This window comes from Castanea sativa, chromosome 5 (assembly GCF_040712315.1).
Source record: "Castanea sativa cultivar Marrone di Chiusa Pesio chromosome 5, ASM4071231v1".
Lineage (NCBI taxonomy): Eukaryota > Viridiplantae > Streptophyta > Magnoliopsida > Fagales > Fagaceae > Castanea > Castanea sativa.
Genome location: NC_134017.1, coordinates 78,629,679 through 78,701,767, shown reverse-complemented (window position 1 = coordinate 78,701,767; position 72,089 = coordinate 78,629,679). Strand labels below are relative to the sequence as shown.

The following is a 72,089-nucleotide window of genomic DNA, read 5'->3' as shown; positions in this document are numbered from 1 at the left end:
TCAACGCATCTACCTTTGAAAAATATATCCCTTCTTGTTTGCTTTCAGCTGAAGTTTTTATTTATTTATTTATTTTTATTTATTTTAAATATTTATATATTGATATTGGTATAGTTAGTTTGACAATGTAACATTGTTCACACCCTTCCTCTTTCAATCTCAACTCTTCCCAACCAACATATACATACCTATCATTTATTTGAAAGTGATTATTTATCGAGTTATTGCACTTGTTTGAAGTTAATTGAAACTTTTTGGTGTTTCCAAAGGTATTAGTTCTTCCACACACTGATTTTTTTTTTTTTTTTGGTTGTTGCTGGGGTAGCTTACACTTCTATAGTATGTTTATGGGACTACATGAAGTTTTGGAGTTTGATAAGCAGTGCAGATTCCCATTGTATTGGCTTTCGTTTGTGTTCTTGAATCATACAGCAAGATAGAAGGAAAGTCTCTTTTGGCTGCAGTCATTGACCTATGGTAAACTTTTGACTTATTCAATATGGTTCATACAAAATGCTTATGGTATTAGTCTATGTTTCAAATATTTGTTCTAAGTTGTTATGATCTGAATTAAGGATTCAATATCATTCTATGTGTTGGTTCTATATAGGTTTTGAGAGAGTTGAGGATTTAAATTACTGGTGCCAGTTAAGCAACTCTTCCCTAAATTCATAAGCTGCTCCAATGAGAATATCCAAAGTTCACTCATGGATCCCGGGTTATCATCTGTGGATTCTGGTATTTTTGGTTAGTTTAGTATTGTTGGGAGTGTTATCAAGATCATTTCGAAGTGGTTTTTCTGATGAAAGCAATGAATATCAGCCACCAAAGATTATCCCATCCAAAGGGAATGGCTATCCCCCTATAATTGCTTACTGGATTTTTGGTACTAACGGAGAGAGTAAGAAAATGTTGAGGTTGTTGAAGGCAATATATCATCCAAGGAACCAGTACTTGTTGCAACTTGATGCTGAATCATCAGACCATGAAAGGGCAGAATTAGCACTTTCAATTCAATCTGAAAAGGTGTTCCAAGCCTTTGGGAATGTTAATGTTGTCGGAAAAAGTTATGCTGTTAACCAGATGGGTGCCTCAGCTCTAGGTGCCACACTTCATGCTGCTGCTTTGCTTCTTAAGATTAGTACCGTTTGGGACTGGTTCATTACATTAAGTGCTTCAGACTATCCACTTATGACTCAGGATGGTAAATAGTACACTTCCACCTTCTTCTTTTTTTGTTTTCTATGGCCTCTTTACATTCTTCTACTTCATACTTCCATTATTCTAGATCTTGTATTTTTACTTCATTTTGCACTAGGAGTTGACATTGATATCAATTAAAAAGGCACTTCTAGATTTGGTCCATCCAACCAACTTGGTTTAAAAAATGACTAAAGGTAAAGAAAGTTCATAAATAATTATATGGCCCTATTCCAACTGTCTGTGCTTTGCATGTTTTCTGAAAGTTGAGAAGTAGGGGGAGTTATTATTATTTCAGTGTGGCCCGCCAGATTAAGCTCAAAAAGCTAGCTTTTCTGGTGGTTGCGAAAAGCACTAAAGCAGACTGAGCTTGCTTACCAACTACCATATATGATATATAACTGTCCTTCCTATCTGCATCTCCCTTCTAGACTTATATTACCTTTACATTTCATAACTGTAAAGTTTGTAAACCTCATCATGAACATCATGACTCTCCCACCATTATCATAGGCTTCATAGCATGCTATTCCACTGAACTATCACCCGTGATCTATTGGGTTTACTGTTGTACATACACTGGAAAGTACATGTATTTATCAGTAGTTCTAACTATTATCACTAATTGCTCTTCTTGCCTAAATTTTAGAATGTCTAAATAATCTGTTGTCATGCATCTATCTTTGTTGTAACAGTTCATACTTGTCTCACCACCAATCACTTCCAAATTTGTTAGCAGCCTCTTTTGCATATAATGATGCATATTTATTGTCTGATATTAACTGGTCTACCCAACAAGTTATATCTCAAAGAAGTTATAATCATTTAACCCATTTCCATTAAATTACTAGCATATCAAAATATCTGCACTCTGCAATGACAGCCAGAGCACTTAAATAGTTTAAAAGCAAGGTAGTTTTGACTATAGAATATATGTTGTCAATTGCCTTGTGGACCATCTTATCACTTAAATGAAAGTCTCATCAAGACCTTCATTAACCCCCTAGTGCCAACAAGAAAAATCTCATGTCTTTGTGCAGATCTCCTCCATGCTTTCACTTTCTTGCCAAGGGATCTCAACTTTGTTCATTATACTAACGAGACCAGCTGGATTTGGAAAGAGTAAGCGCTAGTCATTTAAATAATTCAAATGCGTTTTTCCACACTTTATTGATGAAAGTTGAGGTGCCTGACTAGTACATCAGGGGCAATGTGTTGCACTGCATCAAGCATGCAGAGCAAGCGATATGATTCAAATGAAATGATTTCAATAATGAATCTATTCTACAAGTTATCTTATTTGTGTTTTCTCTATCCTATGATGAAGACATGCTCATTGATGCACTGCTAACAGGCACCTTGAAACTATTAGTCATTTATTTATCCCTCTACAGAATTTTAAAGTGGAGGCCATTGATGCAGGCGGAAACTGAGTAATCAAATTGTTGTAGACCCCAGTTTGCATAATGAAAAGAGCAGTCCACTTTTCTATGCTGTAGAGACCCGAGAAACGCCAGATGCTTTCAAATTATTTGGAGGTCAGTTACCTCTCTAATCCCATGGACATATTATATAGGCAGAAATTTACTTCTGTGAGTAATTGGAAATGTTGAAACAATGTCATGAATGATAAATAGAAGAGCATAGGAAAATAGGAAGAATATGGAATGCAGTGTTCCAACATTATGGTCCAACTTTAGAGCTTAGACAGTGATTACAAATTCTTTTCCCAATTTCAGGAGATCTAAGATAAATTTATTAATTTTAAATCATAGGGGACTAATATTGTCTATTTACTAGACAAGGACGATGTAACAAGTAAATTTTTTGGCAATTAATGTAAAAAGTTTGGTATAATGGCTGATGTCATAGTTCTAGTTCGTTATAAGCAATGACAGAGGATCAATTACATCTGTATAGTCTGGCATGACCTCTCCAAGGCCTTGTAAAAGTGTGAACTTTTTGCACTGGGTAGGACATTTTTTATACTTTGGCATGATTGTTACATTTGCAAACACGTTGCACCGATTCCCATTATTTTGTATAACAGGTTCTCCTTGGGTTATCCTTACAAGAGCATTCATGGAATACTGCATTAGAGGATGGGACAATTCTCCAAGAAAACTACTAATGTACTTCAGCAATGCGGCTTACCCTCTTGAATCCTACTTCCACACAGTTCTTTGCAATGCAGCTGACTTCCAAAACACCGCAGTGGACAATGATTTAAGATACAGTATTTGGGACACTGCACATGGTGAAGCCAATGTCCTAAACATGTTACACTACGATAAAATGGTAGCTAGTGGGACAGTTTTTGCAAGGCCATTTCAAGAAGGTGATCGGGTGCTAAACAAAATCGATAACAGTGTCTTAAACCGTCCGCCCAATGGGTTGGTTCCTGGAGAATGGTGCATAGACAAAGGAATGAATAGGAGTACAGAGACTTCAAAGCAGCATGAGGAATTATGTTCAACTTGGGGCAACATTAATGCTATAAAGCCAGGGTCTTATGGCATCAAACTTGGAGTTCAATTGTCTGAACTTGCTAGGGAAGGGACACTCAGAACTAATCCATGCGAACAACAGTCAGAAAGTAGAAATATTACAAGAATCATGTGATGTGGAAATTTTTTCCAAATCTGATTAGATTAAATTGTTTTAGCCAAACATATTCATTTGTAAATTTTTGGTTTTCAAGCTGCCCTTTGAATGTACTGTGCTGTGAGCCAAGAGGAGAGATTAATTTCTTGTCTCCAATCTATTCTGTCCATTCTTTATAACCCAAAAAAAAAACACTTACCCATGCCCATGTTGTCGACCTACAGTGTCCTTGCCTAATGGTAAGTTGCAACTTGCAACCAATGTAGAATAGAAGTCACGATGTGGCCACTATAAAGGAGATTTCATGGTTCATATAGTAGTATTACTAGGGGAAGAAGAGAGGAGAAAGTCTATAGACAACTTTTTGTGCCACTACTTATCACAATTATGACATGTGCGACTGTGAATGGTGAAGTAAACATGGTGGGTTCTTATGAAACTAGTTCACCAATCACAATTGCCCATGCAATCAAGTTGGGGGCAAAATGTGTGGTTATAGAAGAAAAGAAAAAAAAGTAATGCTAAATCAGTTCGTTAAGGACCACCAAAATTACCACAAGCTGATGACATGTGTGACTGTCATTGGTGACTAATGACCAACCCTCTATTTATACCGGGGAAAAGACCTTGGTCTGTAAGTTTGGATGAGTTCTAAACTCTCCAAGGCTACTATCCTCATATTATCAAGTTACTCAAAGCAGGAATTGAAGTGCTAAGGGGTGACACTTAGATCTAAAGTCTAGTTTTGTTCTTTTTTTTTTCTCACGATTTTGGCATTTTTCTTATCCTTTTTTGAGTTTATCCAACTTTGAGACCTACAATTTAGCTATTTTAGGGTCAAATGATGGTAGTGGATATTTAGAGAGTGATTTGGTTTGTTGATTTTCCTTTTGCAGTAGTGATGAATCGGCTAACTAAAGCAATTCAAGAGGAAGTCCCTTGGTATATTTTTTGCAAATAATATTGTTTTCATTGATAATACTAAAAGTAGAGTTAATGCCAAGTTAGAAATTTTGCAAGGCACTCTAAAATCTAAAAACTTTCAATTAAGTAGGGCTAAAACTAAGTATATGGAGTGTACATTTAATAAAGTAAAAACCAAAAAGCACGGGTGCGCTGTTTTGGCCAGCGCACCCGTGTCGGATTTGTGTGGATGCGCTTGCATGCGCGTCCACTGACAATTTTTTTTTTTCAACACGGTTTGTTTCGGTCCGAGACGGTCTGAAATAGGACTTGATTCTGTCCAAAATGGGCCAAATACTTTTTTTTTTTTTTAAAAACGTAAAACTCTGAACACCCTCCATTTTTCAATTAGAGTTGCATGAATCAAGGGGTAAAACGGTAATTTTCTTAATAAATTTTATAGGTGCCAAGGGCATCATTGTTCAATATTGGTTTGAAATTGATATAATAACTTGTTCATAATATGGTATCACAATTCTTACAATATAGGTAAAATAAATGAGATTATAATCCCATGTAAAATTTAACTCCCACACCACATTATTTTTGGGCCTAAAATGTCTCCAATAAACATAGCTTTAGGACTCAACATAACGGATAAAATTAAGTCATAGAGTATCTTGGAATAATATTGTAAGGACCCGAATTCGACTCTCAGCCCATTAACAATGGATGATGGCCCAACAAGCCCAACACAATATATTTTTTAGAAAGTGAATTTTACAAGAAAGCGTCTCAGCAAATCAAATATGGACCTTAATTGACAGGATTCAAGCCAGTTAGAAAACACATTTTGAAATTCACATTCCTCGGTCAAGTCCGAGGATGAAATATTCTTATATTCACTCAAATTTATCTAAGTACAATGTGTTCTTTCTTTTTTCTTCCTTTTCTCTCAGATTACATACCCCATTTTTTAAGAGAGCATTTTCCTTATATAGTGCTCTCATTTTTTATCCCAGCCTTTCACTTGTTGATCTTATAGGTGATCTATTAGATGCTTGTCCCATCCAAAACCTCCTGGAAGCTTTGTGAATAGCTGTAAACTGAGATATCACTGTCCAGGTGTCATTTCCACATAAATGTGGCCAATTGGTTAGGTGCAAAGTATTTAATGTGAAAAATTATTAGGCACTCTCAAAGTACCATAAATGCATACGCTCTCCTCTCACATGAATGGTGGGTCCCACCATAAATTTAATTAGTGAGACCCACTATTCATGTGAGAGGAGGGAGTACACATTTATGGTATTCTGGAAGTACACAATAATTTCTCATTTAATGTGGTGATAACCGCCTTCTTATCAAATATTTCTTCATTTACTATTGGCTTCTTTCTCTAAATCTTATCCTCAAAAAAATGGTTACCTCTTGCACAGCATTCTCTAGGTGACCAGGCTCCAACCTTCCACAATGCTTTTCAGAGGAAGCTCGGCTCCTCAGGAGATACCACCGATTCGTTATTATCTTTCCTTGTCCTTGGTTCATTGACCCCAATACTTATTAAACCTTTTGACCATCCTCGGGCTCCTATATGTCCTCAGGCATGGCGTACGGCCCAACACTTCTACTCGGCTCATTTATCCTCACAAATATTATTACACAGCTGAAAGCAACATTATTTAAAACAAGAGATACATGAATAATTTAATATAGCAGGTCTAGCTCTTGCACCATTCTTGAGATTGCACCAATTGAAACTTAAGCCACAGTGCTGAAAATGTGAAACACAACTTTGTTAATGAAGTAGATAAACAGGAAAGTGGAAAAATATGTTTCTAGTAAAACAGGTAGGTGTTCCACTATATAAAACATAATGTTATATGCACAAAAGTAGGGATGAACCTAGGATTTCAAGCTATGAGGGCCAAAATATAAGAAAAAAAAAATTCAAATAGGTATCCATATAGTACTAACAAACTATTAACCAAGATCGATACACAAAATCATTGTTTCTTAATACATTAAGATGCAATCATTTACCAACAAAGACAAAAAAAATACAAAATAATATTGTTTCTTAAGAATATTAATATAGCATTTGAATTGTCTCGTTTTTGGTATTTGGTGTTCTAAATACAAAATATTTACCATTTAGAATACCTAATGCTAGTAATCTAATACTGGGCTGACTGGAATTTTTTATTTAAAAATTTTGTTTTTGTTAAGTTTTTAAGTTGAATAGTTGCTAGTTGGGTTAGGCAAAATAAAAGAGAGGAAGTCTAAGTTTTTGAAAGAGCGAGGCACAACTCTAGAAATAAAAAAAATATATATACTCATTAAAAAAGATTCTTTTTCTCATCAAAAAAAAAAAGATTCTTTTTAATTTCTTTGGGCTAGGGGGCCCAATTTTTTTTTCTTTGGGCCGGGGGAGTCCAAGCTCCCTTGGCCCCCCTGTGGGTCTATCCCTGCACGAAAGCAAAACAAGAAATTGTAAAGAGATTCCACGTCCAACAAAAATTTTACAAAAAATTCATGGTGACAAGTTAATAATGGTTGTTATTGTTGGGGAAAAAAATAAGGTTAATGGTAGGCCTAGATTAGAACTAATAATAACTTGTCACTTAGAATTTGTTATGAAAATATTGCAGGCATAACATTACTCAATTGTAGGTTCCAGTTAGCTCAACTGGTAAAGTCTCTAATAGTTGAATAAGAGATTTGGGGTTCAATCCCTGCCTACAATAAAAACTAATTGATATATTGGTCTGATGATAAAGAGTTATTATTAGCAGCGGATGCCATAGATTAAAACCATCTCAAAAAAAAAAAAAAAACATTACTGAATTATAAAAGCTAGATATATTTGTGGTACCACTAGACATGTTTATCAAATATGTAAGGTCATGAATTAATCATGTGCAGCAAGGTTTTCTTCACTATACCCTTTAACTTATAGAACCATCATATTCTAAATTAAAATATATATCAAATCATCCCTAAGTCCATCCACTAAAGTTGAATTGAATCAACTTGTCCACCCATAATCAAAACCTGGGCTATCTACATCATTCATCAATTATTAATTAATTTCGCAATTAAAGGTGTTACAATATATAATCCTTATCCATGATATATATATATATATATATATATATATATATATATATATATATATATATATATTTATTTATTTATTTATTTATTTGTGGTACCACTAGACATGTTTATTAAATAGATAAGGTCATGAATTAATCATGTGCAGCAAGGTTTTCTTCACTATACCCTTTAACTTATAGACCATCATATTCTAAATTAAAATATATATCAAATCATCCCTAAATCCATCCACTAAAGTTGAATTGAATCAACTTGTCCACCCATAATCAAAACCTAGGCTATCTACATCATTCATCAATTATTAATCAATTTCACAATTACAGGTGTTACAATATATAATCCTTATCCACGATAACTACAATCATGGTTTTATTTCAACAAAACACAACATAAAAACACAAATTAGAACTACTGCGCACCCTTGATGCGGTGGTCACTCCACAAGTATAAGTGTTTGTGGGGTGGAGGGCAAAGACTGAGGTTCAAGCTTCTAAGAGAGAGCTTTACACACATATACACTTAGATTAGGTTAGAGTAGAAATTCTATATTGTGTGTGAAACTCCCTCCTAGAGACACTTATACTTGTGGAGTGATTATCGCATAAAGGGTGTGCGGTGGTCAATTGTTAAAGTAGGTTCTCATTGTTGACATCCATAACCAATAGATTCACATTTTTTGTTACTAATGAAATTATTATTTACAAAAATACACAAACTATCATAGGAGTATCCACACATTCCAAAAAAAAAAAAACAAACAAACTTTTCGCACTTAAAACTTCGGAAACTATTCTCAATTAATTCAATAAATCTCAGAAATTCAGCAATTATTTATTGCACATCAATATTGAAGACATTCCATTCTATGCCCTAACAAAGTTACTCAGTTCTCGACTATAAATGACACTAGCGATATTTTTTTAACTACAAACTCATGCTTTTTAAGACATCTTAATAAGGATTTAACACAATCCACACTTCAAATGTTACTCCCGGTTCACAAAACTAGGTGAAAAATACTTTAAGGCCCTAACCCAAGAGGCTATTTCGTAATCTTAGCCTTATGTTTGAGATGCAAGTAATCTAGCTAGGTGATTAATTTGTATACATGAAATTAGTTTTCATAGATATATTATTGATGCATATATATGTCATATTGTCATATGTGCATTCTTGTAGAGAGAGAATATGGAAATACTTACCAAATATAAAATTGCATGTAAACGGTGCCTTAATACTTCAAGTTCAAGTTCAAGTTCTTCCATCCATAACAATTTAGTAAGCAAGCAACGTCATGAAAAATGCCAAATTCAGATTTCGTTTTTCTGCATTTATTAAGGCATTTTGAAAAAGGAAAAATCTCTTTGGCGCATGAGATACCAACTCTTTGAAGAAAGAAGAAAGGCGGGGTCTTTTAGATCCTTTAGGTATTTTCTGCAACCCTCGAAACCCTTAGTAAAACACATATCATAATGAACACGATCATTTTTTTTTTTAAAGATTTTTCACACATGTCAACGTTTCCTCTTATGCACCTATTAAAATCTCCTTGGAGAGACTCGATTGGAAGTGAATTTTCATGTAAAGAGGAGGAGGTAATGCCATTAGTTTGCACTCCAACGAGAATAAAGACAACCAACCCCATCTTCACGACCACAAGTTTTGTCATAAATTTCATATCCATTGACCTTCCCCAGTTTAGATATTTTGTTATTTCGAATTTAAATCCAAAGCAAAAGTAAAGCTTTAATGTGCATGTCTTATATACAAGTGAATGGCAAAGCACTTTTAATTAAATAAAATTTTTATTTATAAATTGACTAATTCTTAAAATATTTTTTTTAATAAGTTTTATTTGAGAATTATGACTTTTGGAAGTATCAAAATTTTAGGCTCCGTTTGGTACACTTACTTAAACACATGTTTTCAATTTTTAAACAATATTACACGTATTTTTATACACTTTTTCACCCGCATGTATTTTCACACATGTTTTCAGTTTTTAAGTGCATATACCAAACACCCCCTTAAAATCAATAATTTTCGGTTCAAGTAACATCTTTTTGCAAAGCCCAAAAAATGCCCACTAGGCACCACAAGATATTGGTAAAAAAGAATCATAAATCAACTCATCTTAGCATATAAGGAGCTCAAATTATCCTACAATTTTTTAGTAAATAAAAAGTTTTATTGAGGGCCAACAATTGCAATAGGGCAATAAAAAGTCCCCTAAATTAGGATTTGCATGAATAAAGGGTAAAATGGTAATTTTATCAAGAAATGGTAAAAATGCCATTTGAATCGTTAATGACCGAGAAGATAATTCCGAACAACATCATAGTTCACAACAATTAAATTGACATTACGAATCCAATAATTGAACCACTGAATTGATTGATCAAGCCACAATAAGTTTCAACGTACATAACAAACACTTGAAATTTAGGATCTTTTTTTCCGAGGATATTGAAATTTAGGACTTGATGCATATAATTATGAGTGATCAATTATGAGTGGTTCTTAAAAAAAATAATTGTAAGAAATTATGTATCAAAATCACAGTGGTTAAATTTTAAGGCAAGAATGCACTAAAATAAAGAAGATTATTCTAAAGGATAATTGATTAATTATCTATCTATAGACTTTGCAACCCATGTTTACCCTCACCGAGAGGGAAAAATGGTAATTTCATACCCATAGGGTAGCATCCTAAGCTGTTGGATCCTCAATCACTTCTTATAAAATAGATCTCGATGTCATAACAATAAGAAATGATTGGTCACGTACCTCACTATTGGATTGAAAGATATCAAAGAATCAAGTTTCAACAATAAATACACATCCAAATTATTGAGCCTAATCACATGAGATTATGAACAATTGATTTTGACTGGTCCCAAAGAATCAAGTTTCAACAATAAATATACACCCAAATTATTGAGCCTAATCACATGAGATTATGAACAATTGATTTTGACTAGTTCCATTTAGGATCAATTAAATCAATGATGTGCCATGGTCAAATTGGTTCAAGGCTAACATCAAAGGTAAGATTGAACACACTTGATTAATTTTGTAAGATTGAATTTATTCAATCATTTTGTTGGCTTTATTCTGTGTCAAATTAGCTTGTAATTCAGCATTTAAAAATCCTGTATTTAGGTGAGAATCATGTAAAGGTAGTGTGTGAGAAAGTGTGAAGAAAAACTCAAGAGTGTGTTTTCAAGAAGAGCCTTGCGACTGGATCTCGCGATTGGCGAGTCGCCAAAGGTGGCACACGTGTGAAGCATGCAAGGGGAGCTAAAGGTTCACGCTAGCTGTTGCACTACATGACAAAACTTCTAGCTGGCCAGGCAGTTAGCTTGCGACTCAAACTCGTGACTCGTTCCAGTCACGAGCTTGAGCGGCCAGAATGCCCTGTTTGGCTGTAACTAACTCTTTGCATTCCATACACACCCTACTATAAACACACTTATACCCACGAAATGTAGAGAAGTTCCAGAGAGAATTTTGATAGAGAAACCCTAGAGAAAAACAAGATTGACTCATCCACAATCTTTATCTTTTGATTATCCAAATTCATCTACTCTTACCCTTTCCATTGTTACATCCTTGAGAGGTACATTAGCTAAATCCTTATCTCACCATACTCATATCTGTGAGGAGGCATTTTGGTACTTGGAAAGCAATTTGGAAGGGACCAATTAATTTTGGTTGATGCAATGGGCTATTACGGGATCCGGTAAGCTAGAGAAGATAAGGTTTGGCGTAACCCTGTTGGAGAAAGAAGCTTAGAGGGCTTAGGTGCACTAGGTAAATTAGGCTTGGAGGGTCTTCTGCTATTCATGTATCCTAACTTTATTCTCTAGTGGATTATTGACCGCTTGAAGGGCAGCAGAGAGGTTTTTTCGCCGAGAACTTCAGTTTTCTCTTCAATAACACATCGCTGTGTTGTTCTTGTGTTTGCATCTCTCTTCCCTCAATCTTTGCCTTTTAATTACTGTTGTGGTTGTGATTAATTTTGGTTTAGATTGTTTTACCAATTCCGTTTTAGCTTATTTTCATATTTTGCACATACATTATTTGATTATAAGCTTGTGTTGGTAATTTGTGAATTAGTGGTCTAAACGTTCATTGGTGTTTTACACATTATTTGAACTTTCAAATTTGATAATCAAACATTCATAAACCTTGATTTTTTTTTTTAAGAGAGTTTCAACTTATGGCGTCTGCTTTTGATAATAGCTCTTTATTATCAGACCAAGACATCAATCAGTTTTTGGTGTAAGCAGGGATTGAACCATAGATCTTTTTATACAACTATCAGAGACTTTACCAGTTGAGCTAATTGGAACCAACATAAACCCTTGATTTTAGATGTGATTAATTTGGTGAAATTAAGGCCTATTGATGTCTAATTATATGTTTAGTGGGTAAAATAAGAAGAAAATTGGGTGAATTAAGATTTAAGTGTAGAATGGATGAAAAAAGAAATAAAACGAGTTGACTTGGGCCCAAGTGCCGAGCGGCATTTGGACCAAATCTCAATCTATTGATCGGAAGATAAATGCCCTTAAACCAAATGCCGACCCCAACTGTCTTGAATTTTCAAATTTTCCATCTCTCCTTTCCCTCCACTCTTACCAACCCCGAATTCAACGCTTCCTCCCTCCAGAACTTTCCCCATTCCACCATAAATAGTGATGAAAAACCTCATTTCAAAACACCAGACTCACCTTGAGCTCTAGAGAGAGTAAGTTTACTTGTCATACCTTGGTCTTCCTAATATTCAAGACATTGAGTGAGTACCTCTCTATTTCCACTCCAGGCCTAATCCCCTTGTGAACTTAGAAGAGGCAAAGAAATAGTATTATGGATCTGGTCTTCTAAAATCCTGGAGTGCAATGCTATTTAAATGTTCTACCTCTAAGATTTGATGAGGAATTCCCTCTTGTTCTTACCATTTTCACGTTGCTAAATTAGTATGCAGGCTAGTTTCTTTATATTTTAATGTTAGAAAAATATGTTTTCTTGTGTTATTATGCTATTAGGATCTAAACATGTTGGATGCTTGAATTCCTTTGATTGTTCTTCACATCATGGACGGAGCTATATATTGACTAGGGGACCCCCTAAATTTTTTATAAAAAAATATTAGTATATTATTAAGTACTAATTTTAGCAATTTTGTTCAATAAAATTACACTTTGCCCTCCTTAACAATGCCATTAATTCTTTTAAGAGTAATGTTATAACCAAATACTTTTTTACAACGTTTTTACAAATAATTGAGGTAGAAAATTCTTAGTGATTTGCATACTTACATCATTTTTTACTTACCAATAACCACATTAGCAATTTGTAAAAAAATTGTAATTTTAGCATTTTCCACTTTTAAATGCCATAAAAAATTAATAGATTAAATTTAAAACAAAATATACAAAAAAAAAAATTAGCTCAACAACAAAAATTACCAATAATAAAGCTTAAAAAAAAAATTAAGCTCAATCAACCTATTTTACCCAAAACAAACAATTTGGCTCTTTGACAAGTTTTGAACAAAAAATTTTAATGGTAAAGTAGTAGGGCTGCCTCCCCTAACTTCAAGTCCTGGCTCTGTCCTTGCTTCACATGTTTGTTTTTCAGATATTAATGCATATATGCATATAACCATGTTTGATAACAGGATGCTATGAATTCCAATCTTAAGCATGCTTGTTATTTAATTCTTATCACTTCTCACACACAAGCACCTTGATTTAAATTTAAATCCAAATAAAATGCTCGTAATAGAATTAGGTTTTTTCACAATGCGCACACAATCACATTTATCTATTTCAATTCTAATCAAGATCATATACCATGTTTATTTTCAATCTTGATATGAAATAGACATGTGTTTTTAATGGATGATGTGACATGAACATTGTCTACCAAAACCGCTGACTGACTTAGAGGACCTCTTGGAGATCATCAGATTTGAACTCCGTAGCTGCAACAGTGGGATTAAAGACTCTGGTTTTAAGCTTTGCTCTCATCAATTTGGAAGAACCCAAAGAATGTCTTTTTGAACTCATAGGTACACCAAGATAGAGTCTAAGATTTTCTCTCTGTGTAGTTTAGAGTTTCTGCCTCTACAGTAGAAACAGCACAACCCCAACTTCAATTAAATCACATTTGAAAACAGATTTACCACTTTAAGTTTAATCTAAAGATGTTCCAAGCCTTTGGGAATGTCAATGTTGCTGGAAAAAAGTTATGTTGTTAACCAGATGGGTGGTACCAAAGGCTCTTGGTGCCACACTTCATGCTGTTGCTTTGCTTCTTAAGATGAGTACTGATTGGGACTGGTTCCTCACATTAATTGATTTAGATTTCAGCCTACGACTCAGGATTTTATATGGCAAACACGGTCAAAATGGCCAAGTATCACTATTTGGCAAAATATGTAGGGATCTATTTGCGAAATAATTAAGAATTTACCATTTTTTTAAAACTCGAGTTTGTCACACCAATTTTTTATGTAACTCAAGTTTCATAAAAAATAGCACAGCAAATTTGAAGACTATTTTTTCAAAGAACTCAAGTTCTTGGAACTCAATACAAGGCAAACTCGAGTTTTACAAAGTCGAGTTTCAAAAGAGTGGTACATCCATATATATTTCTAAAACACTAATAAATCCCTACATATTTTGCCAAATAATGGTATTTCGCCATTTTGGCATAGCAAACACTTCCTTTTCAACTTTTTTTCATTTTCTATGGCCAGAGTGCATACTTCTAATTCATGCTTCCATTATTCTTGATTTTGTATTTTGACACTAAATCAAGTCAATTTTTTTATTTGGACTATTTTTTAATCCAATCAATTTGGTTAAATAAGCAAAATTTTCATAAATAATTAATTATATTGCCCTATTGCAATTGTTGGATTTTTTTTTTTTTTAAATCAATCCTATCCTTTCTAACTGCCTTCTCTCTTCTAGACTTCTGTTAACTTCAAATTGCATAAGTGTAAACCTTTACACCTCATCATGAACATTATGACAATCGTACACCATTATCGTAGGATTATATTCCACTGAACTGAACTATCACCTTCAAATTTTATTTTATTTGGCAATTACTGTTTGTAGATACACCATGGAAAGCATATGTATTTAACAGTATCTCTAATTATTTTTCCCTGGTCATCATTCTTACCCAAATTTTGGAATGTTTCTCCGAAAACACTTTGCAGTGTTTGGGTGCTTGTCTTGCTTGGGATTTGCTTTTTTATCATGTTTATCCATGCATTAATCAATTGGCTAATCGACTAATTGAACCTAATTGGTGCAACATAAAATTAGTAACTGGCCGTAATTGGGATTTGGCAAGTCTAAACTGAAGTTTTTGTGTGCACAATGACCTAGGTTCAATGATAAATAAATTAGACCAAGTTAACTAATCACATCTTAAAATCCTGATAATTGGTGGCAAGTCCATTAAATTCACACCACCATTCCTTCCCTCTGCACAAGAAGCTCATCCCATGGATGCATCATGCCATCATCATTTAGGAGTTTGACTGAAATGTGTTATTAACAATATTGATACTCAGTCAATTTGAAAAAATGATTAGGAAAATTCTGAAAATAAATCAAAATTTTCCTAAAATATCATAGTGAAAGGCTCAGGAGCAATGCAAGAATCAAAGTAAATCATTAAAATAAAGGATTTTTTTTTTTTTTTAAATTTAAACATAACTGGATTAATGCTCCATCAACCTTGCTGCTTCACTTACCCGGTCAAAAACTATATGTCCTAATAGTCTGGGCTTCAATTCAATTTTTTTATTGGGCTGCGAATTAGGCTCAAATCTGGTAGGGTTAAACCGGGCCTGACGGGGCCGGTCTGGGCAGGCATAAAAAAACTCATTTATTAAATGGGCCGGGTTCGGGTAACAAGTTCGGGCTCGTAGGGCGATTTTGGGTATAAAAAAAACTAAGCCTCGAACCTGACTCATTGTCATTTGTACGCTTTTTGTTAAATTTAGTCTAAATAATTGGCAAAATAAAATTTCAAAAAAAGAAGTAACTTCTGTCAATGGCAATACATTTAGTAGTGCAATATTGGTTTAAAGTTGATATAACAACTAGTTGTTAATATACCATATCTCTTAAAATGCCTCCAATAAACATAGCTTTAAGTCTCAATATAAAGGTATAAAATTAGGTCATATAGTATCTTAGAATAATATTATTACACAACTCAAGGCAACGTAATTTAAAACAAGAGATATATAAAACTTCCGTATAACTCTTGCATCTTGAGATCACAACGTTTGAATCTAAAGCTACACAGTACGCTGACGTTGTAAAACACAACTCAGTAAATGAAGTGTCTGTTTGGCAAATATTATTTTTGCCAACTTATTTTACTATTTAACTTATTTTTACTACTATTCATTAGTTTCACTGCACTTTTTGGTACTATTCATAAATCTCACTGTATTATTTCAGATAACTTTTACCTTTATCTACAACACTTTTAACAAAAAAATTTCAATTTCAGCAAAATAATTAGATTCCAAACAAATCCAAAGTGAATAAGGCGAAACATGGAATATATGTTTCTAGTAAAACTAATAAGATTTATTGTAAAAATATAATGGACATAGCATTACTCAACTATACCTAAGTATATGTGTAGTACCACTAGACATGCTTATGAAATGGACAACGTCGTCAATAATCTAGAATCAAGGAGACTTATTTATCTCCTAGCAAGGAGAATTGTCACTCAAGAATTCAACTTTTAGAATAATAGAATTTTTAATAAAATATTAGCCTGACCTCTTGTGTACGTTTTCTGTATTTTTTAATATAATTTCAAACTTTTTCTCAAAAAAAAAAAAAAATAGAATTTTTAATTTCCTAGCAAGGTGAATTGTATGATATACTAAGGGAATTTTTGTAAGTATATATTCATAATTCAATGCATACAATTCGCATACTCATGCCCAAAAAAAATTAAAAAATCTTACTTACTAATAAAGTCCTACATATTTTGAAAGCCAACAATAAACTTCTATACTTTGTAGTCATATATGAAATTGTTAATGTAAGGACCAAAAATCAAGTAAAAGACTTAGCAATCACCACAACGTTTTATGACTAAAGATCCTAAAACAATGAATTTGTAGAGAGGGTAGCAACAACAAAGCTTTAGACGTCCCCCTTCCTGTGTCTCTCCTCTCTTATTTATACCCTTTGCCCTTACTATCTCAGCTCTACACCTCTTTATCTACCCCACCCCTTCTACTGACACTTGTCCATTCTCTTGTAGTCGGTAATGGAGAGAAGCTTTAACTCTATGTTTTGTACTGTTCAGGTCATTTCTACATTAATGCAACGAATAAGGCTGGTATTCTCTATTCAATGCGGCTAGAATTGTTGGTACAGAACATTCAATGCAACGTTCATAGTTATCGAGCCTCCACCCAGATATTTGCAATATACCCCATATATCATCAATCTACCTTTCGTCCTTTGCCTGGCCATCCCACTTCATCCTCGGGAAAGTGACTTTTATTCTCCTATACTCCTTATGTCTTTCAGTATGTTCTCGGGTCTTCAGATCTTTGGGTCCTCGGATCTTCGGATCCTCGGGTCCTCACAATTAATATTTTTATTAATCTAATAATAGATTTGCACGTGTGAAACATGAGACGAGGTAATGCCACAAATTAAAGGGATATTATCATACGTATTTTACAATATTATTACACATGTCTTCTTCCCCTTTCTCATAATTTTAGCTTCATATACTTGCTCAACAAGCAAATTAACTTTGGGTTATTTAATTGTTAATCTAAAATTAGTTAAAGATTTTTTTTAATATACAAAATTTGAATAATGCTATGGACATAGGCAATAAGACCACTAGTATTGGGGATGTAAAAAATTTCCCATTTGCTATTTTAGCAACCAACAAGCTAAGATCCACCTGCTAAGATCCACCCACATTCGGGGTGAGTCTAGGTGAGTCTAGGGACAGAGCTAGGACTTAGAGTTAGAGGAAACAAAAATATAAACAAAATTTTTAAAACTCCAAGTAAGCATTCATTTAGAAGAGAAATGCTATGTTCACAATATTTTCACTACATTTTCACAACAAATCATAAGTGGTATGTTATTATTGGTTATTATGAGTGGGCAAAAAAGTAATTTAAGTTGTGGATTCAAATCAGAACCAATAACAACTTATCGCATGTGATTTGTTGTGAAATTGTTGTAGACATAGCACTTCTTAATTTAGAAAGTTAAGTTTTTTTTTTTGTGTCTTGTGTGTTGTCAAATGTGTTTGGGTGTTCACTTAGACTAGTTACAATTGGCTTAGAAATTTTTTATTTCATTTTATTTTTTGTTTGTCTTGTATGGGTTTGTTTAAGGGTGTTGTTTGGACTTAAGTTTGTTATTAGTAAATTTTGTTTCTGAGCTTGTTAAATTTATTTTAGATTTCAAATCAATAAATTTTTTTATAGCTTTTAAAAAGATTAATAATATTGTTAAGAGGGAAAAGTGAAAATTTATTGAAACATATTGCTAAAATTAATGCATACATATATATATATATATATATATATATGCACTAAAAAAAATTTTGAAAAATTGGGGGGGGGGACTGCCCCCAAGTCCAACTTTAGTTCCGTCACTGGGTGAGTCTATTTATTTTTACCAATTGTGAATAGTTGGTTCTCATAAATGAGAACCAACTGTTAATAAGGACGTAAATATATATATATACATATATATATATATATATATATATATATATAATATTTTAATGTACAAAGAGAGAGATGGAAGAGAAGAGCGAGAAATTAAATTTTTTATATTATTTTTTGATCTAGTTTATGTCATTTTAATGAATTGTATGTAAAAGTAAAAAATAAAATGTTAAGTGAGTTATAAAAAGAATGATAAAATAGGTTTTATGGACGTAAAATATACATTTTTTTGACATCTCGAATATTAGTGCTTACCAACTCAAATTCATAATATGTATAAGTGTCATCTCCTGATTAGTGCACCTTAATTTCTCTTTCCGCAAAGCCCTTGGTTGTGCCATGTGTAAGTAACCCATGTTGCAACGGTCCCACAGGAATGACTAAAAGGAGAGGACTTACGTGAAGGCACGACTTGGACCGCCTTCGGTGCCATGTGTTACAAGCTCACCTTATGCATTGAGCCACATTGTTGGATTTGGAGAACAATCCGTGTATAGTTGCTGCCACTCACTGTTTTTTAACACAAGGAATCAACCTTAGTCACACAATGCTTCCATGTGCCACCTCAGCTTCCAACCCTTAGTATCAATCATCATCATCATCATCATCATGTGTGGTCATATATTACCCAACACATAACGTAATACATTCAAGACCGTCAAAACTCAAGCTTTCACCTTATAGCCCAAGTGATCCAAACTAGTTGGAGGTTCATGTATTTGTAGAAAAGTAAATGAACTTCAGGTTGATCAATAGTTAAAATAGAGCATTACATATTTTCCCATTTGATAGCTAAAATAGAATAGTGAAGATTTGTACCCTAGAAGCAGTGGCGGCTCTAGGAATATTTTTCAGGTGGTCATTATTAAACAAAATTTAATAAATAAATAAATAACTTCATATATTGACCAAAACACACACACACACACATACTTTGACAATTTTCTTCTAGGAATTTTCTTATTTTGAAATTTTTGCATGATATTCTAATTATTAATGTTGCAAGTTGCATCACTTTCAAAAATTTAGTTAGATAAAAAATTTATTGGAATTTTTCTTTTTGTTTGTAAGGACTTAGTATATTGTTAAAGGGACCAAAATTTAAAAACAAAGTTTGGCTACAAACTTAGTTATAGCCTAAAACTATAACTCTCACTAAACAAATTAATGTGGTTATATATTTTGAAAATCTAGCCGTTGAATTGCATGCTCTTTATGTTCTTAAAACATATGTCAAATTTCATGTCAATCGGATATTATTTATTATTTGATCTAAACTTAAATTTTTATGTAATTTTAGACTACAAAAACTCAAAATTTAAAGATTTGATTAATGACATAACTATTGATCTTTGATCTTCTTAAAATTTTGCAAGTATGGAGGATATAAGAAGAAAATGTAATCCAATGGTGAATTTTTCACAATTCACATCCAATAAAAAAAATATTGAGTGGAGTTATAGTTTTAGTCTACAATCAAATTTGTTGCCAAATTTTGTCCAAAATTTGATTATGTTGAGTTTAAAAAATTTTAGTCACAAATATTTTTTAAGGATAATAAAATCATAAATTTTTTAAAATTTATATATAATAATTAATTATTTTGGTAGGTCAGGGTGGTCCTATGACCACCCTGAACTACATGTGGAGCCGCCAATGCCTAGACGTCTCCATTAGTGATGCTAAGAGGTGCCAATTGACTTATAAGACTCTTAACCAAGGGCATTACATTTAGTTGCATAATATTGGTTTCAAATTGATATGATAATTTATTTGTAATATACAATATCACAATTCTTAGAAGATGCAGAATTACTAGAGAAGAAACAATTTAATATAATCCCATTTAAAATTCAACTCCCTCAGGACATTATTTTTGGGCCTAAAATGTCCCAATAAACATAGCAACCACACTCAAATATTAAGTGGCATTAAATTAGGTTCATCAAAATAAATGGCATTAAATTAGGTTATACAGTATCTTGGAATAATTTATTACACCATTCAAAGCAACATATGGTATAACATTTCCCAAACAAGTCATATTTAATTGAGGATTTATTTAAGCATGTGGCTTTTTCTTTTTCTTTTTTATATATATACAAGATAGAAATTTTACTCTAACTTAGGTTCCGTTTGGGAGTTCATAACGGAATGGAATGGAACGATTATAAGGGAATGAAATGTATTTAAGTAAGGGAAATGAATGGAATGAAATGGAATTAAGTAACCTTAATTGGATGTTTTAAAATAAAGGAAATGAAATGAATGAAATGTAAGTAATCTTGTTTGGGAGCAATGGAGAGAATGAAATAGAGTCATTTTATGACAATATTACTATTAGACCCCTATTTAAAATAAATGGTTGAATATATAGGGGTATTTTGGGAGTTTTAGTAAAAAAATCATTATATCTAATTTCATTCCCTCTCATTCCTCCCAATTTCGGGAGGGAATGAAAATTTGAGGTTTTAAGAGAATAGAGAGGAATGAGTGTTCCCTCCTACCCATTCTATTCCCTCTCACTTAAATTCCCAAACAAGGAAATGAGTTTTCCATTCCTTCCATTAAAACTCTCAAACAAGGGAAAGGAAAAATATTCCACAATTATTCTTTTCATTCATTTCCATTCCATTTCATTCCCTCCTCCAAAACGAGGTCTTAATCAAAGTGTATATGTGTGTGAAACTTCCTCTTGGAGACTTGAATCACAACCCTTTCCCTCCACACCTCACAAGCACTTATACTTGTGGAGTGACTATCGCTGGCTTTTGATAGCATGAAATAGATTATAAGTTAAGTGAATGTTATTTAAGTAATATGGATTTTATGTTATAGCCCTTATCTTTAGTAAAGCAGCTGTCTCCCAACTTGTAAGGGTTCAATCTGCATTTGCATGGACACCCCTCGTTTTTCAATTAGAGTTGCATGAATCAAAGGGTAAAACGGTAATTTTCTTAATAAATTTTAAAGGTGCCAAGGGCATCATAGTTCAATATTGGTTTGAAATTGATATAATAACTTGTTCATAATATCGTATCACAATTCTTACAATATAGGTAAAATAAATGAGATTATAATCCCATGTAAAATTCAACTCCCACACCACATTATTTTTGGCCCTAAAATGTCTCCAATAAACATAGATTTAAGACTCAACATAACGGTATAAAATTAAGTCATAGAGTATCTTGGAATAATATTGTAAGGACCCGAATTCAACCCTCAGCCCATTAACAATGGATGATGGCCCAATAAGCCCAACACAATATATTTGTTAAAGAGTGGATTTTACAAGAGAACGTCTCAGCAAATCAAATATGGACCTTAATTGATAGGATTCAAGCCAGTTAGAAAACACAATTTGAAATTAACACTCTTCGGTCAAGTCCGAAAAATGAAGTGTTCTTATATTCACTCTAGTTTATCTAAGTACAAGGTGTTTTTTTTCTTTTTTCTTCCTTTTGTCCCAAATTACATGCCCCATTATTTAGGAGGTTTTTTCCTTAGATAGTCCTCTAATTCTTTATCCCAGTCTTCCACTTGTTGATCTTATAGGCGATCTATTGGATGCTAGTCCCATCCAAAACCTCCTGGAAGCTTTGTGAATAATTGTAAACTGAGATATCACTGTTCAAGTGTCATTTTCACATAAATGCGGCCAGTTGGTTAGGTGTAGAGCATTTAATGTGGTAGTAGCAGCCTTCTTCTCAGATATTTCTTCCTTTACTGTTGGCTTCTTTCCCTAAAGCTTATTCTCAAAAGAATGGTTACCTCTTGCACAACATTCTCTAAGCTGACGAGTCTAGCACTTGCACCATTCTTGAGATTGCACCAATTGAAACTTAAGCCACAGTGCTGAAAATGTGAAACGCAACTTTGTTAATGAAGCAGATAAAAGGGAAAGTGGAAAAATATGTTTCTAGCAAAACAAGTAGGAGTTCGACTATATAAAACATAATGTTATATGCACAAAAGTAAGGATGGACCTAGGATTTCAAGCTATGAGGGCCAAAGTAAAAGAAGAAGAAAAAATTAAATAAGTATTCATATAGTACTAACAAACTATTAACCAAGATCAATACGCAAAATCATTGTTTCTTAATACATTAAGATGCAATCATTTACCAACAAAGTCAAAAAAATACAAAATAATATTATTTCTTAAGAGCATTAACTGTTGCAATATATATATATATATATATATATATATATATATATATATATATATATATATATATATTTTCACAAACCAAAACTTTCTTTTGCTACTTTAATATAGCATTTGAAATGTTTTGTTTTTGGTATTTGGTGTTCTAAATACAAAATATTTACTATTTAGAATACCTAATGCTAGTACTTTAATACTGGGCTAATTGGAATTTTTTATTTTATTTTTTAAAATTTTGTTTTTGTTAATTTTTTGAGTTGGGTAGTTTCTAGTTAGGTTAGGCAAAATAAAAGAGAGGAAGTTTAATTTTTGGAAGAATGAGGCACAACTCTAGGAATATATATATATATATATAATCATTAAAAAGATTCTTTTTTATTTCTTTGGGCTAGGGGGGCCAATTTTTTTTTCCTTTTTTTTCTTTGGGCGGGGGAGCCCAGGCCTCCTTGGCCCCATATGGGTCTATCCCTGCACGAAAGCAAAATAAGAAATTATAAAGAGATGCTACATCCATAAAAAATTTACAACAATTTTACAAAAAATTCAAGATGACAAGTTAATAATTGTTGTTATTGTTAGAAAAAAAAATGTCAATGGTAGGCCTAGATTAGAACTAATAATAACTTGTCACTTAAAATTTGTTATGAAAATATTGTGGGCATAACATTACTCAATTGTAGGTTCTAGTTAGCTCAACTGTAAAATCTCTTATGGTTGAATAAAAAATTTGGGATTCAATCTCTGCTTACAATAAAAACTGATTAGTGTATTGGTCTAATGATAAAGAACTATTATTAGCAACGGACTCCATAGATTAAAACCATCTCAAAAAAAAATTACTCAATTATAAAAGCTAGATATATTTGTGGTACCACTAGACATGTTTATTAAATAGACAATGTCATGAATTAATCATGTGCAGCAAGGTTTTCTTCACTATACCCTTTAACTTATAGAAACATCATATTCTAAATTAAAATATATATCAAATCATCCCTAAATCCATCCACTAAAGTTGAATTGAATCAACTGGTCCACGCATAATCAAAATCTGGGCTATTTACATCATTCGTCAACTTTAACTTATAGAACCATCATATTCTAAATTAAAATATCTATCAAATCATCCCTAAATCCATCCACTAAAGTTGAATTGAATCAACTTGTCCACCCATAATCAAAATCTGGGCTATTTACATCATTCGTCAATTATTAATCAATTTCACAATTACAGGTGTTACAATATATAATGCTTATCCACGATAACTACAATTATGGTATTATTTCAACAAAACACAACATAAAAACACAAATTAGATAATTGTTAAAGTAGGTTCTCATTGTTGACATTCCATAACAAATAGATTAACATTTTTTTTTACTAATGAAATTATTATTTACAAAACAAAAATACACAAACTATCATAGAAGTATCCACACATTCCAAAAAACAAACAAACAAACTTTAGGCATGTAAAAACTTTGGAAAGGAAAATTATTGTGTACTCACCATAAATATGTACTCCCTCCTCTCACATAAATGGTGGGTCTCACTAATTAAATTCATGGTGAGACCCATTATTTATGTGAGAACGGGAAGTACACATTTATGGTACTCCGGAAGTACCTAATAATTTTTCCATCAGAAATTATTCTCAATTAATTCAATAAATCTCAAAAATTCAGTAATTATTTATTGCACATCAATATTGAAGACATTCCATTTTATACCCTAACAAAGTTACTAAGTTCTCGACTATAAATGACAATAGCGATATTTTTTAACTACAAATTCATGCTTTTTAAGGCATCTCAATAAGCAGGGGCAGAGCTACACTTACCAATGGGGGGCCATGGCCCCCCCCAATATTTTTAAAAAACTTTATAATGTATATATATTTTGCAATTTTTAAAAATATTATACCTTAAAATTAATAGTTGGCCCCTCCAAAAAATAAGAACTGCCCCTGCAAAAAAGAATTGAACAACTAATTGTTGGGTTCCAAAAAATAGTTGTTAATAACAACAAACCATCCACCTTGTAACCAAATAAAGTACTACTTCTTTTTAGTTTTTTCCTCTCTTAATTGGTAAGTTTTGGCTGTTGAGTTCAAATAGTAAGTTTTTAATAAAATAAATTTCCTCTTAGAGTTATTTTATTTTATTTGGGACTAATTCTTTCATTGTTTTTTTTTAAGTTTCAAATTGTTTGCCAATATTTGATTTTATCAGAAAATGTTAAATTGAAAAAACTACGCTGATGATATGTAATGTTAGGGAGTGACAATACTTAAAAAAAAAATTTGCTTGGATATATATATATATATGTGTGTGTGTGTGTGTGTGTGTGTAAATGTATGTATGTATAAATATGTAATTTGGCCATCCCAAATCAAAATTCCTGGCTCCACCCCCTATCAATAAGGATTTAATAATACAATCCACACTTCAAATTTTACTCCTAGTTCACAAAACCAGGTGAAAAATACTTTTAGGCCCTAACCCAAGAGGCTATTTCGTAATCTTAGCCTTATGTTTGAGATGCAAGTAATCTAGGTGATTAATTTGTATACATGAAATTAGTTTGAGTAGATATATTATTGATGCATATGTGCATTCTTGTAGAGAGAGAATATGGAACTACTTACCAAATTTAAAATTGCATGTAAACGGGGTCTTAATACTTCAAGTTCTTCCATCCATAACAATTTAGTAAGCAAGTAACGTCAAGAAAAATGAGAAATTCAGAATTCTCTATTTTGCATTCAGAATTTACTATTTTGCATTTATTCTTGATTTTGTACTTTGACACTAAATCAAGTCAATTTTTTATTTGGACTATTTTTCTATCCAATCAATTTGGTTAAAAATGAGCAAAATTTTCATAAAGAATTAATTATATTGCCCTATTGCAATTATTGTTGGATCTTTTTTTTAATGCTTGAGCTTGCTTGCCAATTACCATTTACTATGACCTAGGTTCAATGTTAAATAAATTAGGCCAAGTTAACTAATCACTTCTTAAAATCCTGATAATTGGTGGCAAGTCCATTAAATTCACACCACCATCCCTTCCCTTTGCACAAGAAGCCCATCCCATGGATGCATCATGCCATCATCATTTAGGAGTTTGACTGAAATATGTTATTAACAATATTGATAATCAGTCAATATGAAATAATAATTAGGAAAATAAATCAAAAATTTTCCTAAAATATCATAGTGAAAGGCTCAGGAGCAATGCGAGAATCAAAGTAAATTATTTAAATAAAGGATTTTTTTAAAAAAAATTTAAACATAACTGGATTAATGTTCCATCAACCTTGCTTCTTCACTTACCCAGTCAAAAACTATATGTCCTATGCTTTTTGTTAAATTTAGTCTAAATAAATGGCAAAATAAAATTTCATAAAAAGAAGTAACTTCTGTCAATGGCAATACATTGAGTAGTGCAATATTGGTTTAAAATTGATATAATAACAAGTTGTTAATATACCGTATCTCTTAAAATGCCTCCAATATATAAAAATAGCTTTAAGTCTCAATATAAAGGTATAAAATTAGGTCATACAGTATCTTAGAATAATATTATTACACAACTCAAAGCAATGTAATTTTAAAACAAGAGATATATAAAAATTTCTGTATAGCAAGTCTAGCTCTTGCACCAATCTTGAGATCACAACGTTTGAATCTAAAGCCACAGTAAGCTGAAATTGTAAAACACATCTCAGTAAATGAAGTGGATAAAACAAGACATGGAAGATATGTTTTTAGTAAAATTAACCGGATTTATTGTAAAAATATTATGAATATAGCAAAACTAATATTATGAATATTACTTAATTATAGTTAAATATATATGTAGAACCACCAGATCAACATGCTTATGAAATGGACGACGTCATCAATAGACAATAATCTAGAATCAAGGAGAATTGTTTAGAATAATAGAATTTCTAATATAATAATAGCCAGACCTCTTGTGTACGTTTTCTATATTTTTTAATATAATTTCTATCTTTTTCTTTATATATATATATATATATATATATATATATATATATATATATATAAAAAAGAATAGAATTTTTTTTTATTCCTAGCAAGGTGAATTGTATGATGCTAAGGGGATTTTTGGAAGTATATATTCAATGCATACAATTCGCATACTCATGCCAAAAAAAAAATCTCATTTACTAATCAAGTCCTACATATATGAAATTGGTAATATTTTTATTAATCTAATAATAGATTTGCATGTGTGAAACATGAGACTAGGTAAAGCCACAAATTAAAGGGACATTGTAAGGTTGAATTTATTCATCTATGTGTTGGCTTTATTCCGTGTCAAATTTGCTTGTAATTCAGCATTTAGAAACCCTGTATTTAGATGGGAATAATGTAAGAGTTGTGTGCGAGAGAGTGTGAAGAATTGATCAAGTGTGTGCAATTACAAGGAGCAAACTAGCGACTGAAACTCGCGACTAACTCGCGAGTGGCGACCCACCAAAATGTGGCACACATGTGAAGCATGCAGGAAGTTGAAGGGTCACGACAGCTGGATCACTACAGAACAAAAAGTACAGTATGGCCTTTCTGTTAACTGGTGACTGGAACTCGCGACTCATCTTAGTCGCGAGTGACTCGCCAGTGCACCCTATTTTGCTAAAAACTGACTTTTCACATTCCATCTTATACTCTACTATAGATACCCTTATACCCACGAAATGTAGATAGCTTCTAGAGCCAATTGAGAGAAAAACCTTAAGAGATGTTTCTACAACACACTCACCTTATTAGAAAGAGAGCTACTCATTCTTAGAAAAAAAAAAATCTTTGTAGTCTCTTCTCATTCCCTCTCCTATTGTTATATCTATTGAAATGAGATTTGTACCCAAACACTACCCACACCCATTCAAAGTGTTGAGAGTGTTGTTGGAGCTTTGGGAAGTATTGGAAGATACCAAGGATGGCGGATGCAATATGGAGCTTATTGGGAGATCCAGAAAGCTAGAGAAGACATAATTCGGCGTAACCTTGTTGAAGGAAGAAGTTTGGAGGGTTTAGGTGTATCGGGTAAATTAGGCTTGGAGGGTCTATTGTTATTCATGTATCTATTGTTATTCATGTATCCCAACTGATTTTCTAGTGGACCTTTTACCGCTTGGAGGGCGGTGGAAAGGTTTTTCACCAACTTTTTCGGTTTCCTCTTCGTTAACACGTGCTGGTGTTATCTTGTGTTTGTATCTCTCTTTCCTTTACTCTTTACTCTTTACTTTTAATTACTGTTGTGTTGTGATGGCTTAGAGTAGTTTGATAATTTGGGTATTGCTTATAGTTCATTTTTCGTACATATATTGTTTGAATATAAGCTTGCTTTGTAAATTTGTAATTGAAGGTCTAAACATTCAAAAGTGTTTTATACACTAAGTGAACTTTCAGATATTATCATAAGTATTTTAAAATATTATTACACGTCTTCTTCCCCTTTTCATAATTTTAGCTCAACAAGCAAATTAACTTTGGGTTAGTTTATTGTTAATCTAAAATTAGTTAAAGATTTTCTAATATACAAACTGAATAATACTAAGTACATAGGCAATTAGAACATTAGCATTGGAGATGTAACCACCCCCCCTCCCCCTTGTTATTTTAGCAACCAACAAGCCAAAATCCACCCACATCCAGGAGCAGGTCTCTATTTATTTTTACCAACTGTGAATAGTTAGTTTTTATATATGAGAACCAACTATTCACAAGAATGTCAAAGAATATATATATTATTTTAATGAGAGAGAGAGAGATGGAAGAGAAGAGAGAGAATTCGAATTTTTTATGTTATTTATTGTATAGTTTATATTATTTTAATGAGTTATATGTAAAAATAAAAACTGAGATGTTGAGCACTAGCAATGGTGGATGTAAAAATTTACCTATATTGCATTCTCAAACATTACTTTATTTATTTTACAAACACATCCAACAATACACCAAACATCTCAAATTTTATTTTTGCATACAACCAAATGAAATAATATAAACTACCCTATCAACTCATTCTCTCTCCTCTCCCATATTTACTTTTATGTTTAGCAACTATGAATAGTAGGTTGTACAACCTTGCTATTCATGGTTTTTAAAATTTTTAAGTAACTCATACCTGCATGAAGCTTAATTTGAGCAGGTAGGTTGCTAAAATAGCAACTTAGGGGGTTTTACACCCTCCAATGCTAATGCAAGTTATAAATAAAATGGTAAAATAAATAAAATAGGTTTTAAGGATGTAAAATATACATTTTTTTACATCCCCAAATGCTAGTGTTTAGAGCATTCGCATCTGCATCTTTCATCCCATTCTATTTAACCATCTCAAAAAATTATTTTATCAATTATACCATACTATTTTATAACACAACCAACATCCAAACTTTTATTTTTCTATTCTACTCATTAAAATAATATATATTACCCAGTAAAATAATATAATATATAATTTTTGTACTGCTACTACAATGCTACAGTGATCTTTTAGAATTAAAATATATTATAATTTTTACAATTGTGCTACAGTGACATCCTACATTTAGGATAACATTATATCACAATTGCAAAAAAAATTATAATTCTCAAATTTTACAAGTCCTACTGGGCTCTTTTTTGTGCCTTGATACTGTCCGTTTGGATAGAACTTATTGCTGAAAACTAAAAACTGAAAACACTGTAGCAAAATAATTTTTAAAGGAGTAAAAATCACTGTTCATTCCAAAAGTTACTATTCATTGGCCTAAAATTATTGTTCATGGCCAATGAACAGTAACAAACACGCGTTAAAAAAAAAAAAAAAAAAAAAAAGAGCAAAACTTGGACGTGGACGGCTATCCAAACGCCCTCTAAATTTTCTCCACATTTTCCATTTACAGTTGCGGGAATCCTCTTACCCACTCGATCAAATCCATAATATGCTTAAGTGTTGTCTCGTGATTAGTGCAACTGAATTTCTCTTTCAGCAAAAGCCTTTGGTTGTGCCGTGTGTAAGTAACCCATGTTGCAACGGTCCCACGGGAATGACTAAAAGGAGAGGACTTGCGTGAAGGCACGACTTGGACCGCCTTCGGTGCCATGTGTTACAAGCTCACCTTGGGCATTGATCCACATTGTTGGATTTAGAGAACAATCCATATATAGTTGCGGCCACTCACTATTATTTACTACAAAGAATCAACCTTAGTCACATAGTGCTTCCACGTGCAACCTCAGCTTCCAACCCTTAGTATCAATCATCATCATCATCATGTGTGGTCATATATTACCCAACACATAACGTAATACATTCAAGACCGCCAAAACTCAAGCTTTCACCTTATAGTCCAAGTGATCCAAACTAGTTGGAGGCTCATGTATTTGTACAAAAGTAAATGAACTTCAGGTTGATCAATAGTTAGCCTATGTTAAGCCTAGGATTACTTAGTTTATAAACCCTACATTAGATTCATTGTAACATAAGAGCTTAATTGACCATATATAACTTGCTAATAACTTTCTACCATAAACGTAAGCTGTCAGTCGGACCACATAAACATTTGTGTTTGGTCTCTGTTTCATGCTTCCGTTCATCATTCAATCACAAATAACAACATAAGCACTTTAACAAGAACAAAAAAAAAAAAAAGGAAAACAAAATAAGTTGGGTAGCAAATATAAAATAAAGCGGAAGAACAGAAGGCAAAAACCGAGAACATGCTCCTAAATAAGGATCAGGGAGGGTTAGGAAGTTAGTAAATATTTACTGCACATCTACCCGAACAAAGTTATTTAGTTCTAGATTGTAAACGACAATAGCAATATGTTTTAACAACAAGCTTTTTCTTCTTAAGAAATCTCAGAAAGGATTCAATAAAATTCACACTTCAAATTTTGCTCCTATTTCACAAAACCAGATATAAAATTGCATATTATAAACTGTGTCTTAATACTTCAAGTTCGGCCATCCATAACACTTTAATTTTTTTTTTGCACTTCATAAAGCATTGTGAAAAGGTACAGTATGAGGGTCTTTTCGATCCTTTAGGTAATTATCTGCAATTCCTGAAAGTCTGAAACCCTCAAAAACACACATCATAATATAACGAACATGATCTTTCAAATTTTTAGATATTCGTCACAAGCGTTAATGTTTCCTCCGATGCACCTATGAAATTCTCCTTGGAAATATCTGGGAGGAGATTGGATTGGAAGTGAATCTGCATGTAAATAAGTGGAGGTAAGGTCATTAGCTTGCACTTCAACGATAATAAAGATAACCAACCCCACCTTCACCACCATAAATTTTGTCATAAATTGCATAGCCATTGATTTTCTCCAATTTAGATATATATATATATATATATTTTTTTTTTTTTTTGAAGTTAAATCCAAAGCAAGAATGAAGGCGTAAACTTGTACGTCTTATATAAAAGTGAATGGTCAAACACTTTTATTTATAAATTGATTAATTTTAAACTTTTTTTTTGTCAAATAAGTATTATTTTGAAAATTGTGTCTTTTGGAAGTATGTAAGTTTTTAAGATTAATGACTTCCAATTCAAGTAATATCTTTCCGTAAGGGCCATAAAATACCCACTACGTACAATAAATTAGATCAAAACCATAAAATGCCTACTAGGAACAAGATATTGGACAAAAAGAATCATAATCAACTCATCTTTGAATATAATGAGTTGAAATTACACTATTCATTTGTGAAAATGATAACATATAAAGTAAAAAAAATTCTTAGTTACTCTCAGAGTATGGTGAAATAGTGCTCTCTTCTCTCACATTTATAGTAGACTCTATTATAAATTTAATGAGTGAACTCTACCAAAAATATGAAAGGAGTGAGCATCATTCACCGTACTCTAGGAGTATTTAAGAATTACTCTAAAGTCAGACTTGTATACAAAACTTTTCATTATAAAACTTGTATTCATGGGGAAGAAAGCTTAAAGAATGAAGAAGAAGAAGAAGAAGAAGAGTTCTTCTTAATTGTAATGGGATATTTAATTTAAAGCCAAAATAAAATAAAATCAACTCAATTATGATGAAATATAATACTTTGAATGGAAGCGAATACATTGATATAAGGCTTAAAAGGGAGGCAAAATGCTATAACATTTCCCCAGAAAAAGTAATATTTAATTTGAGGATTTGTTCAAGGTTTTGGCTGTTGATAGAAAAAGTAATATTTAATTTGAGGATTTATTCAAGGTTTTGGCTGTTGATATAATGTAATAGATTAAAAGTTAAGTGAATGTTATTATTGAAATATAGATTGTATGTTGGCCCTTATTTTATTAAAGAAAAAGTCTTACATACTGGGTTCAATAAGTATTCACAACTACCACCGTGTATTCTTAGCTTGATGGTTCTTGTGAAGTGAGGGGAGAGGGTCGGGGTTCAAGTTAACAAAAGAAAGTAATACACATATATACACTTAGATTAGGTTAGAGTGAAATTTTTATCTTATATCAAAAAATAAGCATTCACAATTAGGAGTTGCATAAATTAAGAGAAATGACATTATGAAAGGTTAGAGTAGAATTTATATTTGCAACCCGCAATCAACCTTATCGGGAGGCCAAAGGGGTAATTTCATACACCTAGGGCAGCATCATATTTCTAACTGTTGGATCCTCAATCACTTCTCATAAAATGAATCTTGATGTCATAGCAATCAAAACGACTAGTCACGTAACTCAATTAGACCATTGGATTGAAGGATGTCGAAGAATCAAGTTTCAATAGTAAAGATACACCCACATTATGGAGCCAAATCATATGTAATTATGAACAATCGATTTTATTGGTCCCATTTAGGACCAATTTAAAATCAATGATACGTCATGGTCCTATTGATTCAAGGCAACATTAAAGGGAAGGTTGCATAATATACATAAACCTATTGTACAGTCATGTATTTATAAAATAAGCAAATTAACTTACTATTTAAACCACATGTTAGATTCATTATACTGTAATAAAAAATAAAAAATAAACCCATATAACAAAAATATAATGGTTGAGGGCTCTTTGTTGTAGACATAGGCCGTGGAACCAAATCACGCTGTTTTCGCTTTTCTCTTTTGTCTCTTTTAATCACCCAATAACTCCAACACTACTCATTCCAAATTTTACTGCTTCAAAACTTTTGTTATTGCATAATAAAGAAGTATGTTTGGGCAATATGGTTTGGGCAAAATTCTTTGATTTTTTAGGAAAATTCATTCCTCCGCATTTCTTAAAACAAAATGCTATCTCCCATGCCACAGAGTTCTTCTTTCTCAACATTGTTCCATTGAGGAGGTCATCTCTATTGTCCATCAAATATATTAGGTGGAGCCCCACTCCTTTCCCTTACGTCACTATTAATACAGACGATAGCTCAATCGGTAACCCTGGAAACTCAGGTGCAGGGGGTGTAGCTCGCTTAGCTACTGGAGACTAGTTATGGGGGTTCTCCCTGCATCTGGGAGTCACCAATAATACTATGGCCGAACTTTGGAGTCTTAGAGAGGAGATGGCTCGAGCAAGGGCCAAGGGTCATCACCGAGTTTGTTTTCAAACTGATTCTCTTCTAGCATACAAATGGTTGACTACTAATATAGTTTACCCTATGGAATTCTCTAACTTGATTTTGGATTGCAGATGACTCCTCAACAAGGACTAGGAGGCGCGCGTTGAGCATATATGGAGAGAGGCAAATAGCTATGCAGATTTACTGGCGAAAGGGGGTGCTTCCCAATCTGAAAGGGAAATTTTGTATGATACCTGCCCCACTTTTTTGTGGCAATGTTTATATTGGAACTCTATGGGTTTTGTCTCACCCCAGAGTCATTGCAGATGATAAGAGTCCAATAATGTTTTGTTTAGTTTTAGCTAGACTTCTCTTTGGCGTTAGTTTGATCATTCAGTGTGTAGTGAAGTGTTTTCTTGTAAAATAAATACGGTTGTAATATTTGTGTTTGTAAGACTTATGTTTATGTAATATATCGCCCATTTATGCAAAAAAATAAATAAATAAATAAATAAATAAAGAAGTATGTTTTTCTTTGATAATTTGATAGTTAAGGAGGGAAGATTTAAATTTGAAAGTCTCCATTAGAGACACCAAAAAATGCAAATTGATCTACGAGGCTCTTGGCATACAGAAGAGTTTTAAGTCACAAATTTCCTAAGAGTTTGTTTGATATGGGAGGGTGGGGGTGGAAAATGGAGAGAAGAAAATAAGAAAAGAATGATTTTGAGGTTTGTTGGTTTTAAGGGGTGATTTTGGAAGGGGGGAGTTTTTTTTATTTTCCTTGGGCCCACATTTTTTATAGATGTAGTTTTCTTCCCAAATTGGGGACAAAGTGCATTTAGATGAGAAACACCCCCCCCCCCCCCCTCTTCACATTGGTTTTTAAACACTCAATTCCCACCCCCTATAAACTATTAATTTTTTTTAATGTAATCCGGAAATAAGAGTAAATTTATAAGATAAAATATAATTTTGGACCTTAAACTTTACCCAAAAAAAAAATCCTTTTTCTTCCAATTGCAAAAAAAGTTTGTCTTTCATCTCGAAACTATTGAAAATATTTTAATTTTTGTCCATAAACTTCAAAAAAATATCTTTTTTCATCGCTATTTTTGTCTCTAAACTATTGGGGGAAAAAACTAATTACAAAGTTTAAGGATGAAAAAATAAATTTTTAAAGTTTAGGTACAAAAAAAACTTTTAGTAAAGTTTAGGGACCAAAATAGTATTTCACCCAAATCAATACAAACACTGTTTTCTATCCTCTTATTTTTCTGATCAACCAAACAAAAGAATTTTCCTTCCCCACCCCAACCAAACATGCATAAGGGAAAATTAAATATTTTCTATCCCCTCCCTTTATCAATCCCTACTATTTTCTATCCTTTCACTTTTTCATCCCCAACCAAACAACATAACTAAATCATGTTTGTAACATTTTTTTTATTCCAAAATTTACCACTTCAATGCTTATGTTATTGCATAATAATGAAAGAGCTTTTTTTCTTTTAATAATTCAATAGTTGGGGAAGGGTGATTTGAACTTGAATGTCTCTATAGAAAGTAGAAACAACAAGAAGGATAAATTGATCTATAAATTTCTTAGCATAAAGAAGAGGTTTAGGTCACATATTCCCTAAGTATTAGTTATGTGATACAGTAACACAACTGAATGATGTTTTGTAACTTTTTTTTTTTCTCCACTATTATCTATATTAAAGAGTAGAAATAGTTTCTTTGACCAGCCTTTAACATATATCTTCCCTTTTTGGAGTGAAAATTACAAGAGGGCAATTTTAGCTGTACAAGTAAGGAATCACACGTAGGGGCGGCGCTACTCTATATTTGGGGTTTAAATGAACCCTTGACTTCAAAAAAAAAGAATTATATATATAAAATATCTTTTTTTGTTAGTTTAATACTTTAATTTATTTTTAAAAATATTTTTGCACAACTTGAATTATATTTTGCACATCTTTATTACAAGTATTTCAAACTTTAAGAGTATAGAGCAAGTATTTGTGAATTGTAAGTATTACTCTTTTTTATAAATTTATATTATGTGTGTGAGTGTGTCTAATATTGATTGTGTGCATTACTTTTTATTATAATGTTATTTGTGTGAATTATGATGTGTGTGGAAGTTTGTGTGTACAATATAAATATAATATAAATTTATATAATTTAATAATTAGGAAATAGAAATGGTTTGTTACACGTGTGTGTATGGTTATCATGTTATAATAACTTTTTGTTATAAAGTTAGTAAAATTTATAGAAAAAAAAATTGTAAAGTTAGTGTTTGTCCAAGCATTTGAATGGTTAAGTAGACACGTAGTGTATAATTTTATGTATGAATGAGTGTGGTTGTGTGCATTAATAATTAATACAAAGCTAATGAGTTTAGTTTAGTCATTTAGTTTAAAATATTTTTATATAAAAATAACAAATAAATAATAAAAATCGCATAAAAATAAAAATGTTAGATAAACTTAACAAAATAAAATAGTCATAGGCTCATAGCTACCCACATTGGCAATAAATACTCATAATGAACTATCATATAACAATTAAAAATTTGAGAATTAGTAGAAGAAAATTGTAAAACTTCATATATTAATTTTTTTTGTTGATAACTTGATATATTCAAGTTCTTTTTTTATTAAAATTTTTTAATGATTCCCCTAAACAAAATTTTTGGAGCCACCACTGATCACACGGGGTGTGGCTTGATAGTAGGAGTCTTTGTCCAACATCTAGAGAGGAGTGGTTCGAGCGATAGCCCTTACACACGTGATATTATCCATTACGGTGACGTGAAGACCCCACTTTTCATTCAGCAAAAAAAAAAAAGGGTAAGGAAAATAACAATGGATTGTTCTGAAAATCAATATTTCATTTTGTTACGGAAGATAAGACTAGCTCCACTAATTTTGAAGTTGCATATTTTATGCCGTCAGTAATAAGCAAAACTTCATTGTCCTTGTTTGAAAATAATATTCCAACCAACCAAAGTTGTGACTGAGGATCAATATTATAAAATCAGTCTCTCAGATTCTTTTGCAACTAACAGCCCTATGAACCACTTATCTTAAAGAGTACAATTATAGAATAGTCATTGGGTGGTATTAAAAATATGAGTACAATCAATCAATCATGATTATTGATTAAATATAAATACTTCAAAAACTTATGGTTGAGAATGTGCATTGAGCCCTCACACCTAAAATCACAATGTATTACATTCCTATCATGACTATTTTTTAAGGGAAACTTATGGTTTAAGATTTAAATGAGACCATAAACCTAGTCACCAAGAATATTATGAAATCATTCGAAAATTTTTTTCCTACAATCACACTCTGCCTCCATTGGATTCTTTGTAACAACTCTAAACTGCAATTACAACTACCTGTCCTTCCTCACCCACCAATGCTTACCACAGCTCTCACATTTATCAATTCAGTATCAGCCTTAGTTATGACTTACATAATGGAAATATTAACTCCTTTTCATTCAACTTTGTCTATTCAATAATTCAATCAAAAGAAGGAAAGAAAACCTTGTTTATTGAGTATCATGTCCCAAGGTTGATCATTATTTAAAGGGCAAATTACAACATACTAACATGTGGTTTGACTTAAATTTAAGTTATCTATTTGTGATTTAAATTGACCAAAATTTAAATTGTCTATCTGTGATTTGAAATTCCATGATGCAAGTGTTCTTATGGATTTTTTTTTATCTTATTTGATTTTGTATTTTTATGTTTTTTGCGTTTTTGGATAAGATAGACATAAAAGTAGAGCAAAATTACATATTTGACTCTGTTTTTAACAGAAGTGAATTATAAAAATTTAACTGAATTAACCTCCGATAGATAAAATATCAAATTTTAAATCACAAATAAGCAATTTAAATTTTAACCAAATCACACAGGGTTAAGTAGTAATTTGCCTTTATTTAAATTCCTGACAAATGTACTGTGGCAGTGGGGCAAAACAAACATTACATGTGCGCTTCAGGCATAAATTTAAACTCTAACTGGGCCACAAAAGTGAATTAAATTGAGATGGGAGTGTCAGGAAAAAGAAAATTGAATTTGGTAGGTGTGTGCACAGAGTAGAGCTTAAAATCAAGCTTTGGATATTAAATTTGGCCAAAACCATAGAGGAACACAAAAACAAAATAATACAGAAGTCAGTGGTGTTATTGAATGAGTGACAAGTTTTAATATGAGCCATATAAAAAAAATTAAAGCATAAATAGGTTGCCTTTATTCTTTATTCTTTATTCTTCTTCTTTTTTCCCTGGCAGCTGGGCTATCTATCAACCCCCAATTTAAGTATGAAAACTTTTTGTATTACCATTTTTTTTATGGTCCTCTAGTGTAAAATTATAAGGATCTATATAAAGTAGCAATTAGCAACCACATGGGTTGCCCAACAAAATTACTTTCAATTTTTTTTTTTTTAAAAGGCTAAGTAAAAAATTGGCTTTGTCAACAACTCAGCTTATTCTTAGGGTACAAGCTAAATAGACAGCCACTGAACTCAGATTATCTTCTTTATCATTTCATGTATTAATGTGTACCAAAGAACCTTATGCTCATGATATTTTTCAAAAAGTTATATTCATACCCACCACAATTTCAAGATTTCTAGTACCCTTTTAGGCGTCACTACTCACTAGCGGTTGTTATGTATCTAGCTTCAAAAAGGAAGACAGTGTTGTTTCAGCCTTGTCATTGTCACCAACCTTGAGGTATCATATAAACATGACAACCACAATTTTGAGTCATATCCATTACAATTTATAAGCTTCAATATTGTTTTAACACATTTATCCTGCATTGGCTCTGTATTTCACTCTTTCAAAGTAGGTCCTATTTTTTTTTAATGGTTCTAAGTAGGACTTGAGAGATATGTTTAATGTAGTCCACTTAAGGTTTTTATTATCATAATTATTATTTTATTTATTTATTTATTTAATACCATATTTGTTGAAAAATAAATATAAATTCCCATAGTAACACTTATCTAGTGAAGACTCATTTGAAAATGACTAGAACAATCATAACCATGAGGTATGTATGTATGTCTTTTTTTTTTCTTTTTCTTTTTTAACTTCTCTCAAATCCTACATATGAGACCCAAAATCGAAAATCATGGATTTCTTTACATGAGCAATAATAATTCATCATTAAGGAAATTTAGACTAAATAGCATTTCTTCACCATAAGCGTAAAATGGAGGGTGAAATACTACAATACCAATAACTAAGTCCTAGTCTCAAATTGATTGGGGACGATTATAGATCCTCAATAAATTACTCAGAGTCAGTTATATGTATTATCCATCATTCTATTCTATCCGAAATCGTATTCTCAATTACTTCTTTACTAGACATTTTTCTTTTTTACTATTTCAACTAATGTTAATTTTTGTTTTTCTCTACCTTTTTTTGTTCCTTCAACTTGAATCATTCACTTTTTCTCATTGATACATTAATCACTCTCCTCTAAACATGATCATCTAAAGTGACTCCCCCTCATCATTTCGTTAAGAGGAACCACCCCTATCTTTAAGCAAATTTCCTCTTTTAGAATACTATCTTTTCTTGTATTTTAACCACTCAACTTTTAGTACTATAAAGCATGTTATAAAAAATTTTCCCTAGCTCTTAAGGCGGTTTCTCATTCTTTAGCGGGTGCTTGATTAGAGCTCAGTCATGTGATCAAGTGGATCATCACTATGAAATGTCTGTTTTATTTTGCTGTTTTTGGAAAGGCATGTGAGACTAAATTAATTTATTAATTAATTTGGTGGCCCACATAATAAGGCACACGTGATAGGTTAGAGGTTTTATGGGATATAAAGACATATTAGTTAGTATATTATCTGATTGGTCAATTAAAGAAGTGGTTTCCTAACATAACTCCAACTTTGATGGTGAACTAGAGATTAAATAAACTACGAAACTAGTCCTCTCTCTACCCATCAAGGTATTCAATTTTTCCCATCGTAGACTAAATCTGAGCGTGATAGCAAAATGGTGAAGAGAGAGAAACCAATTCTACATAGAATCATTATTATTCACTGAATCTCAATGGATTCGGGTAAGTCTCATGACTATTTTAAAGTAGTTGTTGAATGGTTAACAACATAATGTATTTTAAGAGCATCCACAACAGATGTTGCAAAAAAAATGTCATTTTGCAACACCAAAACCCTACTTTATTATTTTACCACATCATTTTACAACATCTCATTTATCAGATGTTGTAAAATTCAATTCTATAAATTAAATTAATATTTACTACACAATAAAATAATATATTATCTCTACCTATTATCATCAACGACAGCAACTACATCAACGTCGATCAACAACAGCAACAATATCGACAGCAACAACACCAACAATCCAACACCAACAACACCAACAAACCCACGACATCAACAGCAACAACAGCAACAACACCAACAAATTCCAAATCCAAAAACCTCAAAAAAAGAGGGAAAAAAAAAAAAAAACTCAAACAGACCTAAACTCAAACAACGATCTGAAGGTCGGCGGTGAGGGCTATGGATGTCGGTGGCAAGTGCTGGAGCATGAGGCGGCGAGGACTGGCGAGATCGGCGGCGAGGACTGGAAAGGGAGGCAGCGAGATCGAGATCGGTAGGGAGGAGCTGACAGAGGCAAGATCGAGATTGAGATCGACAGGGATCGAGACCAAGATCGGCGAGATCGAGACCGAGATTGGCGAGATCGAGATCGGCAGGGAAGATTTTTGGGTTTGATTTAAGGTGCAAAGAGAGAGAGACGTTTGAGGTTGAAGGAAGAGCTGATCTGATTTGAAAAGGGAGAGAGAGACCGGTTGGGAGAGAGAGAGAGAGTGAGAGACAGATTGTGAGGAGAGAGAAAAAAATCAATTAAATAACTGAAAAGAGAGAGAAAAGTCAATAAAAAAATAATAAACTCATTTGCCACACCTGTCCGTACCGTGGCAAAAATGCAATAGTACTGTTCACTGTTGCATAAATATAACACATTTGACACATCTGATAATGCTCCGTTTTTATGTTTGGTGTGCCAAATGTGCCAAATACCAATATTTGGTATTTGGCACATTTACAATATCTGTTACGGATGCTCTAAGTTTATAGGACACTTATGAAAATGTTACTGCTTAGAATTCAAAGCCAAATTTAATTTCTCCATTTCTCCCTCTTCAATGCTAAAATGATTAATTGAGATTTTAGTCTCTAATCTAGTGTAGTTGAAAAGTATTGAAGTGGATGCCTTAAATCGAAGATGCCCAGGTGAATAAAAAGAATTGTCTGCTACTGGTATTCTTTTAATGTACATTCAGATTTGAAACATTATACAATTGAGAATTGACACAGCATTCAAAATGCCAATGTCACAAATTTAAAGATTTATGAATATTAATGTTGTTCAAATAAAATAAAATAAAACATAACTTTTGAATGCTATTATTGCTATCTGATTTTTTAACTCTTTCTGTGGAAATGGTTAAGTTTGTTTAAGGTGAAAAAAAAAAAACTCATCCTTTTGATGTCCTTGTAAATCAAGAATGTGTCGTTTGGCTCTTTTTCTAGTTTTTTGGGCATTTGGAGAGTTTGAAGTAAAGATTCGTTTTTCTTACAGTAGTTTGAATTTTGAAGATTTTTTTTTTCTTTTTTTTCCTTTTCTTTACGATGTAATCGTGCTACTCTAGCATATGCTAGTGTTGCAAAAGAGTATGAGGGGGTCACTATTTAGTTAATAGAATGCCCATCTCTCTCTTCCCCATTGTATATCTTATTTCTTAATTAATAAAGTCTACTATCGTTTCCTTTAAAAAAAATCTTAAAAGTTCAAAATTATCTTTTACAATGGGTATATTTGTATATGTATCTTTTTTTTTTTTTTTTTGAGAGGGATGTAAATATTTAATATGTGTATCTAATCTCTCACGTATGGGGTTCACTAATTGTGAGACACGTATATGAGATATTTTCTCAAAAGGGACATGATGAAGAACATAGATTCAGAGAAATTGATCTATGACTATGAACGAGTTGTGATAAATTATATTATACCAAAGACAAAATAGTTATTCTCAACCAAAAATAAATAAAAAAGAAAAGAAAAGAAAAAAGAAAAGAAAAGAAAAGAAAAAAGTGGGTTTTGGAAAATCAGTTATCATAAATGGTAGCGGTATGTTGGCTTTACAATAACTCCATGGTCACCAACTCATCATGTATCTTAAATACAGCCTTTCAAGTACTTCTTCTGCATCTTACCAAAAGAAAAAAAGTACTTCTTGTGCATTTAAAGCACCGTACCTACAAAATCACCCAACATTTAAAAATTATATATATATTTATATATATATATATATATATATATATATATATATTTCTCACTTTCTTATTTCTCTAGGAAAAATGAGGGGAAAGAAAAAAAAAACAAAACAAAAGATGACATTACAAAGTTCATATAATTCTCAGTTAAGCCTAATCAGTAAACACAAGTCACAAATTGTCGATTTCAAAAATCACCAGTCATCTTTTATGATTCTATAGTCCTTTTAATGTTAATTAACTTCAAAACCAGTTACACTATTGTCATATTTGAAACTAGTAACGATTGTCGTCAATGATACAAAATATTTTCAAATTTTTTTCAGTGTTATTGACGTAACATTATTTTCACTTGTGTATATAAAAACGATGTCAAATAGATGAACTCATTGATCATTGATGTTATTCTAATCACAACCTGTTAATCTAATAAATTATAAATTAAAAAAATGGTATCACTAGTAACATCATTGATCCATACACGCCTATTGAGTAATTTGGCAAACTATAATCAAATCGTACAGCAACCCATCAAGCTTTTCAACTTTTTATCTCCTTACGATAATAATCTTTCTTTAATTATAACGTGAAAGTGAAATCTTCCAAGCAGAAGATTTGTGTGGTCTCCAATTAAAGATTATGGGTCCTAGTGGAGTTTAAATAAGAAGTGCTGCCTTTTTTGCAATGAGAAAACAAAGACAACAACAATATGAATATGACAAGTATGACAACAAATTAAGGAAGCATAGTTTATAATTAAAACTTAAAAGATCTTAGGTTATACTATTTATATTTGATTACTACTTTTAGGTCACCGTCCTTTCTATTCCTCGGAATATCTATGGTGTAACCTATCCAATTCCACGTATGCTAGGCCCCAATAGACAATTTATTTCTGCATTTCAATTTGTGGATTCAGACTTTGGAATTGTGATTGGGTGATTCAGATTCCAAGTCCAACCAATGGTTCAATAACACTTTGCCTAGTAGTATTCAAATCCAACTAAATATTAATTATGACAAGACATAAAAATGATGGACTAAGAAATATCGCCAAACTTCAAAATTCTTCACATAAAATAACCTAAATTTGCTTCATCAATTTTAGGAAAGAATATGAATGAATAGTCGCTACTTTGTCCATTGAATAAGTTCGAAAATATTAGAGTTTGTTACTTTATTTGCTTTCTTCCTTCAAAATTTAGTTATTAAATATTTTTCAGGTATTTTGTAAGATAAATAAAATTTTTCAAGCAAATCACAAAAACTGATTTCTCAACACCAATGACTAGACCACTTAAACCAGCAATTAGAATAGTGACTGCGATGACCAGATTGCCAACGATTACTATTGAAGCAATATTTTTGGTAACTGAACTGCTAATACTGATCGACAAAATGGTGTCTTCAATTACTGGACCTCCAACAACGGTTGCGGCACAGCATCTCTAGCCATCGGACCGCTGACACTAATCGTTGGTGTAGCATCTGCATCTTCAACCATCGAATTGCATGTGAGGCGTCTCCTTCCATTAGATTACTAGCATTGGTTGCTAAAACGGAGTCTCTGAATATTGGATCGCCGTCACTCATCGCTAGAGTAGAGTCTATGGCCACCGAACCGCTTGCACGAGTCATCAGAGCAATGTTTTTTACCATCGAACCAGTGAGCTAGCCAGATGGGGGAAGGAAAGCCATAGTGTATTTTTGAAAAATGTTTTACCAACTTTTTAAAAATAAAATATTTTACAAATTTTTATAAATGATTTTAAGATAAACCTAAAATATATTACAAGTTTGACTATATTTTACTTGTAAACAAACACTTGAAAATGAAAAAATATTTTCTCAAATATATTTTACTTCAAAATAAATTGAGGGTTAATTCATAAAATGTTACACAATCCAAAACTCATTACCAAACATGCTCTTAAAAACTATTTTATGATAATTATTCTCTAAAACAACCCATTTTCAAATCAAAACAATGTTTCCTAAACTCAGTTTCTACTTTAAATTTGGATAATAAATAGAAGAAAATTTTCACCACAATTTCATGACAATTCATATATGACAAATTGTTACTAGTTTGTTACCGGTGAAAAAGAAATGTAATTTTAATAAAAGGAACAAATTAGAAACATTAATAGTTTACCATATCGTAAAATTATTATAAAAATATTGTATACATATCATTTATTTAAATAAAAATAACCATTGAAAGTATTTTATTTAAAAATTTTCGTTTAGTTTTCTAAAACCACAACAACATAAACCCTTTTTTTTTTTTTTTGAAATCAACATAAACCCTTTTAGTCTTCCAAAAGCAAAAACTTGAAATTAAATAATTTAAACTTTCCTAGCTAAACAATTACAGTCACCCCATTATTGCTGAACAAGTTTGAGGTCTAGGCTTCTCAAAAAAAAAAAAAAAAAAGGTTTGAGGTCTAGAATTTTAATTTACAATAATCAAACTTACAAACTCAAACCAATCCAACGGTCAGATTCCCTGCACGAAACATTCATGATCTTTTTTTTAAAAATAAACTTACAAAAATTAATTTTGATTCTTTCTAGGACTAAAAAAGCTAATACTAAAAATTTCACCCACGCACGTGTGCATGAACTCACACGTGCGAGAAGAACTCAAACCGAGCACTCAGCCCAACCTTCCTCCTCATCCTCCGAAGTGTTGTCACGTGCGAGCTTGTCTTTCCTGACTCTGAGCGCACGTGCGAGCTTAATCTCTGTGGCCAAGATCAGCTTAGCTGGCACTCCAGAAACTTCCACTAAACCTCTCAGATTGTGACACGTGGACACCGACTTGTCCCCGCAACATCTCAAGCCCAGCCAAAACGACGCCGCCACGGAGACTCGGAAGGGTAAAACCGTCAATTTGCTCAAACAAAATTCTAATGCTTTGGTTGCTAACGGAATTACCGAATTACCATTCACCCCTTGCTTCCTGCACCAATTTACGAAAATGCCCTCCGCCTTCTCGTCCACCACCTTCCTCCTCTTCTTCTGCACGGAAAATCTCGCCGGAAACACCGCATCGTCGCCGCCGCCGCCGGAGATCTCCGTGACGGAGCTCGAAACGCTGCGTTTCGCGACCTTCTTCTTCTTCTTCTTCTTCTCCTCCTCACTCCGATCTTCGAGCTCGGCTCTCTTCGGACCAGTGGCGCACGACTCAGAGCTCGAAACGCAATCCGAAGAAGAAGCAGAAGAATCGTAATCGGAATCAAGCTCTTCCTCCGGCGAGCAAGGCAGGCAGTAATACCGCCGGAGACGATCGTCACCGGCGCCGGAGATCCGACGATCGGAGAAACCCCCGCATTTAAAGCAGACCGCTTGACGAACGTGGCGAGCGACGAGGAAATTGGCTCCGTGAACCTTGGCGTCGCAGCGAAAGCAAAGAAACGCAGAGTCCGAAGCACAGTACAGCGAAGCCTCTTCCCTGCAAAGCTCACAAGCCCTAACCTTCTTCATCTTTTACAGAGTAAAACGGAAAACGGTTAAGTTGGCAGTTGGCGTTAGGTAGTAGTAGTAGAAGAAATGGAAATGAGAAGAGTGTGTATATATATAAGGGGTTTGAGGAGGAATGGTATTTTTATTAGTAACATGGAACGGAAAGTTGCACGGGACACGTTAGGATACGCACACCACCGATTATTTATTTATGTTTATTGAGTGTGTTGTATAGTTCATGGCGAAGGAATTGAATTTTTTTTTTTTTTTTTTTTTGTGTTTATAGTTTTTTTTGTGGGTTTATAAATTATATGGCTGATATGTGATAGGAAATTTTGAATTTTGAATGGAATGGTTGAGGAAAGTAATGGGAATTGATTTTTATATATTTATTATGTTTTTGTTTTTGTTTGATAAGTTGTTGTTTATTGTTTGTTTGTCTTCTCTGGTTTTTGCTTTGCCTTCCAGTACTTGTCACTTGTCATGCACCTTCCCTTGTCCACACAAACCTCGTTTCCCTCGAACTTCTCAAAATCCCTCAACTTTTCAATTTTGCTGCTTTGTCCTTATTGTTTTGTGTAATTGTGTGTAGCTCTACGTAGTTCTTTTTGTATTGCATTACTTGTTAAACTACATATCATATGAAGTTTAGTTACGAAGGAACACTTGAATGGTAGATTTAATGGATTTGAAAGTGTTCAAAATTCTGAGCTGTCAAATTTTATTCACCAAACACACTCAGTTTATGGTCTTTCCAAACTGTTTCATGGGCAGAAAATGAAAAAATTTGGTCAAAGACTGAAACACAATTTTTTTTTTATATATAAGAAATTGTATTACATGTCTTTTTTTTTATTAGATGCTTTCTTCCAATAATGATATGCTTTCAACATGAAGAAAGGTTATTACAAATTTTATAACAATAAATATTGGTCATTCTACAAGTTCATCTAAAAAAATTATATAGTTGAAAATAGACTTGGCATTTACAAGCAATCTAATTTATAAATAAATATATACTTTCACATTTTTTATATATACATCTATTAATTAACTATGTTATCCCAAATGCATCAACTTATGCTAGTATAAAATCATCAAGGAATTTATATATTTGTCGTTTGGTTTAGATTATAAATGGACAATTTCATATCAACATATTTAAAATTTGGTCAATTAAGCATGTTTAAGCTCAAACCACAAAAATTTAACTTGTATGCTATACTACGCATAGAATGCATATTAGACGTGTCATGTAAAAGTGAAATATGTGACAACTTCGGCTCTCCCACATGCACAAAACGTACATGTTGTCTTTAATGATATTCTTAATTGTCACTCCAATTCAAACCTCTTTCAAGATTACAAAATTTAACAAAATTTCAAACTAAGTCCTAATTTTTAAACTTCAAAACCATCTTATTAAGATAGTGCAAGAAGTGTTTTCAAAATAAAATGATTAATTTAATCATGTTTTTACACAAAATCTTGTTAGCTTAATGACACTAATGTTGCGTTTGGGATAAATTTATATTGGACAGCTTCTTTTACTATTTAACTTATTTTTACTACTATTTATGAGTCTCATTGCATTTTTTGGTACTATTTATAGGTCTCACTATATTATCCAACTAAATTTTAACTTTATTTACCGTACTTTCAACAAAAAAATTTTAATTTTAGTTAAATAAATTGTTTATAAACGGAACCTAACATCGAATCCAAACACACATTTTCTCTAATTCTTCTATTCTTAACTTTAAACTACCCCAACTAGCTTGACTCTGCCAATCCTAGATTTTATTATTATTATTATTATTTTTTTGATGAGAATGCATCCAATCCTAGATTTTAGGGGCATATGTAAAATGAAAATTTGATGTGTGGGGTAGAGAGACTTATTTACAAGAACAAGGGGGTGATATTTGATAAAGGCAAAAAAAAAAAATGAACATGTTGACATCTTCAAAATTGAGTAGGACAAAGAAAAATAGAATAATAATATATGTGTGGCAAGTCCTGCAAAATATCTGCCTCTACCACTGCCGCTGCTACCAACTGCAAGTCCCACAATTCTCTACCATGAGTTAGAGTGACTTTTAGAAGACCGACACGTGGAAGAATTTGAAGACGTCCTCATCATTTGAATCGCCGTCTCATGTTCCGACACATACACACTCTTTGCGGGATTTTGGATTTTTTTTTTGCTTTCCCTATTTTGCCCTTCAGTGCCCTTCCAAATCACACTACCAATAATGATAGGGATACTTTTTTTTTTTCCCTCTAATATTTATGTTTATTTTTTTTATTAGTTTAAAGAATGCTTTTTTTTTTTTTTTTTAACTCAAAAAAAAAAGTGTTTCTTATACTAGATACAAGATGTATTGTAAATACATAGATTTCATGTTCTTTTCACCATACTATTGGTTCATGAGATTTTCAAAAAAGTTTCATAAATAACAATATAAAATAGTCTAGTTAACGATTTAGGACACAATTTTCTTATGTAAGAAACAAAAAACAAAATAAAAAACATTAAATCAGTCACATGAAACTTTGTAACAAGATGTTTCCATGTCTTTTTCTGCATAAAATTTACATGAATGAATTTGATATGATGTTTCATAAATAAATCTAACAATTGTCACTTGGGATTCCTCTCTCTCTCTCTCTCTCTCTCTCTCTCTCAATTATCTACAAGACTAATTAATGTTTCTAATCAATCATGTTTACTTCTGTAGTTTATTTATTTATAAATAATAGAAATAAGGATATCTTAAGAACAATGAACTCACAAAATTTAATGCCCCAAAAATTATCATAATTAATTTTTTTTCTTTTTGATTAAATACTTATATATTGACAATTAAATGATACTGAATGATCATGAAGTTTTGACAAGTTATCTCATTTCCATAAAACTAGATTTCACGTAATAGAATGACAAAGTTCTCCTCCAAACTAGTTTCTATAAATCTTCTCCAACTTATTATGTGGGGTATCATAAAATTATAAACATATATTATACTGCATGATTGCTTAAAACACACGTGTCGCTTTTTTTGAGATAAAAGATAGAGATATTATTGAGATAATTTTATACAAGTAAGTAAAGACCTTGGGATCATTTAGGGGAGAGACAAATAAATAAAGTGCAACATGTTGCAAGTCTAACAGATAAGGTGAAAGATGAGTTCCAGAGGCCAAAAGTCTTTAGTTTCAAAAGTCGTAGTTTCAAATTCCTCAAGAGTTCCTTTGTGCAGCCATAAGGTTCTTGTATTTATGCAAGAATCCAATAGCCCCATCCATAATGGATTTGGGGTAGGCTTGAACTCTCTCAAAATAAACCTTATTACATGCATTCCAAATCCCCCAGGATACCACTGCTCACTTCTCTAGTTCAAGTGTAGATAATCTTTGTACCAACATTTGAAACAACATGAAAAAATCAATGGCTTCATTCGGGCATTTTTAGATTTTTCCTAGCATAAAGCCCACACATTTCTCGCAAAGGGACACTCCCACAGCAAGTGTCCTACAGATTCAGGTTGCTGGCAACACAGCTCAATCTGAGTTTGTTCCTTCAACCTGATGGCCACTTGATATGCATACTTGACTAAGAAAGTTTAGGAGTTTTCTTTCCAAATCAGTACATCCCGATTTAGATTACTTTGCAAAGGGATAGACAAAGTATGACCACACATGTCGATTTAAATGCACATAGTTGGTTAGAAGAATTTATTTTAAACTAATTTGGAGATAAACTCTACCCATAAATATATAATTTTAATTTTTTTAGCATATAAAAAAAAGAGGATTAAATATTGAAAGCAAAAAAAATTCTGTAAAGTTTTTTAGAACATTGCACTACGTAGAGTACATTAGATTTTACATCCCATACAATTTCCTCATGCAAAAACCACCCTAACACATACGGCTCATGTTACACTTGCATTCGTATGCTCATATTAAAAATTCTAATGAAAAGGGAGGAGAAAATGAAGGAATGTTAAATAATAATAATAATAATAATAATAATAATAATAGGGAAATGTTAACCAGGACTGTGCGGTGCTAGTTAATGTTTCCTATTTTGTGTTTAACTTAAAAAGATGAAAAAAGCTATCAAAAAATTGATAAAAAAAATTAAAAAAAATTGTCAAAAACTAAAAAATTGTCAAAAGTTAAAAAAGTTACACAAAAAATTACCCAAAATAATAATAATAATAATAATAATAATAATAATAATAATAATACAATTGGATTTATTCAATTATGTTGAAATCAATTGGATTTATTCAATTATGTTGAAACTTGAAAGCAAAGTTTCGTAGTACTATTATACTATATATGGATAAAGTTAAAACAAAAACAAAATGAATAATGAAATTCATTGAACATAGTGGGCACACACAAGATTATCCTAGTAAAGGCGATTTTAGTAATTTCAACTTTTACAAAACAAAAGGCTGTGTGGCATGGCGGTTGGAATGGGCATGTAAATAGCGTAAAAGTTAACATCATAGTGTGGGGCCCAACAACGCAAATAGATGACGTGGCAAAATCTCCACCGACTTTTACGACTCATAGCTTTCATTATGAGCCACACAAACGAATCCAGCCAACGCATGAGGGACACGTGTCCGGGATAAGAGCTGGTGGCTGATAATAGGCCACGCGTGGAGAACAAGCGGTGGTTGTTCACAAGATTATTGTGATGAGAAAATTGAAAGAATGATTTTTTTTTGGGTGGGACCATCTCGTGGGGTCATCATCATTCATCGACATTAACAATCATGGCTCTCTCTCACTAAAATAAAAGACTAGAAAATATTTTGAGTACAAGCAATGGGAGCCACAAGGTCTTTTTATTGGTAATGATTCATTGCATACAGCTCATACATAAATGTGAGTGTGACAAATTTTCCCCTGAATTGGGGTCAAGAATATATTCATTCATGTGTAATTTTTTTTTTTTTTTTGGATTTCAGGTTGTTTAATTGGTAAAGTTTTTTATGGTTGAATAAGAGATTTGTAGTTTAATCTCCGCCTATACCAAAAACTGATTAGTGTTTTAGTTTGATGATAAAGAGCTATCATCAAGAGCGAACGCCATAAATTGAAACTTTCTCTCAAAAAAAATAAAAAAAAAATATTTTTTTAAACATATGATTTATTTATTCGTAACACATCTTTATTTTATTTTTTTTGAAGAGTTTCCACTTATGAAGTTTACTCCTAATGATAACTTTTTATCATCAGACCAAGATATCAATTAGTTTTTAGTGTAGGTGGGGGTTGAGTCACAAATCTCTTATATAACCAAGAGAGACTTTACCAGTTGAGCTAATTGGAACCAACTAGTAACGTGTCTTTTCTAATAATGTAATTAATATATATATATAAAAAAGGTTTACTAATGTGTACCCTTAGGGCATATATTAGTAGGCTATTTTAGGAAACTTTTTATGAAAAGTTTAAAAAAAAGTTATTAATTTTTTTTACAGGTTTTTCAATTCCCCATAAAATGTTTTTAAAAATAAATGATTAATATGTACCTTAAGGACATATAATAACCGAACCCATATATAAAATAGATGTTACAACTTATATAAAAACTTACAAATTGATGTAATAACCGCTCATCATTGAATATTTGAATTGCTTCTTTTGATTGTTGACATATCAGTTTATAAGATTAATATAGTAAAATTTGTAGTACATAACAATATAAAACTTACAAATTAATGTAATAACCGCTCATAATTAAATATTTAAATTACTTTATTTGATTGGTGACACGTTAGTAAAAAACGTTAATATAGTAAAAATTGTATTATATATAACACTACTTTTTATATATGAATAAATGTATAGGGATGACACCACTAAATAAGTGCAAAGAAATATCTTCAAATCAAGTTGAAGGACTTCGTCCTATTTGAAACTACTTGCATAAAACTATGTTCTATGGAAACTATTTGTTTATGTTTGTGGTGGAAAATTTATTAGGTCCATTCAACGGATTTTTTCCTCTCGCATGAGAGATGGACCCATGGATAAGTACTACCATTTATCTATCTTCTATGAGGGTGTAGAAGTATCACCTATGTCCAAAAAACATAATTATTTCTTGTTTTAACAACTGTGAAACTATGACTAGAAAATTTGTGAAGGATAAGCAATGGGAGCCACAAGATCAAAATGGCAATGATAGGTAACATGTTACAGACAGCTCAAACACAAACTAGGATTTGCTTTAACAAAATATGAAAATTTTCTTTTTATATTTTAAATTCTTTTTTTTTTAATTCATAAAACAATAAGCATCCATTGTTATTTAAAAAAAAAAAAAAGAAGAAGAAGAAGTTTTAACATCTTTATGGTATGATGCAGATTGGTTAATGAAAAATAAAATATTTTAAAATTTTATATTGTTTTCTTTTTCTTTGTTGAATTTTGATTTTAATTATTTTTCTTTTCCTAGTTAAATTATTTTTCTTTTTTCAAGTAAAAGAAAGTTTGTTATCTCTTTTCTTAAAAGGAGTAAGAGAAATTATATTCCTATAAATACTCTTTATAAAGAGGTTGATTATTGTTATGTGTACATTAATAAAAGTATGTTAGAGAGTTTTTCTCTATTATTTTGCCTACTAACCTAGTATTCTTGTAGAGGTTAAGTTTTATACAAGAGTTGTAGTAATTGTGTGTTACATATCACCTATGTCCAAAAAACATTATTATTTCTTGTTTTAACAACTGTGAAACTATGACGAGAGAATTTGCTAGCAATGGGAGCCACAAGATCTAAATGGCAATGATAGGTAATATGTTACAGACAGCTCAAACACAAACTAGGATTTGCTTTAACAAAATATGAAAATTTTCATTTTGTAATTTAAATTTTTTTTTTTTTTAATTCATAAAACAATAAGCATCCATCGTTTTATATATATATATATAGTTTTAACATCTTTATGGTATGAACTAACCAAAAGATATCATTGCATCCTCAAAATTGATGTAACCTAGCCATAAGAGTATTCACAATGAAAAATTGTATCATATCCTATTTTACTATCTCAAAAAACTACGTTATCAATTATACCATACCATTTTACAATACACCTAACATCCCAATTTTTTATTTTCCTATTCTACTTATTAAAATAATATATATTACCCACTAAAATAATATAATATATTCTAATACAACTCTCTCTCTCTCTTCTCCCCCATCTCTCTTCCACTTCATTAATTAAAATATATTATAATTTTTACAATTGTGTTACAGTGTTATCCTACATTTAGGATGACACTGTAGCACAATTGTAAAAAAAAATTACAATTCTGGCATTTTACAAGTTCGGTTGCCAACACCTTTTTGTGCCTTAATTGTACTTTTCCCTTACATTTCTCATTTGCAATTGCCAATGGAAATGCTCTAAGACCATCCCAAGGGACACCACCGTTTCTTATTCTAGGAATTGCATAAATGTTATTTGTCACAAATATATATTGTAACCTACAATATCTCCAAAATTTAGATGTTAACTTTTGGGTTCGGATTAGGATAATAATTGATTTATTATTATATGAGAAAAAAACTTATTTGAGATATTGTATTCTTGTTCAAAATTTATTTGTTTTTGAAACAATTAAAACAAAGTCCAATAAAATGAAAAAAAAAATCTAATAACACACAATCAAGGAATTAAAAAAAATAAATTGAATGATGTTTGTATATTTATTTTATCAAAACAATATTTGCATTCTTGAGTAGGTATGAAACATGCCCATCTATATTAGTTATTATATCATGTCATTTTCAAATTTGTAAACACATATAGTATGATTAAATCATTATTATTGTTTTTCAATAAAATAGAATACTAAATTATACAAACTTTTACAACCAAAATTATTGAAATATGGGAGAAAACTAATAACAAGTCATTAATATTTGTGTTAGTATCAAATTGAAAATTGCTTTTTTAATTTTCAAACATTGAAAACAATTGCCCATGATGTAAACTTGATCTTAATGCCTAGATGAACCGATATTACGCATATACAATTGTGAAATATGTAAAATCATGCCGTCAAATTCCAAAAATTGTTGGTGGGAAAAATATTCATACACACCTATATTGCCATTTCATATATAGTCGCCCAAAATTAAATTTCATATGTATTTGCCCAAAATTAAATTACAAGTTAAAAAATAAGAAAGAAAAAAGAAAAAAATAAGAAAGAAAAAAGGCTTAAATTCTCCATGTCCTTACTCTTGGAATAAAAGTTTGGCATGTCTTTCTTCTTGAATCCAAGAGTCGACCCAAGTGGATGACATAAATCAGACTTAAAGATACTTGTAATGGCATATATTTAATTAAGAAAATGCGATTATTTTTGCACATGTCAGTCAAGGTGAGTGTTCCAACAATATTGGTGTGAATGGTATTAACCTTGTGGTTCTTGTGACTAGAGTTGTATTTGAAGTTGATGCCAGACATGGCAAAGCTTGCCATATAAAAAGCCAATTCAACTGGTGCAACCATAGATTAGGAACTTGTAGGGCATGTTGGTTGCAGACACATCGTTTGAAGGTGTGAGATTTCTATTTTGAATATATATATATATATATATATATATATATATATATATATATATATATATATATATATATATTTGTGAACACCAAATTTGGGAAAGTAGATGAAATATTTGTAGTTGCATACACTATACACTAAGATTTATTGTTTGGACAAATTTCAATGTTAAACTTTATTTATTTATTTTGGAAAGTGGAATTTAGCTTTACTTTAGAGTTTATAAAGAAATGAAATGAAATTAAATTAAGTAATCTTCTAATATAAAAAGAAAATAAACATTAAATTTATTGGATAAAAAGAAAATAAACATCAATTTAATTTAGAGCCAACTCCAAAAATTACCAGAGAGAACTTGAAACTACAACTTTATCATTCTTTGAGGAATTTGACGGCAGAAATAGCACATGGTTACAATGATTAGCAAACTCAAAACTAGATTATTTTGCTAATTAAAATTTTTTTTTTTCTTTCGGTAAATGTACTTTGTACAACATTTTCTATTGCATTGTAAAACATATATGAAGGGAACGTTTTGTAACTCAACATTTATTTTTAATTCCCCTTCTTTCAATTAATAAACATGGTAAACTAATTAGATTTTTTTTATTATAGAGAATTTCAACCTAACTAAGTAGAGTTAGAATGATTGATATTGGTGTCAAATGCAGTAATTTTTTAGTGTATTGAAATATATATCAAGTCATACTTATACCAATAACACCTTTTTTTTCTTTTCTTTTCTTTTTTCTTTTTTACCTTTTTTTTCGCCTTTAGCATTTGCAAATGAACATGGTTATGTACTTTCCCAAAAATAATGAAAAGTTGGCCAACAAATTATTTGACACTATACACTAAGATATATTGTTTGGACAAATTTCAATGTTAAACTTTATTTATTTATTTTGGAAAGGGAACTTAGCTTTACTTTAGAGTTTATAAAGAAATGAAATGAAATTAAATAAAGTAATCTTCTAATATAAAAATAAAATAAACATTAATTTTATTGGAAAAAAGAAAAAGAAAATAAACATCAATTTTAGAGGCAACTCAAAAAATTACCGGAGAGAACTTGAAACTATGACTTTACCATTCTTTGAGGAATTTGACAACAGAAATAACACATGGTTGCAATGATTAGCTGACTCAAAATTAGATTATTTTGCTAATTAAAATTTTTTTTTTTGGTAAATGGACGTTGTACAACATTTCCTATTGCATTGTAAAATATACATGAAGGGAACATTTTGTAACTTAACATTTATTATTAATTCCCCTTCTTTCAATAAACATGGTAAACTAATTAGATTTTTTTTTTACTTTAGAGAATTTCATCCTAACTAATTAGAGTTAGAATGCTTGATATTGGTGTCAGATGCAGTAATTTTTTAGAGTATTGAAATATATATAAAGTCATACTCATACCAATAACACCTTTTTTTCTTTTCTTTTCTTTTTTTACCTTTTTTTTTTTTTTTTTTTTTTTTTTTTTTTTTTTTTTTTTTGGTTTTAGCATTTGCAAATGAACATGGTTATGTACTTTCCCAAAGATAATGAAAAGTTGGCCCAACAAATTATTTGTCACTAACTCACTATACACTAAGATATATTGTTTGGACAAATTTCAAATGTTAAACTTTATATATTTATTTTGGAAAGTGGAATTTAGCTTTACTTTAGAGTTTATAAAGAAATGAAATTAAACTAAATTAAGTAATCTTCTAATATAAAAAGAAAATTAACATTAATTTTATTGGATAAAAAGAAAATAAACATCAATTTTAGAGCCAACTCAAAAAATTACCAAAGAGAACTTGAAACTACGACTTTATCATTCTTTGAGGAATTTGATGGCAGAAATAACACTTGGTTGCAATGATTAGCCAACTCAAAACTAGATTATTTTGCTAATTAATTATATATATATATATTTTTTGGGTAAATGGACTTTGTACAACATTTTCTATATATTGCATTGTAAAACATACATGAAGGGAACATTTTGTAACTTAACATTTATTTAATTCCCCTTCTTTCAATAAACATGGTAAACTAATTAGATTTTTTTTATATATATATATATATATATATATATATATATATATATATATATATATATATTATAGAGAATTTCAACCTAACTAATTAGAGTTAGAATGCTTGATATTGGTCAAATGCAGTAATTTTTTAGCGTATTGAAATATATATCAAGTCATACTCATACCAATAACACCTTTTCTTTTCTTTTTTTACCTTTTTTTTGGCTTTAGCATTTGCAAATGAACATGGTTATGTACTTTCCCAAAGATAATGAAAAGTTGGCCCCACAAATTATTTGTCACTATACACTAAGATATATTGTTTGGACAAATTTCAATGTTAAACTTTATTTATTTATTTTGGAAAGTGGAATTTAGCTTTTACTTTAAAATTTATAAAGAAATGAAATGAAATTAAGTAATCTTCTAATATATAAAAAGAAAATAAGTATTAATCTTATTAGATAAAAAGAAAATAAACATCAATTTTAGAGCCAACTCAAAAAATTACTAGAGAGAACTTGAAACTACAACTTTATCATTCTTTGAGGAATTTGACGGCAGAAATAACATATGGTTGCAATGATTAGCCAACTCAAAACTAGATTATTTTGCTAATAATTTTTTTTGATAAATGGACTTTGTACAACATTTTCCATTGCATTGTAAAAAATACATGAAGGGAATGTTTTGTAACTTAACATTTATTTTTAATTCCCCTTCTTTCAATAAACATGGTAAACTAATTAGATTTTTTTTTTTTTATTATAGAAAGTTTCAACCTAACTAATTAGAGTTAAAATGCTTGATATTGGTGTCAAATGCAGTAATTTTTTAGCGTATTGAAATATATATCAAATCATACAAATACCAACAACGCCTTTTTTTTAGGCTTTAGCATTTGCAAATTAACATGTTTATGTACTTTCCCAAAGATAATGAAAAGTAGGCCCAACAAATTATTTGTCGGTGTTAGAAAGTGGATTCTTTTGTGAAATCGTGATGAATTCACCTGAAAAATTTCGTCACCATATTTTAAGATTAGCCAACTTTTTTTTAGAAGAAAGTTTAGACAACTTTATTGACTAATATTAGAAATTATGAAGAAGTTTGGACCCTACCCCTCCCCACAAGTCACACCTTAATGCACTCAACAAATGCATTATTATATTTTATTATTGACAAACACAAACAACATCGTGATTCAGTCATTTAAGTCTATTCATTAAAGTTTGAGAGGTAGGATTAATGAATTTGAAAGATGTATCATAAATTTAAAGGTCTCAGGTTTCAATCATCACGTGATAGATTTATGAGGTTTTCAAGGTATCATGCGCAGGAAGTTGAATGATTTGGTCAAAGATTGGAATACCGCTTTTATTTTTTATTATTAATGTTTAAAAGTAAGCCTAAGTTTGCCTGTGGATTGGGTTGAGTTTGAGTTGTGAAAGTGAGAGAGCTACTCCCACCTTTGAGCCTAATCCCAAACAACCCCTAAGAAGTTTGGAGTTTGGACTCTTAGAAGACGTGGTCGTGGGCCGCCCAAGCACAGTAACACCCTACAAAGTTGGTGTCAAAATGAGGCCCATAAGCCCATTTCATTCAAACTAAAATATCAACGGCTATTTAAGGACACCACAGTAGCCGTTAAATCCTCCAAATTCGAAAATCATCAACTACTTCTTCTCTCTCTATCTCTCTCTCTCTGACTTTCTCTGATTCTCTCTCTACCAAACGCTTAAAGATCAGATACAAGAAACCCATCAAAAATCTACTCTCTCTGTCTCTGACTGTGTTCCTTATTGTTTTTTCCTTTTCATAATTTTGCTATATAGTATAAAAAATCTGAGTGAATTTGGAAGGGTTGGTTTCTTGTTTTTCTTTGTTATTTTTCTTCTCTTTTACTCTCTCTTTATCTCCAACGTTATGGATGAAGGATCCATGGGTTCTTCTCACAAGAGAAGGGCTCTGTGGCTGGGCCCTCTTCAAGAACAAGTCCCCAAGAGAAAGTCTAATCGAGAAAATGTAAGAATCTTTAAATTCTTATATATATGTTCCTCTTATTAAAATTTGATATTTTGTAGTTTTTTTTAATTTTTTCTTTCAATTTTGTTATGAAAATTTTGTTTTTCAATGATACCTTATGGTGGCCATATTTTCTCTTTTGAAATTTGGGTTTTGTTATGCGAATAATTTTCTGTGAATCTTTATGTCATGCACCCTTGTCTGATTGCCAAGAAAATTGAGGAAGAGAAAACAAGAGAAACCAAATTCTGGGTTTTGTTTCTTTCTTTAAAAGAAATTGGAAAATTATCTCAAATTACACAAGGGTGTCCTAGACAGTGAAAATTCTGATTATTTCCTCCCAAATTTTCTAAGCAACCAAACAGGCAAACAGAAGTCCAGTGTTGCCGTATCTCTAGTTTCTGAATCTAAGGTTTGTTGGTTTCTTGTCAAGTCATCACTACAAGCCTAAATTTGTAGGAAAATTTAATTACCTAGTTATATTAGGATCAAGATAGGGTTAGATTAAATTTCCTATAAATATGCTTTGATGTATAGCATTGAACTATGAATAGAAATTCAGTTTTGCTCTCTTTTAACATCTCTGATAATAAATTTGTGTGTTATACTGACAGTTGGATAGGTTCATTCCAAATCGTGCCGCGATGGACTTTGATTATGCACATTACATGCTTACAGATGGGAGGAAAGGCAAAGAGAACCTGGCTGTGATCTCTCCGTCCAGAGAGGCGTACCAGAAGAAACTCGCGGAGGCCTTTAACATGAACCGGACACGGATCTTGGTCTACAAGAACAAGCCCTCCACACCAATTGACCCAATCCCACAGGAATTTTTTTCACCACCTTCTCCACAGACCATACCTGTCAAGCACAGGAGACACATTCCTCAGGTATAATTGCATATATAAGAAAAATTAATCATATTTGAATTGATCTGCTAATCAAAATAGTATTTGATAGAATAGGGAATCTGGATTCAGATATGAAACATATTTTAAGGCCCTTTGAATCTTAGTTTAGATGTAAATGTGATTTTTAAATTTGCCGAAGCCATATAATCTGTATTTTTGTTTCTTTGAGTCTTTGTCTTAGTGCTTCTGATCTTTGTTCTGTGTGTGTTTTGTAAATTTATTTTGTGTACTAATTGTTCCAATCTGATTTCACAGAGTTGTGAGAGGACATTGGATGCTCCTGATATTTTGGATGATTTCTACTTGAATTTATTAGACTGGGGTAGCAGCAATGTCCTTGCCATTGCTCTCAGAAGCACGGTATACCTCTGGGATGCCACAAATGGCTCTACCTCAGAACTTGTCACGATTGATGATGATGATGGCGGCCCTGTTACAAGTGTTAGTTGGGCTCCTGATGGCCGGCACATTGCCATTGGATTAAACAATTCCCACGTCCAAATATGGGATTATACTGTTAACAGACAGGTTCCTAAGTCAGAACTATATCTACCATAAAAAAATTTCTAACTTATTCTTTTGTTTTTCTTTGATACATGTTGAAGATTTACTGTGATTTTGTTAATGCAGTTAAGAACATTGAGTGGCGGTCACAGACAAAGAGTAGGTTCACTGGCTTGGAACAATCACATCCTTACAACTGGAGGAATGGATGGTAAAGTTATCAACAATGATGTGAGGGTGAGATCCCACATAATTGAAACCTATAGGGGACACCATCTTGAGGTCTGTGGACTAAAATGGTCTGCCTCATTTCAATTGGCTAGTGGAGGGAATGATAATCTTCTCTATATATGGGACAAAACCATGGCCTCTTCCAGTGCGCCAAGACAGTGGCTTCACAGACTTGAGGGCCACACAGCTGCAGTCAAGGCCCTTGCTTGGTGTCCATTTCAGGGTAATTTGTTAGCCTCAGGTGGAGGTGGTGGTGATCAGTGCATTAAGTTCTGGAATGCCCACACAGGCGCATGCTTGAACTCTATTAACACCGGCTCGCAGGTTTGTTCTTTGTTGTGGAACAAGAATGAGCGAGAATTGCTTAGCTCTCACGGTTTTACACAGAATCAGCTTACCCTATGGAAATACCCCTCAATGGTGAAGATGGCTGAGCTCACTGGACATACTTCTAGAGTCCTTTTTATGACACAGGTACTAATTTGGAGTTGATCAAATTATGATTTTTATCCAAGTTTTATCCTTGCCAAAACTAATTAGTAACTTTGGTTGTTGTATTTAAGTTTTATCTTTTAGAACATTTCAGTAAATCTTGCTCTAGTGTAATAAATTTAATTGTTTAAATTATTAGTTTCATCTTTTAATTGGTTTTATATGAGTTATTTGAGTGAGATCATTTCTTACTGCTTGAACTTTGTTGCTATATGTTCAGAGCCCCGATGGATGCACAGTGGCATCTGCAGCAGCAGACGAGACTCTAAGATTTTGGAATGTGTTTGGGACTCCAGAAGCAGCTAAACCTGCACCTAAGGCAAAATTAGAACCGTTTGCTCAGGTCAGCCGCATCCGTTGAACATCGTAAGAGAGAGGTCAAGGATTTTAGGTTGAATTGACCTTTGGAGAATGAAGTTTCTGTGATGAAAATGAAGCTCAGCACAATGAATACTCGTTTGGTACAGAACTTACTTTACATATTTACTAATTTCACATAGTCATTCTTTGAACTGTATATACTGTCTAGAAGAAAATATGATGTATTTGTAAACGCAGCAAGTTTTAATGTGATGTACAAACTTCTTACTGTAAATGGGATGGTCTGAGGTAAGTTTGCCTCAAGTGAGTCTTTGTTATTCCCAGAGTTGCTTAGTGGAGCATTATTTCTTTGCCCATGGTTAGAACTTAGAACCACTTGGGACAAATCTGGAGTATATGTGCCTCATCATGGTTCTCTGTAGTTTCTTTTGGTGTTTGTTTCTTCTTTTTGTTCTCCCTCTCGCGCACATTTACAGAAATATGTATGGATTATGGATTAAGGTTTTCTAGAGTTTTTAAGAAAACTTCAATATGTTCCTAAAATCCTATCCATCTATTTTGACATAAGTGGATTGAATTTTACAACATCATCAACATTTGAAAAAACAGTAACTGTAACCATTTTGGAATCTATTTTAAATTATTGATGTCGTGAATTCATTTTAAAATAAATAAAAGGATTTTAGCAACTTTTTGATAGAGTTATTTTAAGAAATCTAGAGGATCTTGAAATAAATAGAATTTTCCTCCTTATATTTTTTCCTCTTGCCTTCGACGAAGACACTTTTCCATTGATAAACAATAAATTTAAAAAAAAAACAAACAATTGCAAGAGACAATCTCATAACAAAAATAAATAAATAAAAGTTTCCGAATTTTAAAAACTACTTCAACAAGACAACCTTTTTAGGTTCCCTAAAAGTCCAAAAAGGAAAAGAAACAAAAGTCCAAGATTTTAATTTCAAAATACCTTTTTCCTAAATTTTTTCACAAAAGTAGAATGTAGTCATTCTAATTAATGGTAAACATTCAAGGGCGTAAGGTTTAAGTCCAATGTCATCATTTTGATGGGTCCAGTGAAACTAGACGGTGAACCCAATTCAAACCCAACATTCAAACATAGACATTATCTTAGTTCCCTAAGATAGACAATTGCAAGAGACTGTCTCAAGCCAAGATAATGAAGTGGACCGCAGAAACTAACAAAGTTTCACAATAAAAAAAAACAAAAAAACAAAAAACAAAAAAACAAAAACAAAAACAAAAGATGGATCAATAAACCAGCAACAATCAATTTCTCGCAGGAGACTATTCCATGAGATACTGTCTTATTTAGGATATCTCAAGAGGCTAGTTTTCTCCGCACACTAGTTAGAGGCAATACTTTCCTTTGTATTCAACAGGCCCCTCACAAAATACGATACAACAGATCATGTGTGGTGTATGGAAGAAAAGAGGGACCATGATTATCATCATACACTTACTATTACACATTCACAATACACACACTACCACATGGGTTGATTTTAGAATACAATTTCAAGGCTGATGAATTGTGTGCAACAATATATTCTCTAGAAAACAAACGTGGAAACGGTGTGATCTAGACAGCTAAAGTGATTCTCCTTAATCTTCCAAACTAATAAATACTGTCACCTATGATTTATTGATTCATCTCATTTAAATTAGTGATAATATTTTATTGGTAGGGATGACAACTTCAATAAACATAATCATTTCGGGTGAAATTGGAGTCAAGAGATCATGTGGTAGATGTGTAAAAAGTAAGAAATATAAAATATACGCTGTGGAAAACATTTCACTCACCAGCCCTTACGTGTGGAAGAAAAAAAACAAGTGTTTAGTTCACACAATGTGTTACACACAGGGGCGTAGCTAGAAAATTTTACATGGGAGAGGGGGGGGGGGAATTGTAGTATTGATATATTAACCATAGTTCATATTGAATAAAAAATTATTAACTTTGATATATTGTTATATTCTTAAATATTAATGAACATACAAAAATTATATAGTTTATTATAGACAAATACAAAAAAAATCGAACAATTCACATCAAAATTATGCCCAACAATCTTTAATGGAATAAAGATAGCAATACAAAAATGTGAACAAAAAAATCTTAAATGCCCTTATGCATATCAACACACACATAATGGCAGAAGAAAGAAACAAAAATAAAACTAACGGTAAAATAACAATGATGATTGATAAAAGAGAGAAAAAAATACACTTGTATATTCACTTCTTTAAAGAGTCAAGAAGATGATGTTGCACCAGGAAAAAAAAAGGATTAATAATTTTGGTTGAGATGGGAGTTTTTGAGTTGAGAAGAAAGAAAATGGGGTAATGGGCTGGCATTAGCAGCTACAACAAAGCTCCATGGGTACCTAAAGATGAAAAAAAAAATTGAAATTATGTTGGGAAATGGGTTGTCAATGATGCTAGAGAATGAGTTATTATCCATTGGATTAATTAAAAATTTTGTGGACAATTGAGAAGATCAACTATTAGTCATTATCTTTTGGACTAACTATAAATCTTAGAAATAATTGAGATGGACTGGTAATAAATTTTTGAACAATTGAGGAATCCAACTAAAAATCCACTGGACTAACTAGAAATCTTAGAAACAATTGAGGGGCTGGTTCTAATTTTTTTGGAGGACTATATCCTACTACTAGTATAGTTGTAGGAGAAAAAAAAAATTTGGGGAGCAATGTAGCTCCGCCCCTGGTTACACATAATGTGTTACACGATTTCAGTTTATAGAACTTAGAAAAAACGAATAAAAGCCATAAATAAAGGCTTTTGAAATGTCTACTATGAAAGAGAGTACAACAACAACCGGAAATCCCAGGAGCTAATCCAAAATTTCTACCCCGAGCACATGCAACAATGGAGCCCTTCTAGACAGTGATTGACAACAGACCATTCTATGTTGAGTTCAACAGTACACTGTACAAACTGTTAATATATCAGTCATGGTCGTCTCAAAATTTACTATATATATGTTAAGGCCTTCGCTTCATATAAAGCAGTAGACACATCTTCAGCGGTGTCACTATCAGTTATAACACAAACTCCATGGGTAGCTTTAATCTTACTGTTGTATTTCTGCTTCTGATAATCAAACTCAGTTCATGCAGTGACCATCATACTAGTGTACTCAAATGCATTCAAACTGAAAGAGAAGCACTGCTCAGCTTCAAGGAAGGCATCAACCTCACTCATGAATATGATTGGCGTTCTTATGATTTAGTCGTCTACAAATGGCTTGGTGAAGATTGCTGCCAATGGGCTGGCGTAGAGTGCAACAACAAATCAGGTCATGTTACCAAGCTCGATGTTCGGGGTTTTCAGTTCAATGAACAGATAAGTTCTTTGGATTGGCTTTCAGGTCTCTCTTCTCTGAAGTACCTGGATATGGGTGGCGTGGATCTCAGCAGAGTTGGAGCAAATTGGCTGCATGCAGTTAATAGGCTTCCTTCCCTTGTGGAGTTACATTTAGATCATTGTAAGCTTCAAAGTCTTCCAACTTCCCTTTCATTAGTTAATTTAACCTCTCTTTTTGTCCTTGATTTATCATACAACCACTTCACCTCTTCCATACCTCAATGGCTGGTAAATCTTACCAGCCTCACAAAACTTGATCTCCGCTTTAATTATTTCCAAGATACCATTCCATTTGATTTTGTGAACCTAAGAAATCTTAGGGACCTTTATTTGAGTGGAAATCGATACATCACAGGTCAACTCCCAAGCTTTTTGGGAAACCTTTGTAAACTCAGGACTTTAGATCTTTCACAGATGAATTTTTGTGGCACTATTGATGGTTTTTTAGGTAATGCCTCGGCTTGCCTGAACAAAAGCCTAGAGTCCCTAGATTTGAGCGTTAACAATTTGTTAGGAAAAATTCCTGATTCATTGGGGAGACTTGGAAGCTTAAGATACCTCAATCTTGAGTATAACTCTTTTTGGGGTTCAATTCCAGCTTCTATTGGCAGCTTGTCATCCTTGCAAGATTTGGACCTCTCTAATAATGAGATGAATGGAACCATTCCTGAAAGCTTTGGACAACTCTCAAACCTAGTCAATTTGTTTCTCTATGAGAATTTTTTGGAAGGTGTTATAACAGAAGTCCAACTGATGAATCTCACAAGACTAGAAAATGTTGTACTAAAAGCCAATACAAACCATTCCCTAGTTTTCAATGTAACATATGATTGGGTTCCTCCTTTCAAGCTCAAAATCCTTGAACTAGAAAGCTGTCTTTGTGGCCCTAAATTTCCAGTATGGCTTCAAGTTCAAAGTGAACTTACAGTTGTCACCCTTAAAAATGTTGGAATCATAGACACTATACCTAAGGAATGGTTCTCTATGATATCTTCTCAAATCATTCACTTTGATCTATCCCAAAATCAGATTATGGGGAAGTTGCCACATCAATTAGTACTTCCAAATGTAAATTTTATTGATCTCAGTAATAACTGCTTCAAGGGTCCTATCCCACTTTGGTTTAGTAATGTGACCGAGTTGTATTTGAAAAGCAATTCATTTTCAGGCTCTATCCCATCAAATATTGATGATCTAATGCCAAGGTTGCGCTGTTTAGACCTTTCAGAGAACAACCTCAATGGTACAATTCCCTTGTCCATATGGAAAATAAATGATCTTGGAGGACTTTACCTTCGAAACAATAAGCTTTCAGGGTGGCTCCCCCATCATTGGAATGAGTCACAACTATTGTGGGTTGTGGATATTTCATACAACAACCTATCTGGAAAAATTCTGAGCTCAATGGGTTTCTTGAGTTCTCTTCATGTACTAGTGTTGAGCAACAATAATCTTTATGGTGAAATTCCTTCTTCCTTGCAAAATTGTTCTCTTGTGAGCCTTGATCTTAGTGGGAATCATCTCTCGGGGATTCTTCCATCATGGATAGGATCAGAAGTCAAAATACTACGCTTACGGTCAAATCAATTTAGTGGAATCATCCCTCGACAGTGGTGCAATCTTCCAGCTCTTCACATCCTAGATGTTGCACAAAACAATCTTTTTGGGAGAATTCCAAACTGTTTGGGCAATTTTACTGCTTTGATTTATGGCAATGGCATCATCTGGCCCTCTTTTTATGTCAATTATGTTGAGAAAGCCATCATAATGACAAAAGGAAGAGAGCTCGAATATGGTAGCACTCTCCAATTTGTTACCACCATTGATTTTTCAGGGAATAATTTAATAGGAGGAATTCCTGATGAAATAACAAGTCTTACAGCACTGGATACACTAAACTTGTCAAGGAATCATCTCACTGGAAATGTTCCCAAGAATATTGGAAACATGCGGTTCCTGGAAACACTTGATCTCTCAAAGAATAGCCTTTCCGGACCTATTCCTGAAAGCATGTCTTCTTTAACTTCCTTGGTACACTTGAACTTGTCATTTAACAAATTAGCAGGAAGAATCCCATCTGGTAATCAGCTCCAAACACTAAATGATGCATCTATATATAAGGGCAACCCTCGATTGTGTGGTTCTCCACTTCCGACCAAGTGCCCAGGAGATGAAACATTTGATGGGCCAACTTTTTCTGATGGTAGTGGTATTGCTCAAGACAAACAGGATGGAGATGATACTGAAAGGCTATGGTTTATTGTTAGCATTGGACTCGGTTTTGTTGTAGGCTTTTGGAGTGTTTGTGGCACCTTACTGGTGAAGAAGTCATGGAGGTATTGGTATTTCAGTTTTTGTGATGAAATCAGAAATAGGATAGCATTAATAATTGCATTGAAAATGGTTCATTTGACAAGAAAATTTGGGATGGAAAAGAATTGAAGTTTTGAGGGGCAATTAGCATGCAAAATTCTATTGTGTAAGTAGAATTGTGTAGGCCAATGTGAGCTTATTTTGCAAAACCTGACTGTTGGGCTTGTTCTCCTGAGGTGTGTTGTATCTCTCTCTATCTTATTACTATTGTGATCATCTAAATATTTGAAATAAAATTTCTTCCTTTTAGGTTCACGCGCATGAGGATAAATCTTATTTTATTTCTTGCATATATTGTGTCGTGATCTTTTTATTTATTTATTCCATATCAAGCTATACAATGGGAAGGAGAAAAGAGAAATATTCTTCAGGTCATACGCTGGCTTCTCATTCTCTTTTGCAGCAGTAGCAAGAGCTAAAACAACTTTCTCATTCTCTTCTGAATCCATGCAATTTCCAGAGGGAATTATAGCTTTTCCGAGTTAAGTAACACAACTAGTTCAGCCCAGAGTGCTCTCCACTATAAATTTCAGAATACCCCATAACTTGACAAAAGAGTAGAGCTTTTATTACTGCAGAAGCAGCTGTCCACAAAAAGATCCTGGCCCTTATGCATTCATCGTCCCAGATCCACATACGCCACATACTTGAACTGGAAAATCCCGACATTAAGCTTGAAGGAGGCGGTGTCCATTTGACCCTTATATTTTTAATGCAAACATCCATATACTCCATTGAATAGATTGAAGCAGGAGACCAGAGGCTCCCAGCATTTTTTTTTTTTCAAATAAAAGTTACCCTAAGAACACTATAGGACCTAATCCTACAGATATATACACACAATCAGATGTAAACTGAGGCTATCTATTTGGTTTGAAAATATCGAGACCTGTTTAACTGATACCTCTATAGCAACAATGAAGTGGGTAATGGCAGCTCATGGAAAAGCATATCATGAAGAAAGCACAAGAAGAGGTCAGAGAAGTGGTGAGAATGGTTGTAAACAATGTCAATCAAATTTGCTGGTTACATGCACCTGTGCCTTTTCTTGATTTTTAGAGAAACATCTGTGCTGGTTACATGCAGCTGCTAAACTTGCTGGTTATGACATTCCATTTAAACAATAGTGTATGTCATTGCATAGGACATTCATCTGTGCAATTGGTTGCATTAAGTTCTTGCATAGAAGATTAGTGCAAAATCTACTTCATTCAATGTCTGACCTAAGTGTGGGTACTTTATGTTGCATTATACTGGGCTTCACATCTCCTTGTTTTCCAATTTGATGTTGATACCAAAAATCTTAATACTTGAGTGCTAACAAGATCTCTTGCTTGCCCCCCACACCTAATAATTATCTTTTATGGATCAGATATCCATTATTCCTCTCACAGTGTGTAGACCTCACAATCATATGAAATCCACACGCTGTGAGATAGATTATGCATATACATGAAACATGATACATCTTCTCATGTTGCTTTCATTTCAATTCTAGTTTATATCGCAAACTTGCTTTCAAGAGAGCACGGTCACCACCCTATGAATTTGTACATTAGGAATGGATTGTAAAAGAAACTTTGTGAATATAGCTTTGTTAATTGGAATTTGCAGGCTAGTGCAGTAGGGAGAAAGAATATAATAAGTTAATAGATGTTTGTAAGGAATTTGGAAACTAGCATCTCGAGTTTTTAAAACTCGAGATCAATGACAAAAATTGAGGGTCTCAAACTCGAGTTCTACTGCTGCCATGGAAGAACTTAGCCACGTGGAACTGAAGTTTGAGAGACTCAAGTTCCATAGAAGTAGATTTGAAGATGGAGAAGGAGAAAAGGCGGAGAAGAGAAGGAAAAGAAGATCCGGATCAAAAGAAGAAGACGACGACCTGGAGAAGACTTAAATTGTTCCTTTCTGAAGAAGATGGAGGACGCAGATGATTTGCACAACGACAACTGGCACGAAGAAAGGAACGATCTAAGTCCGATCTGCACGACGACGAAGAATAGAGACAAAGAACAGAGACGAAGAACAGATCTAAGTGGGCGATTGGACGATCTGAGTCTGATCTGCACGACAACGAAGAACAGGGACGAAGAACAGAGGAAGAACAGTAGGCGATTGGATGATTTGAGTCTGATCTACAGGAATTTTGACCCAACAAGGAAGAAGAAGTAAAACTCGAGTCCTTTATACTCGAGTTCCACGTGAATTTCCAAGTGTATTTTCTTCCATATCAGTTTCCACCACTTACAAATCGAGACTTAAAATGTAACGCCCCAAAAATCATAAGCAATAAAATTCTATTTAATTTGAAAAATCTATAAAAATATTAAATAAAAGAATCCAGCAACTTAAAAATTTCATCACAAATGTCAGAGCTCTAATCCACCAAAAATTAAAACATCCTCAAAAAAACTCTCTAGTACAATGTTTAATATCATAAAAGTAAAAATAAAATCCTCAGTCCCACAAAATAATTTGTAACTGCTGACTTTTAGGAATCTCTACTCCAATAATCCATCTAATGTATCTGTAAAGGGAAATAAAGGGGGGGTGAGATAACTCAATAAGTGGAATTTACTAACATTGGGGTGTGGGAACAACCTTTAAAAAAATAATTTTTACAAACAATTCATTACTCATATCTCATCAATATTTTATCATCATTTATTTCATATAAAAGAAATAATAATCTTTATATAGTGAGCCATCATAGTGTATATATATATATATATATCGATACCATCACAAACACAATTTCCTAGGTTTTACTCGTGGTCAACATTTACGCCCCGTTAACAAGGTTGCGCTATCCCCTTTTCTGGGACTGGAACCTCCTTTTCATTCTCTTTCTTAAGGATGGTTCCTTTGGAACCTAAAGGTGCACTCCCTTACTAAGGAGCTTCCTTTTTGGATCCTCAATAGTATACTCTCTTGCTAAGGAGCTACCAAATGTGCACTGTCCCCTTTTCCGGGATCGTCCCTTGCTAAGGACTAGCTGCAGTATGATTGTCCCTTGTTAAGGACTAACATAATACTGAGCTTTTTAATCACGATTTATCATAGGTTTTCAAAACATATTCAAGATGCTCACATAAATAATCCATTCATAATTCTCAAAATATCAATATATATTCACACATACAAGTTTAAATAAATTTAGGTTGTCCCACATGTTTTTCGTAAAATGAATATTCAACGTGCACATCAAGCATTTATAAAGTATCAATTTATATATAATATCAACATATTTATTTGATATAGAATAGTTTAATAATCAAATACTGTTTTGGGAAAACCACCAAAATTAACAAACACCACTTACCTCTTAGTTGCAAAAATAAAAGAAATCAACCTCCCTTGAATCACAACAAATCTGTAGAATTAGAACCTAGCAACACCAAAAATAGGTTCATCAATACACAATTTCCTACTTAAAAATCTATTTTCACGCTTAAACGGTTTTATCTTAGACAAAATTGTTATATCCAAAATCCTCTATTTATTCACTTAACTATCTAATTTAATATTGGAAGCCACGTATAGCCTTAATTTATCCATCTAGTTGCTTAGCATTCCCACTTGATGCTGCTGGGTATTGACTCTAATATTATATATATACATCAAGTGGGATATCTATTGACTCTAACATTTTATATATATATATTCAATCTAACATGACTCCCACGTACAAGCCTTAATTCATTCATTTAGTTGCCTATTCCCCCATTAAAACTGCTAGACAAGTTTTAGAAAACAATAAAATGGTGATAGTTGATTTGGTCAACAATGAAGGCTATGTGTGAATACATATTAACACAAGCACCCTTATCCCTTTAACATAGTCACAAAGTCCAAACCTATTACTCTATTTGTTCAATTTCAAAGTCTATGGTGACCATATGGCTATATATATACAATTCCTACTATAATAATCATCATGGTCTGCTAGAAAAGCCAAAACTCCCTTTTAAAAGCTTTAAATCTTCATAGTAAAAAATTATTATACATATATTTATTCAATCAAATATAAGAAGCCATGTAGAAGCCTTAACTATCAATCTAGTAGCCTATAATTCTCATGATGCCGTTGGACTTGTTTTAGCCAATAACAAAAAGGTGATGGTTGATTCGGTCAACAATGGAGGTTGCACTCTTTTCTATTAGTATAGAGATAGTCTAGGTTCATAACAATTTCTACCTATGACTATTCCAACTTCTTAAATCTAGAGCATTAGAAAATTATACTTGTAGACTCCAACTCAACGCCACAGTGAAAAAAGCAGAGTTCAGTAGTCGGCTGAAGCAAAAGGAAATACACGTATGACCAAAGAGGAAGAAAGCTAGGGTTTTATTTATTTAATTTTTTTTTTTAAAGCTTAACAAGGCTCATATATATATATATACTTATATCACCTCACTTGGGCTTCATATTCCAAAGTATATATCTCACTTTTAATATCTTAGGCCCAGATCAATTTAATCCATTTAATTGTAGGCCTCTTTTATAATTTAAGTATAATAATTAAATTGGTATAAAAAAAAATACGGGGTGTTACATAAAAACTCGAGTTTTATCTTGGAACTCGAGTTTTAGACACTCAAGATGCTAGCTTACAGCATTATTTTGAAACATGACAACTAACTAAATTTTTTTATATTTAAGGTTACTTGGAAAAAAAAAATTCTACCACTAATTGGCATTGTAATACTAGGCTAAATTAAATATAGAATTTCTATACATGAGATCTTAATTTCATTCACCAAGAAAGAGGAACCAACAGGCATTAGGCATAGCTACATTGAACAAAATCAACTAACAAATTTACACTTGATGCAAAAAAAGGAAAAGAAAGAAAGAAAAGGCATATTCACACTTCAAAACTTCATCAATATAGCTTGCCACTTAACAGAATGGATTGTCAAGGTGGTGTCTGCCCACAAAGTATAAAAGCTTGAATAAGGCACTGGGCAGCATGCGTTTGTTCTGTGGTCCCAGATACTATAACTACACCTTCCATAGCCCCAGGTTTTGGGTCATGAATCAACACCTTCGCACCCGAGATCTGAGATGAAATTTCCAGGGCCAACGTTCATGTCAAAATCAATATAGTACTATCATCATAAATTTGATGCAGAAAGATTGAAATTAATACACCATTCATAAACCCACCTGCTGGATCTGAGTCAAGTTACTGTTGTTCTCTCCATGAACATGGCCCAAAAATGTTTGAGGAATTGTGATCTCAACAGTCGTGCTGGTCAAAATTGGCACTTGACTTCCGCTGCTCATAATAATATTGGCAGAAAATGAAAAAATGCACTTCCAAATCAAATCATGAAGTTTCTTTGGTATAAATCTAAATTGATCATATATCTTGTCAAGCTTATCCAAACATTAATGCCTCATGCCAAATGAAAAAGAAAGCAAAGAAAAAACGTGGAACAGAATAGCAATCTTATCAATATTGTTTAAGTGAAGATCATATCCACAAAGTTAACCAATACTCCTTTTACAATAATGCTGACTAAATCTATATATTGGATTTAATTTGATGGGTGGTATGACTAGAGGCTATCACCATGTCATGCCAGCTTAACTCTAATTTACAAACCTAAGTATTTAGTTGTGTAAGGATAAGAAGATGATGGAAAACAACAAGAAATCTAGGAGAAGGTACCTTCGAAGAGGCCCACTTTTTGATGTCAAGCCCAAAACATCAGCTGTTCCCCAATTATTTCCACTGCTCACTGCCTGAAAGGAACAAGGAGTAACAGGGAAATTATAAAAATGGAAGTAGGTAAATTGGCCCCAAATGTTGAAGCTTCAAACTTTTGGAAAAACAAGCAACCAACCTGAGGATTCCAAGATCTTGGAGAAGAAGAGGGTCTGTCAAAAGTAGGACCATGTCCTGGTCTCTCACTTCCATAAGGATAGGGAACTCGGTCCATGTTAGATGGACCACTGCGATCCATACCATGTGAAAATGTAGGCTGGTG

The 72,089-nt window shown here is 32.3% G+C and overlaps 5 protein-coding genes across 10 annotated transcripts in view; 3 read left to right on the top strand and 2 right to left on the bottom strand.

Moving 5' to 3' along the window:
• Positions 1-108: 108 nt before the first annotated feature.
• On the top strand, positions 109-3,960 carry LOC142633483 (beta-glucuronosyltransferase GlcAT14C-like). 3 transcript variants are annotated; one of them, XM_075807722.1, is made up of 6 exons: positions 111-269; positions 364-477; positions 611-1,204; positions 2,241-2,322; positions 2,623-2,738; positions 3,251-3,960. In XM_075807722.1, exons 3-6 carry the CDS (start codon positions 685-687, stop codon positions 3,820-3,822), a joined length of 1,290 nt encoding a protein of 429 aa, XP_075663837.1. In that variant the 5' UTR covers positions 111-269; positions 364-477; positions 611-684; the 3' UTR covers positions 3,823-3,960. The 3 variants fall into 3 exon arrangements, with proteins under 3 accessions (XP_075663835.1, XP_075663837.1, XP_075663836.1); XM_075807721.1 differs by having other exon boundaries at positions 341-477; XM_075807720.1 differs by having other exon boundaries at positions 109-477.
• Positions 3,961-44,131: 40,171 nt separating this feature from the next.
• LOC142634098 (B-box zinc finger protein 32-like) lies at positions 44,132-45,322 on the bottom strand. Its single transcript, XM_075808374.1, has one exon. It carries the CDS (start codon positions 45,186-45,188, stop codon positions 44,346-44,348), a length of 843 nt encoding a protein of 280 aa, XP_075664489.1. The 5' UTR covers positions 45,189-45,322; the 3' UTR covers positions 44,132-44,345.
• Positions 45,323-57,495: 12,173 nt separating this feature from the next.
• LOC142636756 (cell division cycle 20.2, cofactor of APC complex-like) lies at positions 57,496-60,622 on the top strand. Of its 4 annotated transcripts, none has more exons than XM_075811044.1 (5): positions 57,496-57,840; positions 58,455-58,730; positions 59,007-59,279; positions 59,382-59,960; positions 60,199-60,622. In XM_075811044.1, the coding sequence occupies exons 1-5, from the start codon at positions 57,742-57,744 to the stop codon at positions 60,337-60,339; spliced, it is 1,368 nt and encodes a 455-aa protein (XP_075667159.1). In that variant the 5' UTR covers positions 57,496-57,741; the 3' UTR covers positions 60,340-60,622. The 4 variants fall into 4 exon arrangements, with proteins under 4 accessions (XP_075667159.1, XP_075667157.1, XP_075667156.1 ...); XM_075811042.1 differs by having other exon boundaries at positions 57,754-57,840; positions 58,519-58,730; XM_075811041.1 differs by lacking the exon at positions 57,496-57,840 and adding an exon at positions 57,890-58,252.
• A 2,785-nt stretch (positions 60,623-63,407) lies between these two features.
• Positions 63,408-66,246, top strand: LOC142635873 (receptor-like protein EIX2). The gene is made up of 2 exons (XM_075809934.1): positions 63,408-63,981; positions 64,216-66,246. Exons 1-2 carry the CDS (start codon positions 63,408-63,410, stop codon positions 66,156-66,158), a joined length of 2,517 nt encoding a protein of 838 aa, XP_075666049.1. The 3' UTR covers positions 66,159-66,246.
• A 4,468-nt stretch (positions 66,247-70,714) lies between these two features.
• The window catches only part of LOC142633701 (KH domain-containing protein HEN4), a 6,653-nt gene continuing 5,278 nt past the window's right edge, over positions 70,715-72,089 (bottom strand). The window contains exons 4-7 of the mRNA XM_075807942.1: positions 71,946-72,089; positions 71,771-71,844; positions 71,263-71,374; positions 70,715-71,155 (exon numbers count right to left, since the gene is read on the bottom strand). The exon at positions 71,946-72,089 is cut by the window's right edge and continues 249 nt beyond it. Coding sequence (XP_075664057.1) covers positions 71,012-71,155; positions 71,263-71,374; positions 71,771-71,844; positions 71,946-72,089 — 474 coding nt within the window. The 3' untranslated portion in view covers positions 70,715-71,011. The remainder of the gene's footprint in view (positions 71,156-71,262; positions 71,375-71,770; positions 71,845-71,945) is intronic.

Excerpts from the sequence above, each read along its gene's own strand:
- LOC142635873 (XM_075809934.1), top strand. The coding sequence starts at position 63,408 with ATGGGTAGCTTTAATCTTACTGTTGTATTTCTGCTTCTGATAATCAAA. Across the intron at positions 63,982-64,215 it reads CACAAAACTTGATCTCCGCT|TTAACAATTTGTTAGGAAAA; the intron begins TTAATTATTTCC and ends TAGATTTGAGCG.
- LOC142634098 (XM_075808374.1), bottom strand. The coding sequence starts at position 45,188 with ATGAAGAAGGTTAGGGCTTGTGAGCTTTGCAGGGAAGAGGCTTCGCTG.
- LOC142636756 (XM_075811044.1), top strand. The coding sequence starts at position 57,742 with ATGGATGAAGGATCCATGGGTTCTTCTCACAAGAGAAGGGCTCTGTGG. Across the intron at positions 57,841-58,454 it reads GAAAGTCTAATCGAGAAAAT|TTGGATAGGTTCATTCCAAA; the intron begins GTAAGAATCTTT and ends TTATACTGACAG. Across the intron at positions 59,280-59,381 it reads ATTATACTGTTAACAGACAG|TTAAGAACATTGAGTGGCGG; the intron begins GTTCCTAAGTCA and ends TTGTTAATGCAG.
- LOC142633483 (XM_075807720.1), top strand. The coding sequence starts at position 685 with ATGAGAATATCCAAAGTTCACTCATGGATCCCGGGTTATCATCTGTGG. Across the intron at positions 2,323-2,622 it reads ACCAGCTGGATTTGGAAAGA|GCGGAAACTGAGTAATCAAA; the intron begins GTAAGCGCTAGT and ends CCATTGATGCAG. Across the intron at positions 2,739-3,250 it reads TGCTTTCAAATTATTTGGAG|GTTCTCCTTGGGTTATCCTT; the intron begins GTCAGTTACCTC and ends TTTGTATAACAG.